At 47.3% G+C, this 64,633-nt stretch overlaps 2 protein-coding genes across 2 annotated transcripts; both read right to left on the bottom strand.

The window, feature by feature from the left end:
• Window positions 1-12,059: 12,059 nt before the first annotated feature.
• LOC121834761 (arylsulfatase I-like) lies at window positions 12,060-32,771 on the bottom strand. Its single transcript, XM_042288522.1, has 6 exons — window positions 32,765-32,771; window positions 32,571-32,683; window positions 31,999-32,128; window positions 27,802-28,095; window positions 17,042-17,481; window positions 12,060-12,200 (listed from the first exon to the last, which is right to left on the bottom strand). The coding sequence occupies exons 1-6, from the start codon at window positions 32,769-32,771 to the stop codon at window positions 12,060-12,062; spliced, it is 1,125 nt and encodes a 374-aa protein (XP_042144456.1).
• Window positions 32,772-44,972: 12,201 nt separating this feature from the next.
• LOC115328423 lies at window positions 44,973-49,480 on the bottom strand. Its single transcript, XM_029989619.3, has one exon. The coding sequence runs from the start codon at window positions 49,478-49,480 to the stop codon at window positions 45,803-45,805; it is 3,678 nt and encodes a 1,225-aa protein (XP_029845479.2). The 3' UTR covers window positions 44,973-45,802.
• Between the last annotated feature and the right edge of the window lie 15,153 nt (window positions 49,481-64,633).

The following is a 64,633-nucleotide window of genomic DNA, read 5'->3' as shown; positions in this document are numbered from 1 at the left end:
TGAATTAGAACGGCGAGTCGGGCTAGTTGGTTGTACATGCTTGAAGTGAGGCGCCAAAACAACGAGGACACAAGGAGCGCCTCGTCCTGTCTGCTTCTCTCCTTGTGTCCGCGTTGTTTTAGCGCCTCACTTCAAACGATGGACTTGGTTCATCAGGGTGGAAAGATGCTTCTGAATATGTACATACAAGCATTGAATCCATTGTTTGATGCCACTGCTATTGCCTGTGCTGAGAAGTATTCGTCTTTGTCTTCCCAAGTTCCTATGATTTTTGGTATGCTCGACTGTCTAGGTAACTGCTGGGACATCAGAATTTCCCGCAGAACTGATAAGATGCATCAGGGCAAGGTTCACTCTGTATGAGGAGGACAAGGAAGCATGCCTTGCTATATTCTTGGACGCACGCTTCAAGTCCACTATTTTTAAAGCCGAAAAGGAAAAATATGGCTAAAGGCTCTGGTGATGCAAGAGCTAGCCTCATCTGATGCTACTGAAGAAACCCAGCCGGAAGCTGCAACACACTCACAAGAGCAAGGCTCAACGCCGTCAGCAGATGTTTGGCAAGCATTTGACCACTTAGCCAAAAGTGCAATGGAAAGCAAAGTGGCTTCAGAATGGGAAGTTGTAGCGTATGCAGAGGAGGCACTGCTAAAAAGAAAGAGAGTGATCCGTGTGAGTGGTGGCGAGCTGTCGGGTGCTTAAGATATCCGAGTCTGGCGAAGCTTTGCATCAAATACCTGGCAATACCTGCCACTTCAGTGCCGAATGAGAGAGTTTTTTTCTGTGGCTGGAGGTGTAATTAGCGTTCGAAGGGAGCGCCTCCTACCTGACCATGTGCAGCAGTTGATTTTTCTGCATGACAACTTGTAATCTTCCCTACAACAATAATTTTCGTTTTTGTGTTTTTATTCTCGTTAAGATTACAAGTTGCCATGCAGAAAAATCGACTGCAAGCAGTTGAAAAAAAACATTGCTGTTCAGACATGTCAAAATAAAAATGCTGTGAATAAATGCACCTACCTTCGACTATTCGATTCGATATTCGAAGCTAACTATTTGTATTCGATTCGTATTCGACAATATTAATATTTGCACACCCCTAGATATAAATTAACCGTTAAAATGTTAAGGCAATTATTCCTTCGGCGTGCGCAGTCTTACTTTTGAATGCGCACGAAAAAACTTGATATATGTTGTTCTTTGAATGTCATATACTTTGTTTTCATACATCCTGGAAATCGCTATCACAGTCACTACGAACAATATAATCAATGGAGTTTGGGGTTTTCGATTCTAAGGAAAAATACTCTAAAATATGCATATTTTTATTATTCAAAGTTGGGTTTAACCGAAAAAAAAATATCAGTTACGCAGAGCGGTAAGGAACAAAGGTCATACCTTTCTATATTTAAGCCCAGTTCTATACGCCTCGCAAGCGGGCTCATTTTCGTCTTCTGCGCATGAAAAAGGAAGTAGCGGTGACGTCAGAACACCGAGCCCTGACTGGCTGATCGCGACCCCTATCTGAGCGTCGTCTGCCCCTTTGCAACGTCGTCTGCTCGCAACGTCGTCTGCGTCTGTCTTACCCTTCGTGCGACTTTCGGAAGTGCAGGTCTTTACGAGCGAGCTCGACTTCGCCCTTCGGAGAGGGGCAGACGAAATAACTCGAGCGGTACGTTGTTTTAGTCTAACAACTAGCAGACGCGCATCAAGGAGGGAAGCCAAGGACTCACCGGCGAGGGGTCCCGAAGCGCCGAGGTTTGTTTGCTAAGAACCGAGAGGTGAGCGTGTTAGTGCCCACAAGTTCCCTCCCAAATACTTTTTTCCTCCTTTCGTGTGCAGCGAGACCCCTCACTCTTTAACGGCGTCGGCGGGTTGGTGCAGTTAACGTCGTCTGCTTTACGTCTGCTAGTCAAAGCGATGGCTGCTTTACCTTTCCTGCGTCTGTCGGAGATTCACCGCTTTTCACCGGCGAGAGTCACCGTTGCCTCGGGAAACAAGGCGATAACAAGAGGAAGAACTTGACCTCTTAATCTAATATTGAGGTCAGCGATCAAAATATAACACGGGAAGGGTTCACGAGGGTCGCGCGGGCATATTCCATTCAGCGCGCCAGCCGGTCGTGGGCAGACGGTCGTCGAGTCGCGGAGTGCCTGTTAGGCCTAACTGCTGAGCTCGCTTCGTTGGTTTCGGTGGTATCGTGGCCGTTGGAGCTTTTCCCGGGTGTTTGTGGATATAGCGTTCTTGTTCGTCGTGGTCTGTTTTAAGTACTTCTTACTTTTTTCTGGCTGCTTGAAGTCGGGACGCGTGAGAAGCGCACGTAGAAAAATAAACGTCCGTGGGTCGTCGCGACCGCGACGCTGTCGGCCATGCTGATTTGATCGTAAGAAGTGCGTAAGACAGCTTCGGAGCTGTCGTAGAATTTCGTCGTAACCTGCGCGAAACTTAAAAGATTTCGTTTCGTAAATACGAATTTGTTCTTAAGTTTTGTCTTACGCACATTTTTGGCGTAAGATCGTTTCGTGAATCTGGCCTCTGCACTTCCGAAAGTCGCAGGAAAGGTAAGACAGACGCAGACGACGTTGCGAGCAGACGACGTTGCAAAGAAGCAGACGACGCTCAGATAGGCGGTCGCGATCAGCCAATCAGGGCTCGGCGTTCTGACGTCACCGTTACCCCCTGCGCAAGAAGCAGACGAACTTGCCCTCCGCATTCGTTGTTTTATAGTCACCCTTTTAGGGTGGTTGAATACTCTTCGCTTGAGCACTGTCATGAACACCACTATTTGTTAATTGGCTATAACTAAAGTAATTGGTTACTGCTCATAAAAAAAAAGCGAAGTTCTATTATACTAAGTAAAATTACCATATCATAAGAAAAAAAACCGGGTAGACTTTTACATGTGTACCGGCTGTGCTGAAAAACAATGTACAGTACCGTGTTTTCAACGCAGAAACAAACCACATATTGCCGAACGCCGAGAATTCACCCAAATGCAGCGCCGGGGGTCCGGACCAGATGGAAAAGTTTCAGAGCTTTTTCATTGTCTGGATTGAAAATTCTAAATGATTTTGAGAAGTTTTTAAATGAAAAATAGCTGCCGACAAATCCCATGAATACACTGAGCTGAATGGCATCAGCTACCGCAAATGAACCACATTTCCTCATTTAAGCTCAGTTCAGAAATCACATCAAATACTATGTAAGCCAATACTGGCAACTCCCGTGGATCGCGGGCGAAAAGTGATCGCAGCGCCCCTGGCGAGCTCGGAGTCTCCGCTAGCAGACGAATTCATCACAATGCATTGGCTTTGCCTATCTCCGTGCGAGGTGACCAATGAAAAACAAAATGTCACGGGTATTCGCTGCTTTGAATGTTAAAAAGTAGGTTCCACCTCATAAGTCAAGGACATTTTCTTCGCGTAAGAAAGATGTTACAGCTTGTAGGGTGCAACTTTCGGGCTCTCCTGAAGAAAACATTCTGTCAGAACTTACGCAAGCGAGGCAAAACACGAATGCACCTTCGCCCTGTCTCTTTGAAAAGGGCAATGTAAAAAAAAAATGTTTAAAACATCGCTACGTTTCAACTTTACTGTTAATATGGATCAATTCGTTTTGTTGTTGCAATTCCAATTTCTCTGAATGTATTGCTTAAAACCGTTTCGCCGAATAAGCGAGCTGGCTAATCCCGATCGTCTCTGAAACAAGAAGCAAAAGTCAATTTCGAACCAGGTACGTTACTGCGATGTCAGTTTGCTATCGAAGAAGACGATTGTGCACATGCAAATCTGACGCTATTACTGAAACTAATAAAAGGGGAGTTACAAAAAAGAACACCCGATGGACGGTCCTGCACCTCCTTTCATCTTTCAAAGTCTACTTTCTTTTTTATGTTTGAGGCGATGCTACGCCGCCGCGGTCTTTCTTCCTCTTGCGTTTATATTTTTTGTTTGCTTTTTGCTTTATTGTGCTTACTTGACGTTCGAACCGTCGCGTATTCTGCTTTGCCTAGTTTGGCTTAGTTTTTTACTTTCTTTCCTTCGCTTCGTCGCTTACTACACTGGTTCGTCTGCTACGCTACGCCCGGACATTTGGAGGGCCGTCTGCAACTTTGTTGTTGTTGTTGTTGTTTTTCCACTGTCGTCCGTGATAACCTCCTATGTTCGCCTACAACTGAGTTTCTGGTCCGAAATCTTCATAAGTACTTTTTGATACTTAATAAATATATTAAGAAGTGTAAGCTCGTTTTACATTTCTATTTGTATTTTATTTGAGTACGCTGTCACATCTGCTATGGGTCATCGTTGATTGATCAACCGGCCGCCTTCGGGCATACACCAGCGCATACTTGGAGATGGCAGGCATGCCATGTGCCTGCCATCTCCACTGCGAAAACAAGTTTTTCTGATGTGGTGGAAAATCCTTCTTCCGCTTCCCGAAGACCGAACAAACGTGAGTAATTAAGTTACTTCAAACTAAACTGGAGCAGCTATCCAAGTCTGGCTTCAAAATCGCCACTGACGCCTCAACAGACAAATATTTCACAAAAAAAAAAAAAAAAAAAAAAAAAAGTTCAGCTGAAAACCTATGTGAGGCCACTGATCGACACTCAAACCAAAGGCACAGTGTGCAAGGATTGCCTGGACATGTACGCTAACAAGTACTGGAATGTACTTTTGAACTGCTGAGCCAAGCGAGCAAACAAACAACTTGACAAAGTCACTGGGAAAAGAAAAGCGAAAGCAAAAAAGGTCACACACTGCTAGCACATAGGAGATTGCAGCTATTTTGTTCTTTGTTCCTACCAACGCCGCGAAAGCAAATAAACAAACGTGTAGCGTGCAGCTAAAAAAAAAAAAAAAACGTGAAGCTCTTTTTTTAGTAGATTTGTTGTGTTGCTTTCGCTTTGTTTGTTGTGGTCTCAACACCGAAGGCGAGCAACACCTGCTAATTTTCAACTGACGCCCCGTGTGATCGTCGTCGTTGAAAGACACTGATCTCTATGACAATTGCTGGATCGCGTTTGCCCGCTTCGCGAAAGCGGCCACTGGCGGCCATCTTTTTAATAGAGTTATATTACCTCAGCCAAGGTACAGCTCCTGCAGCCACTATCATCCATCCATTGCAGACAGCGTTTTAGCAGGTTTGGTGGCAGACTGCCGTCAAAATAGGGTGGGTGATATTACGTGCTTGATTGAACTTGTTTGACGAAACATGTTTTTGAAACCCGGCGTGAACGTTAGCCCTATCTTTGAGGACCCGGTGAAAGTTTCACGAAATCGCAGCACCGGGGGAAAGCAGCGCAACACACATCGAAAGTCGCATCGAAAGAAGCATCGAAAGAAGCATCGAAAGCAGACGCCGATGCGGAGTCTGCTTTCGATGCGAGCTGCGCTGCTTTCCCCCGGTGCTGCGATTTCGTAGAACTTCTGCCGGGTCCCCAAAAGGCTACCGTTCACGCCGGGTTTCAAGAATCTGCTTCGTTGAACAACTTCAATCAAGCACGAAATATCACCCACGATACAGTGTACTAGATCCACGGCTATTTCATGGCAGCCTGCCGCCATTGCGCTGTCCGCCATATTACTATGATGGCTAGAGATAATATAACTCTACCAAAAAGATGGCCGCCCGTGGCCGCATTCCGGTCCATAGACGGAGCTGGTCAAACGCGATCCAGCAAATAGACATAGAGGTCAGTGTTGAAGGAGGTCTTTGCTGGGTGATTTATATTTTCGTATCGTCTGCTAACTTCTTCGTTGCAATCGCCGGCCGTTGTTCGCGACTGTTCTCCATTTCTTTTTATTTTCGTCTGGGATGGGGACCCCATCTTTTCTGCAAAGCTCGGAAAGTGTTTGCACGGTCATTTTAGAGCGCAGCTCTTAGGGGCCCGTTTCCGGCTTGAGCGGCGTCGGCGTCGGCGTCGGCGTAACCGCGCGGTGCATCATGGGAAATGTCCCATAATGCACCGCGCGAGCCCCCACCGGGGTCACGTGACCTCGTGGGGGGGCACGTGACCCCCCGAGGTCACGTGACCCCGGTGCATCATGGGAAATGTCCCATAATGCACCGCGCGAGCCCCCATCGGGGTCACGTGACCTCGTGGGGGCACGTGACCCCCAGGTCACGTGTCCCCCCGAAGTCACATGACTCCCCTGAGGTCACGTGACCCCCGCCGATGTCGCGTGACCCCCAATGACGTCATCGTCACTGATGACGTCACCGGTATCCACATCGTCATCGTCATCATCACTGATGACGTCACCGGCATCCACATCGTCATCGTCATCATCACTGATGAAGTCACCGGCATCCACATCGTCATCGTCATCATCACTGATGACGTCACCGGCATCCGCATCGTCATCGTCATCATCACTGATGACGTTACCGACATCCGCATCGTCATCGTCATCATCACTGATGACGTCATCAGTGACGTCAGTGATGTCGTCACCGGCATCCACATCGTCATCGTCATCGTCACTGAAGACGTCACCGGCATCCGCATCGTCATCGTCATCATCACTGATGACGTCACCGGCATCCACATCGTCATCGTCATAATCACTGATGACGTTACCGACATCCGCATCGTCATCGTCATCATCACTGATGACGTCATCAGCGACGCCACTGATGACGTCACCGACATTCGCATCGTCATCGTCATCATCACTGGTGAAGTCATCAGTGACGTCACTAATGACGTCATCGGTACCCGCATCGTCATCGTCAATGATGACGTCATCAGTGACCTCAGTGATGACATCATCGGCATTGGGGGTGACGTGACCCGCAAGGTCACGTGACCCCCCAAGGTCACGTGACCCCCCCTGGTTAGTTTAACCCCCCCCCCCCCAGTGCCCTTCCCTCGTCCTCCTCAAGAGCTGCGCTCTAATTCGGCGTTACAGGGAGTTGTAAGCAGCTTTCACTTTTTTCTCGTTATTTTTTGATTTTGTAGTGCTGCAGAGGCTGGTGCGCTTACTATGGTTATTTTAACATATTGTTTGCGCACGTTTTAATAATCACCTATTCAGATAAGAAATTGTGACAACGCAGTTTGTAACAGATAAACAGTAACTTCTTACGACGTAGTTCGAGTGGCTAAACGCCATTTTTCCGCTTCCCAGATGCGCTTCGAACGCATGTGATCCCCCTGAGTGGCGTTTGAGACCTCTAAATAAACTGCTCTATCTTCGTTTATGCGCGCGTTGTTATTTGTTTGTCGTTCCAGTTGCAATCAGTGGATTCCGCTTTGCAAACGGGTTGACCGTAATGAATTGTTTCAGCTGTTGGGGTGAAGAAACGGGGCTCGCAAAGCTCGAGGACGTCGCGGAGCCTACACTTTTCCATTGCGTCGTCTGCTTCCGTAGACTCCGAGTCCGCTAGAGGCGCCACTGTCACGTTCGCCGCCGCTTCCATAGGTTTTCGGAGGAGTTTCCAGTATTCGCGAATCTATATCGTATTTGCCCTAAGAGTTTAATGTTTCACTTAATATTCGCTATAAATACTCGACGTTTGACTTATGTTTTCTTTTTATTATTATTATTAGGCAATAAAAGGGGAGGAAGTATCTATTCGCAGATATTTTATTATCCGAAGGAAAAGATTTTTCCACGCTATTTTGTTCTTAACTTGCTCTGTAGTGGAAAAATACTCGATTTTAGTATCATTACCCTGCCACTGCACAATTTCTGTATTTTATTATGGTTATACTTCAAGGACCTACATGAGACATTCCCCCCCCCCCCCCCCAAAACAAAAGAAGCGTTTTGTGTTTTTCTTCTTTGTTTTTCTCTTTTCTTAACCGCAAAAAAAAAAAAAAAAAAAACACGGGTTCCTGAGTTTCCGCACAAATCTACCGCTGTTGGTTCGGACAAGATGCCAAAGTTTTATAACTAATTATTATTTATTCGAAAGGTATGAGATTTTTTATTATTATTTTCTATTTTACAAATAATGTTCAACAATGTTTTCGAATACACGAATGTGAATGGCGTGAACCACGGGAAATGGGTCCCATTTTCACATTGAAAGTTTCAAAAAGTGACTTGTAACTATTCAATGAGATAAAAGGTTAGTCTTGAACCTTCGGGGGTCTTTTCCCCCCCGGACCGCTGGCTGTACATTCGGGCTGAGACCCAGCGTTCGGCCATAAATACTTAACTTTTTTGTTGAAAAAAAAAAAAAAGATGCTAAATTTTGTTATGGGACAAGCTGTACTCGCTAAATATTGCGGATTTCACTAGTGGCGTTCGTCAGAACAGAGCTTTTTATCACGGACGGTTCATAAACGATTAATGGCATACTCAAAAACCGTGTATCGTTAAACGAAAAAATTGGGGGATTGTCTCGATTTTCTTGCGAACGGGGACGAGGGGTCATTCGAGAACGCTAAATTTCGCCAATTTTTGAAGGTCTGGAATTCGCATCTCTAGACAGCAGGATTATTCGCGTGCCCCCGAGGTCGCAAGGTTTTGAGTTCGCAAAGTTCTACAAAAAGTTATCGGTTCGCAAAATTAAGGGTATTGAATATACGTGTTTTCAAACAAAGAAGGAGGTCGTAAAGCTAGGGCGCCTGGAACGCGTCTTCGACTAGTGTGTTTAGCGTCCTATAGGGAGTATTTATTGGCGGCCATAGCTGTGTGCGCGACTGCCAAGCGCGTGCTGACGCCGAGCTTCCACAGTTCTTTTCCAACGTGCATTCGGAACCATCGAGATTGCCGGTCTCAGCAGCCTATTGATGTGAGCTCGTTCTCAGCATGCGCTCTGAACAGCACCCACAAAAAACCGCTGACTGTGCCTGACTGTACGTCAGGCATGTCTGATTGGCCAACAAGTTACTCTGACCGACAGTCAAATTCCAGTCAGACTCCGCTTGTCGGCTTTCTGATGGCTTCCTGATGGCAGTCGGCCGCCGCGAAATGCCATCAAGATGTCTTGGTGGCGATTCTGACTGTACATCGATTGTCTCTGACTGTACGTCAAAAAGCTTTGACGTGCAGACAGACGTACGGTCAAAGGACGTGAAGTTCGTTCGGATACCACTATTTCGTCAAATCTATGAATACGAAAAATAATCTATGCTTGAGAAAACGATTTCGGGACGTGAGCCCATAAAACCGCTGATGTTAGAGATATGACGCGCAACCGACCGACAACCTTGATCAGAAGCCCGCCGAAACGCCGAACACGCCACTTTCACTTCGCCCATAGAGGCTTCGCCGAGCTTCCATGAACGGTCGCTCTCGACTCGTTTTATTTGCCCGCTTGCTCCAACCTGTCGTTCCTGCCCGGGCTCTGCAATGTCTTATGTTTCAGTAGAGTTGCTACTCGACAAGACCCAGCCTGTTGTGAGTTCCGACAATGTAAGGGACTTTAGCGGTGTAGTTGAAGACGACAATTTGTACCAGGTCTACTGGGCCGGAGACGCGCGAACAGAAGGGTCGTTCTACGACGCGAAAGTACTCTAAATGGCAGGTGAGTAGAACTGAAGTACGGCGAGTAATGTACGAGTGCTTTGCATAACATGCTGAAGGCATAACTGCATTTGCAGCCGAAGCATCTCGGATAAAAAAAAATGGCCAAATCTAGTTTCCTAAGCGAAGGCATAGCATAGGACAATGAAGAAAAAAAAATATGGCTATAGTATAGGGGTTAAGGTGTCCGCGTTGTACGCAGGTGGACGCGAGTTCGATCCGCGATTGACCTGCTTTTTTTTCTTCTTTTTTTTCTCGAACGTTTTGTTTTGTCGAGGCATTTGGCGATATTTATGAGTGCTTATAGCCTTACTCTTATATAAATGCTGCCCTTAAGTGTTGATGAAATTCCCTTGGCAGTGGCAGTCAGACGTCATCTGATGGACCATCAGAGCACGTCAAGGTTGCTGACTGGCAGTCAGTGTCCCAAATTACGTATCTTGATGGAATTTTCAATAGGGCTCCCATAGAACAAGAGTCGTCCCGACGTGGCAACAAATGACGTCAGAGAAGCCGGAGTGGCGTGCCATCGGATGTCGCGACTCTGGCGATTGGTGCTAGAAGCCCCGGCAAGAAATAGGAGCGAACGCGAGTGTCGCTGTTGTCGCAGAGTCCAGACTCCTGACTATCGAAGCTTCCGCGGTCAGTCAAATTGGAGAGCGACCTGCAACAGGACAGGCGTCCTCCGCATCCACCACTACTGCTGTCAGAGCAACAGGAGGGTCCCGGTCGGCGACAACATGACACTTTTTTGATGTCATAAGGCGAAAACCGTGGGACCGCTTTGAAGGGCGCGGTATGCCCTCCGGTAAGAGACCCGTTCCAGGCACTATAGCAGAACAAACTAGGTGCACGCAGCCGTTACGGGCGAAAGGTCGTTATTTGATCTATTTGTAAAGAAAGTGATGACCCTGATGCTGGGATTCTACCGGTGAAAATTAATCTACCCTAACGAAAATGACTTTTATTGTGAAATATCTGAATATAAATATTCATTACTTAATTTTCGTTACTTTTAAGCACTGCGCACTTTGTTCTGAAAGATACGGTCGCGACACGAGATAAACATGTTAAGCGGGCACATATGTTAAAAATCGAAATCTGTTCTAGATGTAACCACTAAAGTCGACTAAAGTGTTTATTTTAATTTCATCACGTACCAAAAAAAAAAGAAAAAAAAATCAACCAAAAAAGTTGGCTTATGCAGCCTTGTAATTTCAGTAGCCATTTGGCATCAAATCCTTTGTTAATAAAATATAAAAAAACTCTCAGATTTACTTTCCACTATAAAAAGGTTGTTTTATTATATTAAAAAAAATCAAAGGGGTATTGTTCTAATGTATTTTTCAATTCCACTTAAATTCTGTTTTTTTTTTCTTGATTAAAACATCAAAGATATTTTTTTTTCTAGCGCAACATATGCATCGTGTTGCAGAAATAAATTTAGAAAAGTTTACACCTTTAGTTTATTTACAGCAAAAATGAATTAGGCATTTCCAAGTCCTCAGTGTCCTCCCAAATATAGCGCTACCGGGCCGGGCAGGAGTCTCCAAACTAACCGCCACCTTATTCAAAAGTTACACGTGATTCCCGAAACCTTCAATGAGGAAATGTGGTCTATTCTCGGTGGCTCAAGCCATTCAGCCCAATGTATTCATTAATTTCGTTGGTAGCTATTTTCTATTTAAAAAAATTCTGAAAATCGTTTATAACTCTCCCTTCAGACAATGGCAAGCCCGGAAAACTTTAGCTTCTGGTCTGGAACCCTAGCACTACATATGGTCGGATAGAAAGCGTTCGGCAATGTGTGGCTCGTTAATTTCTGCGGTGAAAACATTGTGTATTGTTTTAGAGCACACCCCGTATACACACGTGCAAGTCTACCAGTTCACTTTTTGTGCGCGTCTGCTTCTTGTGATACGTTAATTCAACCTAAGACAACATGCCCCTCGTTTTATATTATTATTATTGTCAGCACTGACCGATTACTCTAGTTATAGCCAATTAACAAATAGTGGTGTTCGCGACAATGCTGTCGCGGATAGCATGCAACCGCCTTAAAAGGGTAACTTATCAGATAACTAATAGAATTGGGTTTTAACATAGAGGAGCATGCCTCGCCGCTTGTGCTTTACCGTTCTGCGTAACTGACCTTTTTCGGTCAAATCCCGAATTTGATCAATAAATTAGACATATTTTTTGTAGCGGAAAAGGGGAGGGGGGGGGGGGGGGGTGTTCGAAAAGATTAAACGTTATTGATTATAATATTCGTGACTATGATAAGGATTGACAAGGTATATGAAAATAAGTACATAATACTGGAGCAACAAAATATTTTCAAAACTTTTCACTTGCATTTCAAAGTGAGACAGCGCACCCAAAGGAATATTTGCTTGGAGATTATAATGGTTCATTTATATCGTAAGCAGAACGAAATAACTACGTACAACAAACTCAGGTAAATGAAGTCATATTCAGTTGTATCTCTCACTCAGTCTTAGAATCAATGGCGAAGAGCAGTCGGACTCAGAACTCGTATTGTAAAGTATTTAAGATTGTGACTGAGATGTTTTTATTTTATACTGTGGGAGTCCAATGATCCCAAATTCCGTTGTGGCATTCGGGGTAGGCTGCAGGGTCGGCTGGCTTGTTAAGAGGCTTCGCCTCTTCTTTTTTAAGGTCAGCGAGTAGCTTCTTTAGCTCATTTAGCTTGCCAGCCTGAAAGAAAATGAATAACTGTCACTTGAGTCTGCGATATTCAACAGTACGATTTCGATACACTGTCAGCAGGTGTCTGAAGCGAGTACAGATGGCTTCGGTAAACGTCGTATCAGACAGCTGGCCAAAAGAGTTGGCAGCTCATGCTGGTCCCACACAGATGAGTTCGGTTCGAAACCCACCAGCAGTTTTCAATTTACAAATTTACGACTGACTTTTCCACCGGAAAGTTCCAATACATTCTCGTCAGTTACCGTGTGTGTTCTAGTTTAAAGGGGCACTGACACATCAAAATCATATTTTATTTTACTATCCGAAACGATTGAAAACGATGCCTGGACATTACCCTCAAAATTTGAAATTGGGAATTCAGTATTTCTGAATTAAAAAAAAAAACAATTTCCAAATGCCGAATTTGAAGTTCCCGCGCGATCCGCGCCAGTGCAGTGAGTCAAATTTTGCAGTCTCCTGCGACTTGACTTTCTTTCGGACCTCCGCTCCACGCTGTGAAGCTAAGCGCCGTTGCTACCGCGGCCCGAAGCGAGGAGGAGGCGAGCAGGCGGGATAGAAGGGTGCCGGCGCGGGAAAAAAACCGGTTTCTTTCCCTACTCACCGATAATCCTCTGCTCGAGCGCCGCCAAGTTTTCCGAGGGAGCATACAAATCCAGGAAGCGACATCACACCGAAATCTTATTTTCGGTATTTCAAAAAGAAAGGCCGTAGTGCGTTCGCAATTGCGTTAAAAAACATGTTTTACGATTACCGTTATTAAATGTTATAAAAAGGTCACCTACAAAGCTTCTAAATTTCCTGATTTTTGACGTCACCGATCAAAAGAAGCAAGGAGGTGAGCGCGGGAAATATAAACGCCAAAAATAAAAAGGCGCGCGCGCGCGCGGGGAAATTTTTTTTCGCTATGCGGTTTTTTTTTTTTGCGTATTTATGACTACAACTTCCATCGTTTTAGACAATAAAAAAGAATACGACCTTGGGGGTGTCAGTGCCCCTTTAAGACCGCGCCGAACCTATAAAGTGTACGAAAGCAACCGTGGCGTGCTGCTTCGAGTCAGTATTTCGCCTTCGCTTGATCCTGCTTTTATGCCTCCATTGACTTCCCGCGACTCCGGTCATTTTATTTCTGCTTTGGCACAATTTCGCCCCATTAAACATTGAGTTTTCTCAGTAATCAATTGTTCGGCCACTCGTGATTCGTGACAATATCTCTAAGCGAACATGTCACGGACAAAGTATAATAACGCGCAAGAAACTCGGATATCACAAACACTCTGCTTAGTCCTACCTAGCATCGGATTTTATATTTCGTTTCACTCTAAGTTCGTCCGCAGTCGATGCTATCCGGCCCAACCAAATACGATGCCCGACGGAGTCTGAGGTCCCTGAATAGGAAAGGTAGCGCCATCTTCTCCCTTCTTCTCTGCCGCGCACACTTTCTCTGTCACACTCGCGCGTCGACTGTGCACCGCCTAAATCGCTTCCAGATAGCAGGCGGCGTTCTTCGAAAAATGTAGCTGCTTTTCCGTATAGGGGGCTTTAATGGAGCCAATCAAGCAGCGAGAAAAGTGCATTGTAACGGTACTCGTCATCTCTCTGCGTCTGCTATCCCTGGCTAAACCATAAAATAAATGCCTCATCACCTTGCGCTTTTTTTGCTTGTGTTGTGATTGGTTTTGACCATGGAGGTATAAAAAGCTCCTGGAGGCGACATGACGGTGTGCAAAGGGAGATGCCCCCCCCCCCCCCCCCTTTCCAAACGATGATCAAAACCAAGAGACGTTATTGGACGAAAAGGAGATGGCGCCAACTCCTTTCGTCCAATAGCGTCTCTTGGTTTTGGTAAACGTTGGGGGTCCTGTCCCTCTGCACAGCGTCAAGTCGCCTCCAGAAGCTTCCTATGCCTCCATGGTTTAGGCAGTAAATAGCAAAAGCACAAACAAAAAAAGAACAAAAAAATAAAAGAAGACGAGCGCCGTGATGACGCCCTTTTGGAGCCACTTGATCGTTTCCATTGGGTCGCGGCATTGCCTGGGATCTGACTTAATGCTAAACTGAGGTGAATTGCACTATGTGCCCAAGATACGCGTCTAAACCACCGAAATTTACATCAGCTTCCAATTAGAGGTGAGTGAAACCTATGAGGTGGTTAACTGTCGCACTGATGCAATAGCACGAGGCATACTTATGCAGACGCAATGTCAACATTTCCAATGGGTCTCCTCCAATCGCCTGTGATTGCTACAAATAATTTTGTAGACGCCACAGCGGTAAACGAGTACCGGTTCGTTAATAGCTATTAGGTTACGTATCCCTTGTCAAAAAATGACTTGCGAAGTAATGCTTTTATAAAGTGCTTTTTTTTCTTTTAAAGAAAAAAACGGTTCTGGTCCTGGCTAAGTTAGGTACATTGGTAGGTGCAGCACTTTATTAATGACAGAAAATCTAACGATGAGCAACGTGCTCGTCGACCTCACAACCTAACCACACGTCGACATTCCAGAATGTTCTCTTCATCCGGGTGCCGGCCCAATGTTGCCAGTCTGACAGGGTTGTCAGACCAGATAGAGATATGAGTCAAACACCACAAAAACATTGCTTTTGTTTTACTTTTTTATCTTATTTCGTGGGGAGGTAGTGGCCGCTACACTAGTTCAACGACTTCGAACTCAGCACGTCACTATTCTGCGTTTCACGAAAGCTTGGCGAATTGTGGAGGAGGGCCCCGCAACCCAAAAAGAGCGTCGGAGCGAGGCCCGTGACCCGACGTCACGGGAGCATTTGTATCACCACGCCAAATGCGAGGACCGGAGGAACCGGCTGTCGTCTGCCAGCCAAGAGTCGTCTGCTTCGTAACCAACCAACTTCGGATGAACATCCACCTCAGCAACATATCCGTCCGCTGGAATAGCGAGTTCTGAGAACAGCTCATGAGACAACCATATACGCTCAATTTAGCCGCGCATCTGTGACGGGTGCTAATACCAGGGCACAGTGTGATGTTTTGAGCGGAAACGGCCAATTGCACGGATGCGATCGCCGGCGATCGCCAACGGCCACGGCCCTACAAGGCGAAAAAAATCGAGAAGATACGGATGTGACGTCATTTTTTTGGTCTAACTGTAAATGAAACTAAATTTGAGATTATTTATTCTTCATTCTTCACAGAATTGCCTAGAACTCCTTTTTGTAGCGGAGGGCTCTGTTGCTGTGGAGGTAACGAGGCCCCGGTGGCCTCGACCATGGAGTGTTATCAGGTGCCTTGCTCCGGCGCCCTTACTGGGTTGTGAGGGCCGCAGCAACCACAGTTCACCAAGTTATCGTGAAACGGAGTATACAATCCTTCTAAGAACTGAATCGTAATTTCAGCTTTCTAAGAATAAAATGTGACTAAGTAGTTGATTGGAAGGGGCTTCTATTCATATGCTTTCATTCTTAGGAAAAGGCTTACAAAAACATTAAGCGATTTATAAAAAAAATAAAGAAATAGGCGGAGCGTACAGGTGTTCACAACTCACAAGTAATGCATAAATAAGCAAACGCTTCTATCCTCACAACCAGTCCTGTTGTGTTAACTCGCATTATTCAGTTTTTATCAAATATTGTTACAAGAGATATCAAATTGGATGTGGCACACGCTGATGTTCCATAACAGGCGTATGAAACAGGAAACATGGAAATATGGTACGGAAAACTGAACCTTACAAAAACCGTTTCACTGTATTTTCAAGGATATGTAGCCTATTTATTGCACGGGAATCGCAAATATGTCCCGGTTACGAACATATTCGCGATTTTCCTTCCTCAGATTCCGCATGTAGCTATTAAAAAGAAAATTAGTTGAAGAACGTTTTTAAGCTTCAATTTTTGTGTGTTTCGTACGGTGTTTCGCACGTGCTTTACACAATTTGCTTATCCTAAAAAAAAAAAAAAAATAGAAGCGTAGCGTGTTTAACTTAATTCGATACTTCGCAGAAAGCCTTCTGACGCAGAATGGGCCGAATGTTTCTGTCGACCTATTTCTATCTATTCCGCGTACTGCCTGTTTTGCCAAAGCGCGTTTTTTTTTCTTTTTTTAAGGGAGCCGCCAAGAATACACGACGCACTCTGCGTCAGTATTCTTACAGTCCTTTTGTAATTTGTTAAGGTGAGTTATTCACCTCCGTCCGAACGTAAGGAGAAAGCGTTAAGGATTCGCTGAAATCTATGTCGTTAAACTTTTAATATTGTTTGGTAAACGGTTACATTAAAAGTGGTTAGGCACGTGATCACGTAAATCTAGTAGATTCCGTGACACCTATAATGAACGTTATCACTTAGCCTATTCTTATGACATCATCATGTAACATATATTGATTAATTACCTGAGATCAGGCTCTAGCACGGCAAATGTTTAGCGACAAAAGAAGTACATGGCGGCTGTAACGACGCTCATCCAGGCAGCTTTGCTGTCGCAGATGAATAAGCGAAAATAAAAAAAAGCTTTATTGTCGCAGGGGTAGAGCAGCAGATTATAAAGCGAAAGGACCGGGTCTTAACTTTGCGCTAAGGGCAACGCAATCTGTTCGCTTTTGTTCTTTTTTTTTTTCTTCTTTTTTTTTTGCGAGAATAAAAGCTTTTTTTTATATTCATGTGAAAACTTTTTTCGTGGCAGTGTATACATAAAAACCGACAATAAAATGCATCCTTCGTTAATATTTTCTTTAAGTATTTTTTTTTTTTTTTGTACGAGCATATTTATTTGTTTCCCGTTCTGTGTGCAATATGTACGGAGACGTTTCGATTGCTTTTTCATGGCTTATATTGATAGTATAATTCAGATTACTTACCTCCGTCTTCTCGCATACCAAGTTATTTGTTTCACAAGGATCTTCTTTGATGTTAAATAAGTAAAATGTATCTTGATGTATGTCGACACTCGACGGTTCGTTACTACAGTTTATCTTGGCCTCGGCCCTCCAGTAGGGAGAAAATTGTAGGGGTTCGGGTTTATACAAGTCTCTGAGAGCAGAGGCAGCCACGCACTCATTCATCAAAGCTTCGAGGTCATCCAACGGACGCTTGCCTCCCACGGTCTCAAATCTCTGGTCATACAAGCTTTTGTTGAATCGTCCTTCAATGAGTTTGTAGTCACCAACTCGAATCGCGGAGTAGTTTAACACTGAATTTATGTTGAGCACGACCATGTCACGTTGCGATTTGTGTGATGCAGACAACGAGTCCCACATGTCGACTCCGTCTATATTGCCAAGATCTGAGACGTTCCCTCCTGGAAGAGACGATACTCGTTAAGCATGCGATCAGTCACCCGAAATTCTACCACCATGGTCGCTTATTGCTAGCGTGCGAGACCTGAAGGGGAACGCTCATTTCCGTCTTGGTAGCATCTTGGAACTGCCACCAACGACAGTGTACGCGCTAGGTGGCGCACGCTGCCGCCCTTTACAAAGGGAATAGCCATTAACATACATACACACATCCGCGTTATGTTGCATAGCTAACCGCTGCCGGCTCCGACCTCATCTAAAGCGCCCGAAGAGTCTTGACCGCGTCTGCATCTTCCCGCAGCGGTGTTTCTCAATCTCGCTCCGGTGTTAAAGGGTTACTGCAGAGAAAAAAAATTATATTTAACAGCCTAATTGGGACAAGCAAGTCACAAAACAATTTTTCTGCCAAAAACATTTTTTTTTAGAGCAATATTTATTGCGCGAGACTGATTTTAGTTTGCGGCTATTTCGTCCGTTTTAAATCGCGCGCCACAAATTTGGTATTATGCGTCACGTAGTGGCTGCTATACGTCAGGGGATGACGTATAACAGCCACTCCGCGTGCGTCGAAAGAGCGGGAGTTTCAAATGTGGAGAAATTGTGATTTTGACTAAATTACGTCTTGTGGCGTAAGTATTGCTAAAAAAAATTTGTTTTTTCGCGGAAAATTTGTTTTGTGACATGCTTGTCCCAATTAGGCTGTTTAAAAAAAACACTTTTTTTTTCAGTTACCCTGTTTAAGGTTTCGCACCTCGACATTAGAAAACCTACCTTCGTCCAGCGTTGCTCTGTATGTCTTCTCGCGTCGTTCGACTCGCAGGAGTTGCTCGGAGCTTGGGCTCAATCTTGTCCCTCGCGGTTATAAGCGGCAAAGACGGTAAAACTCCTGCATGCTTTCGCTTATCTGCGCAAGAACGAACCTCTATACGAGGCACGTGTGGCTTCAACGGTTCGGAAAATCGTTCCAGAACGACATTCACATTCCCGGGTGCCAGTAACTGTTAAAGTCGACATAAAAGGTATTTTTCCCTCCTCTCATTATCCCATTGCTCTTCGCGCTCGCTGGTGAACCCAGTAGATATACAGGGATTGAGATAGTCAAGGCGGTCTGTGCCATCGCATGGAGAGGATCTCTGCTCTTAATGTCGAAATCTTGTATATAAAAAAAGGAAGTAGTTGCCACAGCTCTGGCTCCCAACGTTTTGTATAGCGCTATGCTAAGGTAAGCTGAGATTACTAAGAAACTGCGGTCGGTTCCTACACGCAATGTCTGTGAGCAGGGTTGGGGAGAAATCAGATATACTCAAAAATGTATTTGGAAGTACAAATACTGGAATACATTAAATTAGTAGCTAAAATACTGATACTAAGATATATCTGTAAACATGTACCGCGATGCGTATTGGAAATACATTTTAAAAACAGGCAAAAAGTATTTGGAAATACAAATACAGGAATGTATTTTAGGGAGGGCAGAAATACAAATACAGAAATACTGATAGTGCAATACATTTTCCAAATTTTTTGAGACGCCAACTGTGATGAAGCTTGAAGTTTGAAGTGGATGTTTTGGATCCCGAAATTACTTTCCTGTAGGCTTCGCACTTTGCCTTGAAGGTAGTGGTTTCGGACGACAAGGAGTCTTCAATGGGCCCAAAAAAACGTTCCATCAACGGCTGACCGTGGTCCCTTCCATGACATCCTGTCTATCCGACGAGGGAATCCTGTCAACATTGATCACATGATGTCACGGTGGAACGAACTAGTATTCTTCATCTGTAGGTTTGGCCTTGAACATAAAACTTCACCACGCTGCTGTATGAAAGAACAATACATACTTTCGTGGTAGGTTACCTAGTTAAAGATCGTGCATGCAGTGTCATTTGGAATTTTTGAGAATAGTGGACCACCTGAAGTATCTTGGAATACATGTCTTATCTTCCGTTACGGTTGAAAAAACGATATGGTGGCATCCCTGTTCTGAAGGTTCCTACTGCCGACCCTCCGCCACCGACGCACGGATTGCAGTCCTCAAGTTTTGCCTAGCATTATCCAAACAGAGATCTCGTGGATTGCGAGCTGATACTGCCGGCACAGGTGCGAGCTGTCCGAGAAACAGCGGTCTCGAGACGAGTCGCGGGAGTGCGTAGTCTGGGATGGCACAGCAAGGCCACTTCTGGCCTCCCTCTGGGTTTCGGATCACCAGACCAGCGGGTCACGTTCACGTCGGCTGATGACGCACACTTCAGCCGTGCAATGTTACGGGCGCAGCCGCAGGTGCATTCGAATATGTGTTGAACTTCACAGCATGAGTCTTCCTACTATTTGTAGTCAACCACCGCAAGCATCGTGCTATCCGGAATGTGAGTCAGCTTTGCCGGCTGAGTGTACTGTGTACGCTAAGGCGAGAGAGACGGTTAGCAGCGGGGCATCAGATGCCAGCAAACAATGACTCAAGAAATCCCTACCCAAGGACCTGCGGCAGAAGATGCTCTGACACAACCTCTGGCACGCCACCTGGTTCGGGTCCCCGACTACGCAACATTTCTCAGAAGAGAGAAGAGGACGCATAGAAAAATAGTTTGCGGAATCAAAAGGAACCTTAAGGCTCTGTTATACTCCGACGTAACGCGCGCGCAAGCGAACGCTGGCCGAAGTCGGCTACGTCACGCCAGTCACGCCGCGCGCGTCGAAAATTCGCCCTCTCTATACCCCGGCGGCCCTGTCGACTTCCGCGGCTCGCGTCGGTGGGCCGCCAGCGCGGCGCATGCGCAGAATCTGGCTACAAGCACGCGTTTCCTGCGAGAGTGCGCCATTTCCGGTTCCTTTTCGTTTCGAATAGCAGACGAGAATTCTCGCGCTTCTTCAACGCCAAGTTCGAGCGATGGCGTGGACATACCTTGCACGACGAAAACTCGCGCTTGCACTGTTGGTGCACCACCTGCGCCGCAAGCGTTGGCGGTCAATGTGCATACAGTACATCTTTGACAAGCGCACGATCTACGGCACTCAAGCTTCCTCGTGTCGTATAAGGCTCTGTTATACTCCGACGTAACGCGCGCGCAAGCGAACGCTGGCCGAAGTCGGCTACGTCACGTCAGTCACGCCGCGTGCGTCAAAAATTCGCCCTCTTTATACTCCGGCGGCCCTGGCGGCTCCCGCGGCGCGCGTCGGTGGGCCGCCGCCGCGGCGCATGCGCAGAATCTGACTACGAGGGCACATTTCTTGCGAGAGTGCGCCACTTCCGGTTCCTTTTCGTTTCGAATAGCAGACAAACATTCTCACGCTTCTTGAGGGCCTAGTTCAAGCGATGGCGTGGAAGTACCTTGCAAGGACGAAAACTCGCGCTTGCACTGTTGGTGCACCGCCTGCGCCACAATCGTTGGCGGTCAATGTACATACAGTACATCTTTGACAAGCGCACGGTCTACGGTACTCAAGCTTCCTCGAGTCGTAGACACACGGGTGAGGACGAATTCCCTCGATCAGCTTCTCGACGACCGAGTCTGATTCTTCAAACGTGACGCCACAGGGAATGGTGCTCCCGTCGTCTGCTATTGCTCGTATTTGCCGCGAGGGCTACCGGGAGCCAGCGCGCGATGCATCCTGGTCCGGCGTCGCTGGCGCGGCCGGCGCGGAATACGGCATGCTCCATTTTGGCGGCGAGGCGGTCAGGCTGCGTCGAACGCCGCCGGTCGCGCCGGTTACGCCAAGACGCCGGAGTATAGAGCGTCGGATTTTCGCCGACGTGACGTCGCTGTGACGCGCTCGCACGCGCGCACGCGTTAGGTCGGAGTATAAAGGCTCTGTTAAGGCTCTGTTAAGGCTCTGTTATACTCCGACGTAACGCGCGCGCAAGCGAACGCTGGCCGAAGTCGGCTACGTCACGTCAGTCACGCCGCGTGCGTAAAAAATTCGCCCTTTTTATACTCCGGCGTCCCTGGCGGCTCCCGCGGCTCGCGTCGGTGGACGGCCGGCGCGGCGCATGCGCAGAATTTGACTACGAGGGCACGTTTCCTGCGAGAGCGCGCAACTTCCGGTTTCTTTTCGTTTCGAATAGCAGACGAGAATTCTCGCGCTTCTTCAGCGCCAAGTTCGAGCGATGGCGTGGACGTACCTTGCACGACGAAAACTCGCGCTTGCACTGTTGGTGCACCAACTGCGCCGCAAGCGTTGGCGGTCAATGTGCATACGGTACATCTTTGACAAGCGCACGGTCTACGGCACTCAAGCTTCCTCGTGTCGTAGACACACGGGTGAGGACGAATTCCCTCGATGAGCTTCTCGACGACCGAGTCCGATTCTTCAAACGTGACGCCACAGGGAATGGTGCTCCCGTCGTCTGCTATTGCTCGTATTTGCCGCGAGGGCTGCCGGGAGCCAGCGCGCGATGCATCCTGGTCCGGCGTCGCTGGCGCGGCCGGCGCGGAATACGGCATGCTCCATTTTGGCGGCGAGGCGGTCAGGCTGCGTCGAACGCCGCCGGTCGCGCCGGTTACGCCAAGACGCCGGAGTATAGAGCGTCGGATTTTCGCCGACGTGACGTCGCTGTGACGCGCTCGCACGCGCGCACGCGTTAGGTCGGAGTATAAAGGCTCTGTTAAGGCTCTGTTAAGGCTCTGTTATACTCCGACGTAACGCGCGCGCAAGCGAACGCTGGCCGAAGTCGGCTACGTCACGTCAGTCACGCCGCGTGCGTAAAAAATTCGCCCTTTTTATACTCCGGCGTCCCTGGCGGCTCCCGCGGCTCGCGTCGGTGGACGGCCGGCGCGGCGCATGCGCAGAATTTGACTACGAGGGCACGTTTCCTGCGAGAGCGCGCAACTTCCGGTTTCTTTTCGTTTCGAATAGCAGACGAGAATTCTCGCGCTTCTTCAGCGCCAAGTTCGAGCGATGGCGTGGACGTACCTTGCACGACGAAAACTCGCGCTTGCACTGTTGGTGCACCAACTGCGCCGCAAGCGTTGGCGGTCAATGTGCATACGGTACATCTTTGACAAGCGCACGGTCTACGGCACTCAAGCTTCCTCGTGTCGTAGACACACGGGTGAGGACGAATTCCCTCGATGAGCTTCTCGACGACCGAGTCCGATTCTTCAAACATGACGCCACACGGAGTGGTGCTCCCGTCGTCTGCTATTGTTCGTATTCGCCGCGCTTCCCGCGCGTGGGCTGCCGGGAGCCAGCGCGTGATGCATCCTGGTCCGGCGTCGCTGGCGCGGCCGGCGCGGAATAGGGCATGCTCCATTTTGGCGTCGAGGCGGTCAGTCTGCGTCGAACGCCGCCGGTCGCGTCGGTTACGCCACGACGCCGGAGTATAAAGCGTCGGGTTTTCGCCGACGTGACGTCGCTGTGACGCGCTCGCACGCGCGCACGCGTTACGTCGGAGTATAACAGAGCCTTTATACTCCGACGTAACGCGCGCGCAGGCGAACGCTGGCCGAAGTCGGCTACGTCACGTCGGTCACGCCGCACGCGTCAAAAATTCGACCTCTCTATACTCCGGCGACCCTGGCGACTCCCGCGGCGCGCGTCGGTGGGTCGCCAGCGCGGCGCATGCGCAGAGTCTGGCTACGAGGGCGCGCTTCCTGCGAGAGTGCGCCATTTCCGGTTCCTTTTCATTTCGAATAGCAGACGAGAATTCTCGCGCTTCTTGAGCGCCAAGTTCGAGCGATGGCGTGGACGTACCTTGCCCGACGAAAACTCGCGCTTGCACTGTTGGTTAGAGCACTGCACGGGCCGGAATTTCTAGGCCCGGCCCGACCCGGCCTGGTAGAGCCACGGCCCGGGCCCGGCCCGAGCCCGACAGAATTTTAAATTTCTAGGCCCGGCCCGACCCGGCCCGAAAGAGACGCGGCCCGGGCCCGGCCCGAGCCCGACAGAATTGTTAATTTCAAGGCCCCGCCCGACCCGGCCCGATGGCTGTAGCCCGAAACAACCCATTTCCGTTTGAACCCGTCCTGTTTCGACCCGCTCCCGAAACGAGCTCCCCATTTGAACCCGTCCTAATTCGACCCATTCTTTAAACACCCTTCCCATATGAACCCGTCCCGTTTCGACCAGTTCCCTAAACGCCCTTCTCGTTTGAATTTGTCCTGTTTCGATTTATTCCCTAAACGCCCTTCTTATTTGAACCAGCTTCCGAAACACCCTTTGCGTTTGAACGTGTCCCGTTTCAACCTACTTTTATAAGGCCCTGCACATCGCAACCTCTTCGCAAAAAGTCTCCATCGTTCTAAGCCTGGTCTGCGCACCTTTTCTGTTTAAGAATATGTTCTGAAGTAGCTTTACATGTCAACGCGTTCTTAAAATATACAACCCTTTCAGGCAAGCTTAAGTTTAATATATTCCTAGTTAACCCCTTAAAACGTTTGTTTCAAGATGGTTCCCAAAACGTGCAAGCGCGGAACGGACTTTGTACACTGCGCGACACTGATACCGCGAACAGGACGTTGGCTCTTTTTTCGAATTTTACTTCGAAATGGTTTTAGTAGGCACCAAAGTATACCGCTTAGGTCTGTGGCCCAGATGAGCACTTCTAAAGACACTAATATTTTTGAAAACAGCGTTTTGATTCTATGAGATAAGCATAAAAACACGACGATCGCTTGTTCGCGCTAATATAGTGTCGCGCTCTGTGCAATAAGGGAGTCGTAGAATAACGTACTCAAGCACTTTGGGCAAGCTAAAATTAGCATCGCCATAGGTTTTACATCGCAACGCTATTTTTACGGTACCCAAAGCGCTTGCGTATGTTTTTCTAAATCTTCCTAATAGTGAACTAGATATTTTTGAGAGCGATGAATCAGACAGGCTGACAAGCATATGACTGGGACTTTATTTTGTTTACAACTTATAACACAACCCTCGCTCACACGGAAAAAGCTTGAAGGCTTTCTAGCTTCAAGATGCCTTTTAGTTATTATTTTTAACGACGCTGTAGTGAATTTGCACTTCGCTTTTTTTGTATTCAATGAACCTAAAAGATTAATTAGCAAACTTCTTGCTATCAACAACAATTTATGATTTACGGCATAAAATTGCCCAGGCACGGCTCGGGCCGGCCCGGGCCGGCGCGGCCCGAGAACTTTTTTGTTCAAGCCCGAGCCCGGCCCGGGCCCGAGAAAATACGTGCTACCCGGCCCGAGCCCGGCCCGCGGGCCGGGCCGGGCCCGGGCTTTCGGGCTGGCCCGGGCCCGTGCAGTGCTCTACTGTTGGTGCACCGCCTGCGCCGCAAGCGTAGGTGGTAAATGTTTATAACCTACATCTTTGACAAGCGCACGGTCTCGTGTCGTGTCGTGTAGCACGGTCTCGTGTCGTCCTCACCTGTGTTCCTCGTGTCGTAGAAACACAGGTGAGGACGAATTCCCTCGATCAGCTTCTCGACCCCCGACCGAGTCCGATTCTTCGAACATGGCGCCGCACGAAGTGCTCCCGTCGTCTGCTATTGCTCGTATTCGCCGCGCTTCCCGTCCGAGGGCTGCCGGGAGCCAGCGCGTGATGCATCCTGGTCCGGCGTCGCCGGCGCGGCCGGCGCGGAATACGGCATGCTCCATTTTGGCGTCGAGGTGGTCAGGCTGCGCCGAACGCCGCCGGTCGCGTCGGTTACGCCACGACGCCGGAGTATAGAGCGTCGGGTTTTCGCCGACGTGACGTCGCTGTGACGCGCTCGCGCGCGCGCACGCGTTAGGTCGGAGTATAACAGAGCCTTAACAGAGACTTTAGTGAGTATAGTAACAATGCCCCAGCATCGCCTTGACTCTGGTGCCCTCAGAAGTAAAAACAAAATACGTTTAGACTTGTGTCTTTTTTTTTTTTTTTGCGGGGGGGGGGGGGGGGGGGGGGGGGCGGAGTACTTCTCAAGAAATGTAACGAAATACATTTCATTCTGATTGTATCGCGATACAAAGAAACATTCCAAATGTATTTCGATTCAGGAATACAGATACTGGTGAAAAAAATGTATCGCGATACAGAAATACAGATACGAAATGTATTTCTGAAATACTATCGCGATACATTTGTATTGCGATACTGCCCAACCCTGTCTATGAGAAATGTTTCTTCTTAGAGCCGCACCGTGACGCCACCTTTTTTTGCACGCTTTCAATAGTTCCTTGATAAGATATTGGCTAGGTATTCAAGATCAACATGCAGGGTATTTGTTTCTATGACGGCAAATATATATCGGTTAAGTGAAGTAACTTTAAAGCAATGAGCCGGGGGGAGTGAAAAGTAAAATAAGCGTTCTGCTGGAAAACTTCTAGAACAAAGTTTATTACGACGTTTCGAGCGGGGACCGTTCTTCATCAGGTTAAACAACTACAGTTCGAGAGGGTTTGTATACCTAACAACCCACTCTCTCCCCCCATCCACAAAAAGGGAGAGAGAGATCACGTTTAAGCAAGAGCACAACACAGATCGCCGTTTGAAAATAGTACAGCATAAACGCAGGCAGATAAAGTTGTTCAGGGCCGCGAGAAGGCAGTCCCCTTGTCCGATCCTCTGTAGAGGTCGTGGAGGGTAGGCTTACCGCCGTGACCCCCGAAATATCTAAATCCTGTAACTCTCAGGGTTCGCTATAAAAACCTAGGTGCAAAGTCTGCAAGCACATGTCAAAAACCTGGGTGCAAAGTGTGCAAGCAGATGTAAGAAACAACTTGGGCCAGAAGCGCACACTCGAACTTTACATGGAAAAGAAAAGGCAGCCATGACTGCAGCTATGACGTTGTCTACCTGTTCCACTGCGATGTCTGTAGCAGGCAGTACATTGGACAAACGGATCTGGGTTTTAGGTTGCAATTTAATAATCATAAAACGCCCGCTCCACTGTTTCCCCATCTAACACTCTCAAACCACCTAAACCTGCCCGACCACACCATCGACAACATCTATGTTATCATTTAAGAATCCGGTTTTCGCACAACAATTGAAAGAGAACAAAGTTAATAATTTCTTATTTACAAGTTCTGTGCTTTGAATGAGGGCATAAATGAAAGCCCCCGGAGATTATTTAGTGCACGGCTAGCCTCGTCCTGATTGCATACTATTATCCCCTCCGTCCTTCAAACACTTCCGAAACCTGACCTTTACCTCGAAGCGTTAAACATTGTTGATAACTCATTCGTCAGAACCAAAGAATACAACAAAAAAACCTTTAGGGAACGCCCTGAACAGCTCCGTTAAGCAGGCATAGACTGCGTCTTCCTAGGACCTTTTGTTTCGCACAAACACTGCAATCTTCTGATAGTGAATCCTGAGACATAAGGAATTCAAATGTTTCGGGGGTCACGGTGATGAGCATCCCCTTTAGCACCTCCACAGGGGATCTGACAAGAGGACTGCCCCCTCGTGGCCCTGAACAACTTCATCTGTTTGCGTGTGCGCTGTACTACTATTTTCAGACGACGGTCTGTGCTGTATTCTCCCTTAAACGTCTACTCTCTCTCCTTTTTTTGTGGATGTTTTTGTGGATGGGGAGAGAGGGTGGGTTGCTAGGTGTATAAACCCTCTCGAACTGTAATTTATGTCCGCCGGATTCAGTTTTCTAATTCCAGTGTCCTTATATATATATATATATATATATATATATATATATATATATATATATATATATATATATATATATATATATATATATATATATAAGGACACTGGAATTAGAAAACTGAATCCGGCGGACATAAATTACAGTGTAAAATTATCATTGGCAAATTATTTTCCTGATACCTACAAACTTTTTTGAGTATTCGTTTCGACCGGCACATTCCAAACATAAATTTGCAGTCTGTGGTCAATATATGCCATAACAGTTGTTAAGATTAAGACAGCTATCAGTCATTCAATGGCTTTTATCAGAATTAACGCATATTAAAGTTTACTGCAAGGTCATTTTGCTTTGCGCTCTTCTTTGGAGAAGTCGTCCTGTCAAGTTTCCGACATACCGAAACATATAAGAAAGCAGCGCAGAAAGCTGAGCGCCCAAAGAGACGGCAGAGTAGAGAACGCCCAAATTTTCCACGGCCACGTGACCCTCCCACGACCACGTGACTCGCCACCCTCTTCCGCTGCGGAAGCTGACGTCACTTCCGGGTGCGACTTCCGCCGCTCTACAAGTTTGTAATTTAAACCTCACGTTTATTTTCACCAATTAAATGTAAAACAACAAACATTAGTTAATTAATCTACCTGCCATGACGGTTAGCCTTCTATATTGCGTTCCCCAATCCATGTAACTCAGCAGCAGAAATCTCATTTATAGAGTTTTTTTTTATTATTATTTAAAGCCTGTGAAGCTTCAAACACACCCTATATATACTCACCCGCTGACGAGTAGAGCGTCGGAAGCCAATCTGAGATGTGCATCAGCTGGTTGGAGACACGCTTCGTGTTCTTCAGACGACGACTCCATAGAAAAGCTGTGCCCCTAACGCCACCCTCGTATAGGGTAAACTTTCCACCTCTCAGGGGCCAATTGTAGCCTCGATTGGACTTGAATCCCCAGGGCAATGCGCCGTTGTCCGAACAAAAAACGATGATAGTGTCATTTAACATGCCCGCCTTTTGCAAGGTATCGACGACGATACCAATAGATTGATCCAGTGCGTCCACCATACCTTCAAGAAAGAAAATACGCTAATGTTATTAACCGCCCTCTAACAGTTAACGGAAAGATATATACATAGTATTTTCTTTTATTGAGAATTTCTTTTAAGTCCTGAAAGCTACACTATACGCGGTACGTGCAGCATGAGTAATACCCCCAGTGGGGCATAATGTAGGAGTTAAATCGCCATGATAACTATAATAATGAACTAAAATTTGATCATACATTTTTAATTAGTGAAAATAATCATTTGGTTCAGATTATAAACGCTGAGGGTCTTAAAAACATCTATATAAGTAAGTCTCAGAAAGGTTAGGGACAGTTGGGAAGCGCGGATTTTTGCGCCGCCGGCCTTGCGCCCGTTGCACAAGGGGTCACTTCAGCGCACCAACACGGTTCCCACGTGCCCGAATCTTTCTCAAGTTACTTAGGTTTTCGATGACGCTCAGCAGGCTTCCAATTGAAACCATGTCTTTATTTTCACTAATGTAAAAGTTAATTAACAAGTTCGAGTTCATTATCTGACCTGCTGTGGCAATTGGTCTCCTATATATGTCCCTCTGGCCACATAACTCACCTGCAGAAGCCGGATTATAGTAGTTTTCACGGCAATTTTTATAATAAATTTGTAAGAAAACAAAAGCTGTATACATTTTTAGGTATTATTAGACAGAAGTCATTTTAGTAGTCTTTTCGAGGTCTGTAAACCGGTCTGTAAACAAGAAATAGTAAAAGTATGCAGATGAATTAAACATAGTACACAATTTAGAATGAAGGTTAGAAAGTCACCAAAAGAGAACATTTAGCCAAATCGGTAATGTCTTTCACATTTAATCAGTATTCGGTTCATTCATCTGCACATTTCATACTTCATAGTTCCTTGCACTTGATAAAAAGGAAGAGAGGAAGCATGGAGGGCGTGCGAGTTCCGAGGAAAGACGGGGGCCCACAGACAGGTGTGCCCGCAGAACTGACCCATCATATCTCTAAAATAATAAACCGGTAAATATAAAACATACGGTTCAGTCAGGCAAGGAAACAACCACACATATCTTTCGATTTTATCCTGCATTTGAAGATTAAACAGGCGGCGCAGCGATTTTTGTAATTTGTGTAAACGTGAAATAAATGCCTGGAATATATAACCTATAAAAAACACACGTCGGATGTTTCTCCTCGTGCAACATATCCGTCTAATATATAAACTTTCCTCACTCCGTATCGACGACCTAACCCTATCCTGGATTCGAAACTTCCTTTCCCTCGGACAGCAGGCCACCGCAGCCGGTCATTTCCCTTCTGAGCTTTCTGATGTAACCTCTGGGGTTCCGCAAGGTATTGTCCTTGGCCCCCTTTCTTCCTAACCTACATTAACGGCCTTCCACAGTAACTAACATCGGGTGTGCGTCTATTTGCTGAAGATTGAGTGCTATACAAAGATTGACAATTCTGACGATCATCTGCGTTGTCGAAGCGATGTTAATCAGGTAGAACGATGGTGCTCTAAATGGAAAATGACCCTTAGCACTGCTAAATGCAAACTAGTTTCATTCACCCGTAAAAGATCTAACTCAGACTTCACATATTCACTTAACGATTCGCCCATCGCATGTGTTTCTGTTTACCGGTACCTCGGTGTTCAGCTAGCCTCAAACCTTTCTTAGGTACTCCATATTAACAGGATTACCGCTAATGCATCCCGTACACTAGGTTATTTGAAGCGCAACTTAAAATTTGCACCCCCTCACCTTCGCAAATTATCTGATGAGACATATGTCCGCTCTTCGTTAATGCAGCCGCCATCTGGTCCTCTCCCCAAACCTATCTTATTAATCAAATGGAATCTATTCCAAATCGAGCTGCTTGTTTTATTTCATCACCATACTCACGTTTCGACAGCACATCACTAATAAAACAAAATTATTCGATCTATTTTGTGTAAACGCGCCGTATAATTTCTCTTTTATGCTTAATTCACAGATTATGCTATAGCCCCGTTGGAACTTACTGCTCTCTTCCAGAACTACATAATAAAGAGTCACGAACCTTTAACACTAAGACATTCGAGTGTATTTTTGGGACAACATGAACATTCAACAATTTTGCCTAGCCACGTGTCATTAAACTATGAAACGATCTTTCCAAAGCCATAGTGTCTATTTCTGATCACGAACCATTTCGGTCAGAGATAATTATTATTTTACCATAAATAACAGTGTCAGATACTTTTATCCATTCATTTCTCGTTGGGGAAAGCCGCTCATTCTGTTTTCGACACAATATTAACTGAATATTGTATGTCCGTGTTTACAATATTTCAGAGAATAGTGTATATATGTATGTTTCGTTTCTACGCTTACGTGTTTTGCATAATAACTATGTTTGCATAAAACATAATAACTATGTTTTGCATAATAACTATGTCCGTAATAACTATGTTTTATACCGATACCTTTGATATTGTACTGATGTTAGTATGCAGTGAGGTATGTGCAGTACATTTTTTTATCCAGCTGTATTGCCCCCCCCCCCCCCCCTTTCACGAAATGCCGAAAGGCCTTTAGGTATTTTTAATAAATAAATAAATAAATGAAAGTCGAAAAAGAAATTAAAGAAAGACGAGAAGCGCTCTTTCCCTCAATTTGCAGCCACAACAAGGGTCCACTTGGTCTGGGGCAGATTATATGCCACCATGTGTATCATAGCCATGCGCTGGGGTTGGTTGGCAAACCACAGAACACGCGCTGCGTTCCAAATGTTGTTAGGGTTCGGCTATTGTCGTCATTGCAGCGATTGTATACGGGCCACGTGTCTACCCGAATTCTGGTCGAGCTATGCATTCGCGCGCGCCCAAATGGAGTGCTAAAGCAATGATCGAGACCAATCAATGAGTCGTCTTGAAATATTGTTACTTGGGGACTATAGATCATCACTGGAGGACACTGCGATTCCCAAACTTCGTCATCCAGTTTTGCGAACGAGAGATTTTATTCTTGTAATTACACCACAACAATAAGATTCTTTGCCAAGGGTGTTTCGTGCTAGTACACGCGGGTCCCATCAATGTCAGTAAGCTCATCACCGGTAGAAAACTCTCTAACCGAATATCATTGCATAGCGGTGTTGCGTACCGCTGTTGAATATATCGTCAAGTTCATTATATAGGAAATATATCACAGTGCAAGCGCTGCACCCGTAAAAGAGCGAGTACGCACCGTTTTGGTAGTCTTAATTATGTCATTAAACTGGTACAAAAAGCGACACTAAAGGAAGAGACAACGTAAGAAATTAAAGTCAATACGAACCTGCAAATAAAGTTCTGTTTTTTTCTCCAATATAAGAAACATTTCTCACGCCATGATTTGGAACTTGGAGAAGCGGGCGTCCACCACTTACGTGAGGTGCTTGGTGACTTAAGAACAAGAACATTGGCTGAAAGTGTACAGGACATTTGATGAGCTCAATATAATGCGAATTTCCTGGTTCTCCAAAAGCCAAACAAAAATATGTATTACAAAAAGTCTAACTTTCACTGATTCATCACCTCGAATGAAATGTACAACAGATTATTTCTTATTTCAATAAAAGTGTGTATTATCATAGCATTAATAGCTGGAAAATGTGCACCACCACCCATACATCAGTGTAAGTGCTTTTTTTTAATTAATAAATTGTGTTTATTCTCACCGCTGATTTGTTATGGCGCCGAATTATTTCTACAGTTTTGTTCGTGTAGTAATATGTTGCGTATTCTTTTTCTTCGGCCCAGTAATTTTGGTCACCACATCTAAAATCATGGCCCGTGTGATTGTTCTGGAACAACAAAAATAAATATTTCCGCATGAACAAGTGAGGATCGCTTAAACAGCAGACTAATTAAATAATGCCAGAATGCAGTGTACTTTGCAAATACATGAAATGAGTAGACATACTCCCTTGAAGTTCTGATTGTAATAGTCCAAAGAGGGGTTGTAGAACCCCAAAAAGGTGTCGAACCCCCGTTTTATGGGTACATACTGCCTGTCGTAGTATCCGAGGTGCCACTGCAATAGAAATTAGCGCTACAAAATAGGTTTAGCGGTACATCCTGCTGCTTACAGGAGTCAGTCCTCAAAAAATGTTTTCAAACTTTTGCTTTATATAACTCAATAGTACGAAAACACAATTTGCCTTTGCAGTCAAGGCAAGAGGTCACATTTATTTGCTTAACCTCTGCCCCCCCCCCCCCCCCCCCCCCCCCCAAAAAAAAAAAGAGATCTAGTTTGTTGAAATATTGGTTTCTGTAGTAATAAATCGGCTTCATCTTAACTCCAGAACAACTCTGCGTTATCAGATTTCGATCGGGTAGATTATATTGTTATTTGGCCGAATTAGCAGATCTGCCAAGACATGTCGCAAGTAATCTTAGAGTCTTCTGGATGTTGCACTAGTAGTGTGGGTCATATGGCAGAATTTGTTTTATAACTTTAATAACAATTGGCCTACCTTTCCAACCATGTGGGTTTTATAACCCAGGCACCTGAAGTAATCTGGCATAAGAGTATAGTTGAGCGGCAAAGCCCACGGCTCCGCTGGCTTGATTACTGAATGCTGCATGCCTAGAAAAACGATACATAATTTATGCGAACACACATTGGTGCAAAAACAGAAAAACCATTTGCACATAAGACGAGTCTTACCACACATAATTATATGGGACCTCGAGCTATAGCCTGTTTCACTTTAAGCCTCCTGTACCACGGTGGCCATCTTGAACAATTAAGCCATTAGTTCAACCACTGGACTTCGGCACTCATCCTTGTGGCTAAAAAGCTGTGGCTCGTGCCACTGGTCCCTTTTCCGCTCTCAATTCCCTCCTTTCTGCTGCTCTCCTGTGCATACTCAGAGCGTGCTGTCGCCTCCGTTTTGCCTATTAACGTGAAACGCTCTTTGGCGAGGTGTTCGGCAATTCTTGAAGCCCAAATGTGAAGCCTGGATAAACGCGGGATCGCGAGGCTCGACACCGATTGGTTGACGGTCGGGGAGATGGGTGAGGTGCTCGACGCCGATTGGTCAATGGGGAGGTCAAGTGATTAGAGGGCTAGGTGAGGAGGAGCTCGACCACATGTGCGCGCTGTGGGAGAGAAGCTCGAGAGTGTGGAAAACTCTGGAAGAGCGCCAGGTTCATCTGCTTGATTAGCGGTAGTATCACTTCCTTGTAGGAGCAACTACCAAGTGTACACATGGTACGCATTGCACTAGCTGATGAATATCGCCGTCAGCGTAGGCGTCTGCCGTCTGGGAACTCGGAGTATCGCTATACGTTGTGATTCTGGAACGCTTCGCGTATGTAACACAATTGCCTAGCAATTTTCCATATTTTGTTCAGAACACCTGGTGCCAGCAGTCCCCAACTGGCACAGAAATGGAGCCAGCTCGTCGAGCGAGGATGCCAACCTGCATGGGAAGCATTTGTTTCTTGATATGGGCTTCTAATTCGCGCTACAGGGTCGCGCTTTCACAAGAAAAAACTTTAACGAACAGTAAAAGACATCGTGTCAGGCTTTCTCAGTATTTCGCGAATAACAGGTTTTTGCGCGGCGTAAGGTCGGACGGTTGTCATTCCACAGAATTTGCAAACGGAAGTGCTAGCAATACAACACGAAGCCCACCCAGGAATGACCCGCTTGAAGATGTTGGCATGGTCATATGTGTAGTGGCCGCACTTATATAAAGAGATAAAAAACACCGTTCGTCACTGCAAAAACTGCCATCCTTCCAGCGAAGACTGTGGAACGACTTCAGCCCGGGCCATACCCGACCAAAGTTTGGTAGCGCGTTCATGCTGATTACGCAATGAATAATGGTGTACACATTCTGGCTTTGGTACACGCGTATTCAAAGGGGGTTGAAGTTTTCTGCATGCATGCGACAACGGGCAAGAAAGCCGTGCAAAAACAGAATACATTCTTTGCAGCTTACGGCTACCCTGAAGAGCTAGCGAACGACAATGGACCTCAATTCATCGCAGAAGCCTTTCAACAGTTCCTACGGAACCGTGAGATTAAACACACGAAGACACCTCCATACCAGGCCTCTCCCAGTGGAGCTGCAGAACGTCTTGTAAGGCAACCAAGACATCTTGGGAATAAACAGCGGCAAAGAAACATGGACAAGAGTAAAGGAACAAACACGACAGGACGGCGCTGAACTAACAATTGTTGTTTATTACAAATGCACCAAAAGACACGCAGTGCCGTTTGTGGCCTGTGTGTCTGGCGTGGTCTATAAGATCCCCTTGTCTAGTGGCAAGGTGTACGTTGGACACACGGGCCGCTGCCTAAATGATAGACTTAGGGAGCATTCGTATTCACTCAGGGCTACAGTCGGGGGGTTGCTACCTTTACACTGCAGGGACTGCATGTGCCAGCCTAATATTAGTGAAGCCACTGTTTTGGACAGACATAGAGATAGGGTGACAAGAGAAATTATTCAGGCCTTTTTTATCTCAGAACTTGGCGGGAGATGCGTCACCGAACCGTCAGTGGTGTTATCTCACAAAGAGTTTGGGTACCTGCGATCGACTATAACCGGCATTACGTAGCCACTGATTGGGGCTATCGCGACATAGTATGCTGCTTGGTTTGCACGTTTGTGTGTGTCTATAAATTTTTATCTAATTAAGATGCTTCTTGTTTTTCTCCTTCCAATTTTGTGTAATAAACTACAGTTGTTAGTTCAGCGCCTTCCTGCCGTGTTGGTTCCTTTATTCTTGTCCAAGTTTCTTTGCCGCTGTTTATTCCCAAGATGTTCACCTCAAACCAACTAGCCCAACACGTCACATTGTTGCAAACAAGACCCCGCTCCTCAAACAAGTTCTGAGTGACAACTCTGCGTAGGTGCAGCGTACAATGAAGGAACGCATAAATGACTCCTTGGTGTGGTACAGGAATACTCCGAACTCGGTAATAAGAAGGACACCTGCCAAAATCTTTCTTTGGCGTTGGCCTTGAATAAAGTTGACGCTGCTAAAACAGAACTTCCTTCGTAAAATGGCGGATCGGCAACAAAAAGAGTTGGAGCATCGTAACCAGCGAAAAAATCAGCGGAGGATCAGCATCAGTGGGTGATGCGGTCTATGCGAAGGCAACAAGAGGACACCCAAGCAGCACCAGAAAGTGAATTTCGATCGGCCGACGGTTGGCGAGTGTCTGGACAGCTTGGCCACTTTAAGTGCTTGGCCACCGGAGACATAAACAAGGCCGGCAAGGGTCCGGCCATTAACTAGTTGTTTTTAGCTTGTCCGCCGGAGACATAAACACTGCCGTAAGCGCCTGGCCAAAAGTGCTCATTTTCAGCTTGGCCACCGGAGACATAAACACGGCCGGCAAGTGTTTGGCCAGCAGTGGTGATTTTCAGCTTGGCCGCCGGGGACATAAACACGGCCGGCAAGTGTTTGGCCAGAAGTGCTTATTTTCAGCTTGGCCGCCGGGGACATAAACACGCCCGGCAAGTGTTTGGCCACAGGTGCTGATTTTCAGCTTGGCCACCGGAGGCATAAACACGGCCGGCAAGTGTTTGGCCAGCAGTGCTGATTTTCAGCTTGGCCGCCGGAGACATAAACACGGCCGGCAAGTGTTTGGCCAGCAGTGCTGATTTTCAGCTTGGCCGCCGGAAACATAAACACGGCCGGCGAGTGTTTGGCCAGAAGTGCTGATTCTCAGCTTGGCCGCAGTGGACATAAACATGGTCGACAAGTGTTCGGCCAAAAGTGCTGATTTTCAGTTTCACCGCAGGGACACCCATAATCTAAACTTTCATCGCGTTGACGAAACTTTGGCATAACGACGGGCAGCGAGAGAAGCATCGTGAGCGAGTGGTTGGCAGGATATTAGTGCGTGCATCGCGCGAACATTGTTAGCGCAACCAAACGATCACCGTTTTATTCAGTTTTTTTTTTCGTTAGACTTGAAGGGCTATTGCCTTAACTAGCACTTTCGTGCGATATGTTCATTTGGAACATTACTAGAAGTGGGAAAATATTGTGCCCGTCGTTCTATGAAAATAAAATACGAAAGCAGCGCCGACGTCATCTTCGCGCTAACAATACCGCTCTGTCGCTGCGCGGCACTCTTAGCGCGAATACCACATCCGCGATTTTTCGGTTAGCGCTCCACATATATACTTCCCAACTGCAGTCGAAGAAGAAAAAAGTTGCAGTCGGGTGCATCGGGCGCACATGCTCCCCTTTCCTGGAAGACGCGCACTCCGTTACCCAGCCAGTGTACCTGTATACCGACCATAAGCCCCCTTCTCTACCTTAAAAACCTATAGATGTATCAATGCACTCAGCTTAGTAAACCGCCACGCTAGCCACGCACCCCGATCAGCTTGTGCTTGAATCGGATAAGATTGGATATTTCAGACTTTGTGTTTTGGAAGAGCCTAAACGAGACGTCCCTCATATATTGATTAAACTTAAGCTAGTCTCAGTAATGTTTTAATTAGGTGCTAGGATACTGATTTTCTGATCCAAGGAAAGCTAACAGCTTCGGTTAAAACCACAACGGAAACGTTCAAAATTGAACCACACGTAAAAGAAAAAGAAAATGAACATTTCGACCTAGATGTGCAGGACACTGGCTTTGTTGTTAACAACGTGGTTGTTGGCGGGTGGTGGGCAACGCCGTGACGCTATCGACGCTATCGTGGTGATTGACGCCAGTGATGCTCGGCCGTACTACACGGTAAAAGTTTTTACACCTTTAAGGGTGTAACAGGGGTGTTGTAGCAACTTACACCCTCGGCTACAGCCTTTTAACACCCTAAAAACTAGGAATACAACCTCATATTTTACCGAAAATTTGCTGTTGCGTGTTACACCCTACATTTAGTGAAGAATGTGAGAAGGGTGTAGAGGAGGGTGGTAAATAAATAATGTGAAATGGTTTTGAAAAGCTTATACATGGCTCTGTACATAATGTACAGGTAAGATTTCTGCTTGAAAAGCAACAGTTGTTAGCAGTCTAGTTTCTTATAATGTCAGTTGTAATTCATGCAAATAGCTGATAATAAAGTGCCTCTTTTGCATACAATTTTTATGTTTGCAAACAAAATTTTTATATATGAGTTTATATTTAATTTTCTTACAAATCACTCCATGCTCAGAAATCGGAAAGTAGGGTGAAATGCTATATACTAGCATTTTTTACAAATATTTATTGATGGAAGTGTACAGTAAAAAAATCAGTTAGTCTCGAGTTTATATCTGGCAACATGAAATCAAAATATTGTGAAAATGTTTGACAAATATTCATGACATGCTGCTAGAACCTGTCCCATGACCATGTCAACCCCAGTAAAATATTCATTTGAGAATATGGTGACATGCACAAAAACTCACACACATAAAGAGGCAAATCCCATAATAAACCAGTCCGAGACATCCCATAAAAAATGGCCTATGGTCGTCTATGGGAAATTCAATGGGAGGCTATCACCCCCTGTAGCTTTGCATGGTCGGCCTTAAAAATTTATAGATACAGCTACAGCCAGCTATAGAAAAGTTTAGGGCCTTGTGTCTAAAGTCTCAGGGCTATGTTTCAATAACAACAACAACAACAATAATAATAATAATAATAATCAATAAGTTAGTGTTTTAACAGTGTCCAGGGACATCCAATTGTTCTTCTTGCGGGCGCAGTGCAATAGAACGCACAAACAGACGCTTGCGCGCTCGCAGTCGCACACATAGACGCGCGCACGCACGTACACACGCATGCACACGCGCAATCCCACGCCCGCGCGCAGAGGCACACGCACGCACAACCAGAAACGCACACGCGCATGCACGGGGACGTATCCACACGCGTGCGCACCAACACACGCACGGGCATGCACACACACACACACACGCGCAAACAATTACGACGAAGGAAACGTTGCTTAAGTTAGTTTCAGTTTCGGTTTACACAAAAAAAGAAACAACCTGAAGTTTAAATAAAACCTAAGATTTACTCACTTTTTGTAATATTTTACATTATTATTTTAGTGACATTCTTATTGTTACTAATATAATAATATTTTGCTCAGTATCGTTCTCAAAAAATTTACAATAAATAAAAAAGAAAAGAGACTCTTAAAGGCTGCGCAAGACCATCGCTATCGCAATCAGCTTCTGTTGGGCTCGGTTGAACGATTGTTGAAGATCCAGAGGCTTCGGAAATTTCCTTTTTTCACGTTTTAGTCGTGTTAGTGGATATTTTAAATATCTTCCTTACGAATACCGTGTTCAAGAATAACAATCGGTGACTGAGAGCTGAGAGACGCTGCCTCTTGCCAACGCCCGTAAGTTCAGAACCGCCCATGCACGACTCGTGCAAACGCCGGTTAGCAACTTTCTTTTGTTTCTGTGAAGTGGGCTGCTGTTTCAAACTTTGTCGTGTACCGTGCGCTTGGTAAGCTATGCTTGATTCTAACTATGCTTCTGCCCTGTGTTATTTCGTTATTTGAAAAGAGCGTATCTTCTTCAAAATCTGTGGCTCGCTCCGCAGTGTGAGAAAGATTCCCGCGCGGCGGAACCGTGGGCATGTTCTGGGCGCCGTCGTGCGGCGCTCGTCCGACAACGCTTGTGCGGAGCGTTCAAGTGCCGTCTGACGGCAGTTCAAGCATTCAGTCGCCGTCCCAAAGTGTTAATCACAGGTCACGCTAGTTCTGACGTCTTGTCCTAACAGCCGCTCGCCACCGATTTGTTTCATAAAGCGGGAGCGAGAAAAACGTTACAAGAGCGAGCATGCAGCATGATTTTTTGCATATGCTAATGCCTGTGCGTTGAGACGCGCGGTCTCTTCGTCATATTTCCGAGGGTAAAAGCGCTAAAAACAAAGGACAAACAACGCCCTGTGTTGTTTGTTTCTTTTACTTGTCCGTTGTTTTTAGAGGTTTCACCCTCGGAAATTAGGTCTCTTCGCGTTTACCGAACCGGCACACTTTTTAAGTTTACGATTGTGTGATGCAAAAAAATAAAAGGAGTTTAGATGTCACGTTTTTTAGTAGTGGCGAAAGCCCTTACAAAAATCAGAGCAGCTAGAAAAAGCAAAAACATGAAAAAAGGCGGAAAAAATTAACTAATGTCAAACCTGAATATTTGATGGCGTTCAAAGACTACCACCGCACCAACTCGCCCGGTTATTCTTTCTGTCAAATAATAATAGCCAATAGTAATAAACAAATAAATGCCAACTATTAATTGGTTACAAAGTCGTAATTGGTGCAGTGCAGCCCTACCCTACTCTACTCTTTAGGTGATATCAGGTAATGTGTAAATGTATAGGGCAGTTCATAGCAACCATTTATGCCCGACCCATTATATTGAGATTTTTCTTTATATAAAAGTTACATGAAAAAAGGTGCTCTTCCTAAATTAAGCCGCACCACTGAATGTACAATAGCGTGTAACGTTTATGTGTTCTCAGCAAAAGAAAAGGATGCATTAAAAAAAGGCCAATCATTTTGTTTCCTCTCTGTTGGAGCTTCTTTCACGTACACGCAAAATGTGGGTGTCTACGTCTAAAAGAGTGGAATTGACATTTCCTGCAGGGCTGGAAGGCCTGACTCAGTTTGGCTAGCAGCTTGAAACCTATGGGAACCTGGGGAACTGAACCACAAGATTGAGAGTGACACCCGCCTTGCGCTTCCTGAACGATGGCACCATGAGGAAGGGGGAGCTGCCCTAAAGTGAATGCAATAGCAGATGGGTCGTTCCAGCGAACCCCTATACTGATGATACCAAGCAGAAAATTATTAATAAATGTGTTATTAAAAACATGGAATGTGAATGGCACGGACAAGAAGGAGGAGATCAACACAGCGCTGTGTTGTGTTCGGCACCATGACAGAACAGCACACGACAAAACAGCACACGACAAAACAGCACGCGACAAAACAGCACGGTCAAAACAGCACGCGTCAAGACAGCACAGCGTCAAAACAGCACGGCGACAAAACAGCACGCGTCAAAAGAGCACGCGACAAAACAGCACAGCGTCAAAACAGCACAGCGACAGAAGAGCACGTGCCAAAACAGCGCGGCGTCAAAACAGCACAGCGTCAGAACAGTACAGCGACAAAACAGCACAGCGTCAAAAATGCACAGCGACAGAAGAGAACGGCGTCAAAACAGCAACGCGACAAAACAGCACTGTGTCAAAACAGGAGATTGACAACATAGCTAGGGTTTGGCATTTTCGGTTTTTATTATTTCTATATTCGGCGTACCTTTTTTTCTGTTTGGAATAAAAACCGTTCTTATTCCAAACAGAAATTTTCGGTTTATTGCGGTGAATATTTGTAGACTCATAAACTTCTCAGTTCTTTTCTGTGCATTGAGGAAAACCAGTATACTGACGAAAATGCAGTATTTAAAAGCGTTTGTTTAAAATGTATAGTGAGTAAACCAGGAATGTGGCTGTCTGTGGCAGCCGACGTGACCTGTTCTGCCAGGTGCACTGAAACCTTATCGTGATCTGACATTATCGTCGTGTGCTCGTATTTGTACGTACACTGAACGTACATGAGCTTCACTTCGGTCGGAGAGGCCAATATCAAAATCCAGAAATTTGAAAGCAATGTACTTAGTGCTTTTTTTCGCCATTTTCACGAGTGCGAGGGGTGGTAAATTCGCGCCGACCACAGAAACGGCAATAAAACAATCGTATGTATGCCCTCCTATTGTAGACGGAAGCTGGGGGTGTTAAAAATGTGCGGCATTTACGGACGTCATTGATTTTCATTGTTCAGTTCACGATTAAACTCTCTTCTTTCAAGCAAGAATTCGGCACACAAATTCATGTCAGGTGAAAAACCCAGATATCGTCCTGAAGACCCTTGGGCCCCCGGAGCTTTTGTTGAACGTTGAACCGATCTCGGAGCCAAGCTGAAAACTGCGGAAGGAAGTGGCATACGGTCAGTAATGAGTCGTAGCATACCCCCCCCCCCCCCCCCCCCCCCCCCCCCCCCCCCCCCACCCCCGGGCCTCTCCGAACTCCCTCGAAAATACTGACTTTTTTCAGTTAAAACCGAATTTGAAAAAAACTAATTCGGCATACTTTTCCCGGTTTTGCTTTAAGCCGAAAACGCTGAACCCTATATATAGCGTACATGTAGTTTAAAAAATTGGGGGGTCTAAGCCATTTCGTCGAAAGCCAACTCGTCGAGGGCCGATTTGTCAAATCCGTTTTCTGGGGAGCAAGTCCGGAGCGGGGGGGGGGGGGGGGGGGGGGGGGGGGGGGGGTATATCCGATGGGCACATGAAGGTTCCCTGGGCAGTACCGAAGCCTTTGCTTGTGCGTGTTCTGCCTATTTCTCGAGCAGTTCTGATAATTTTGACGCGCAAGTTTGCTAACAATGTCGTCTACAAAAAAAAAAAAAAAAAAACTAATTAGTCGGACGGCTTGTTTCTACTTCGCCGGTTGTCCCTCGATCGAGGCCTTCGTCGGAAATAATCTGTGAATTTAATTTAAAACGACTTCTCGCCCGCAAGCTGCAGCCGCGAGTTTTCTGCACAATTTATTCACGGTGAATGAACCGCGCAGAATCGGTGCCCATGGTGCACCTTGAATACGCTCAACATTAAAGTCACCTTATCTTACCGGTTCTATTAATGTATTTGTAATCAACGCAAATCCTGCTTTTTTTTTTTTTTTTTTTTTTTTGGGGGGGGGGGGGGGGGCGTTTTACGCTTGGGTGGTATTACAAGACGACGAGTACTACGGAACCTCACCGGACCGCCGCAAACCAGACGGTTCATAACTTGAACTTATGGATTTCTTTTTGCCAATAACTTTTCCGCTTTCCCTGGTCCTACAAAAAAGACCAGACAACGCGTCCAACATCGACGCGAAGATATCACCTTTAACTACCCAATCTCTTCAAGTATGCCCCCATCCTTTACAACCTAGCACCAAAATATGAAAGGGTCAAGGAGGTTCAAAATTATTTGCACAGAGAGAGGTGAAGAGCGCGCTCGAAGTTGCTACATGCGTGCTGTTTTGTCACTGTGCTGTTTTGACGCCGTGCTGTTTTGTCGTGTGCTCTTTTGTCGCGTTCCCGTTGTGTTCATATCCTCTGTTCCCATATTCTTCATGATTTCTTTTCAATAATTGGCTACTAACTAGTCTAATCATCAGCACTAGTCAATAAATGTATGCTGCTATTTATTAGTATGCATTAACACGGTGCTTGAATCCTACAGTCATCCTACAGTCGAATCCTACAGTCATTTATTAATAAACAAAAACGAGGGTGCAAGCTAGCCAAACAGGCAAACAACTAATTTATTAAAGACGGGTTCTCTGAAGGGTGACACAAACGCAGAGAAGTATCAAACACAGATGAGTATTAATGGGCAAAAAATGAATAGGCGACCCAAAAAAGAAAACGTAGGGGAAGACATGAAGTCAGTCTTTACAATTTCTCTTCTGCTTGCCACCACTTTACAAAGGGAATTCCTTCCAGTGCCTTGCAGCGTTTTACTGTTCACAGCCCCTGACATACCTAAGGACAGTAAACATAAAAAAGCAACCTACTAACATTTGGTTAAATGTGATTGAACAAACAACAAGGAATGTCTTGAGCTTTCAACCTAGGAAATAAAAAATATGCACAACATCAAGATTTAAAAAGACGGACACATCACACCTGTTTCTAACAAAAATATAGGCCAAGAAACTTCTTCCACTCAATGGCAAAACACAGGGAAGGCACTAATAGATTTCTAGGTTTCATCATTGTTAGTGATTCTGTCAGTATACCCTTGTGGTCACTCTCTTTAGTCAAAATTATTTCATCATCATCATTCATTAAATCATCATCACAGTTGTGTTCTTTAAAGGGGTACGGAAACAAAAATTGAAATATTCAAATTTCGTTCGGAAGTGAATCAAGTATGAGGGATAATAACCGTAAATGATAATCGCACGTTTGTATTTTGAACGACTGGTTATATTTTTCGTTCCAAACGGTGCACTCGAGCAAGCGCTCGAAGAGAAGCGAACGGAGAGCGCGATGCGTCATGGGATATCCGGCGCAAACAAAACCAGAAAGAAAAGATTCCCCGCGTCCGTGGAGTAGCAAGGCAGGCGTGGTTATCAGCTTTTCCCTTGGTGGCGCTGGCAGCGTTGTGGTGGTGTAAATAGCGTCAGCGCGTTACAACCGAGCCGTTCGAAGTACCCGTGGCGTGACGAGCGTGTGGCTGGCCCACGTGGGCTGGCCCAAGGAGCACGTGGCTTCCACAACACTGTCAGCTTAGGGCTGAACGGGGTGGGGAAAGCAACTTTTGTTCGAGTTTTGAGCGACGGGCTAATCTTCTAGGGGGAGGATGACTGTTTCCGGTTGCACAAACGAGGGTCCGAGAATGAGGGGAGTCCTTCCTTTCCGTCTTCTTGGACCGTTTGGTACAATGCGCGACTTGTGTGTTGAGCCAGATGCGCGTAGGAGACAAGTGATAAGCGAAGCGTGGGTTGCCTGCAATCCTCTGAGACAAACAAAACATGTCACTTGATCTCCAAACAGGAAAGCTTTACATGCTTCGTTTGTGGCAGACCATGATGTTCACAATGGTTCAGCCATGCAGTGCGATGTTTGGGGCCATTGCTTGCTCACTTAGAGTTCGAGAAAGGGGGGTGCCGTAGCACTTCCCAATTGCCCACGGGGTTATGATGTGGCTTGCAAGGAGCTCTTGTGTATTACTTCATGAAGTGAGTTGTGTTTAGTGTGACTCAATATTTCTTTATCACATGCCTTGTATGTGGTGATGTGGCAATCCTTCTAAGTGAAAAAAGTGTAAATGTGTTCAGTAAACATGATAAGCTGTAAATCACGTAATAATAATATAAGAATATGCAATACCATATATGATTTTTGTACAATTTACAAGTTCTGATATGTGTATTGGACACATTCCAATGAAATGTTCACTGGGGTCTATACTTCATTTCACCCTTTGTCCGAGCGTGGCGGACGCTACCAGCCAATCCAGCGTCGAAAGAGCGTCATGTGACCTTGTACTCCACATAACCAAAACGTCGCATGACACCCTCCCGGCGCCAGATTGGCTGGGGTGGCCCAGCATCCACTGGGCCACCCCAGCAGGAGCTCATTTCATGCCAAGCACCCTTTACCAAGGGTGTTAGCAAGCACCCTTCATGAAGGGTGCTTGCCTGAACGCCATAAGGGTGTTAGCCCAGGGACAAACTGATTTACACCCTTAAGTGTGTAAAAAGTTTTACTGTGTACTTGTCACAGGTTCGGTGAAAATTAACAATAAAAGATCCAAATAATATCCTATGCAAACAAATTTATAATTTTGATAGGACCGCTGACCGGACGATAGGTCCACGCCCTGGTGACTGACTCACGGTGAGGGGAGAATGAGCAACACAGACTCTTTTCTTTTCAGCCACAAAATAGTTTACTGAAAATCCGTTAGACAGTGCATAAAACAAAACAAACAAAACTTCCAACAGCAAGACACAACAGACCGCCCCATAGAGTAAGCGCTGAGGCGCGACTTATGTTGTATGATTATATCTGTACATGAAAAAAACACAGCGCTCGTTCAGAAAGAAAGTTTTCTGCAATATAAGTACTTGCACTCAAAGTAACAAAAAAAAACTAAAGGAGGGATAAACTATACAAAGTAATATGGGGGGTGAGTGGCGCGAACCTGAGTCCGGTGGGTGATGGGGGTGACGCGGCCTCTTGCGATGCCGACCGAACCTGGGAGGTCGATGTGCGCCTGGGTGCTGTCGGCGTGGCTCCTCGGCACAGGCACTCACCCACAAACGCACACACACTTGGGCGCCCAAAGCAGCGCTTGGACCAGGGAGCCCAAACTCCTCCCGTGCTCAGCCTTCCGTCGCTACCGCAGTCCCGCCCCAAACTTCGCGTTGCGTACACCCCGGGCCAAGTCTTCGCGCACACTGCCCTGACTCGGCTCGGAATCAAGCCGAGGTCCTCCCTTTCCCAAATTCCAGCGGCAGACACCACTCTCCCTCGTTCAAAAAAAAAATAATTGTTTTTCAACAGTTTCAACAACAAAATACATATCAACAAAAACACACGTCACACTGGCAGGCCCCGCAGTGAGCCTATCCCAGCGAACCATACAGCGCACCCCCACTCGGACATCTGGAAACCATTCCCAACATTCCGGGAAGCCGAAGGGCCCATCGCTACCAGCTAAAAACCTCGCGAGAATCGTCCTCGGGACGAGGGGGGGGGCCAGGGGGTCATAAAACAGAAAACGGACGGTGCCCGAACCCCGCCGCTCAACGCGCGGGGCCAGGGGGTCATAAAACAAAAAAAAAAACGGACGAGGAACGAACCCTGCCGCTCAATGCGCCGGGCCAGCCGAATGGACGGCAAGAACAAAAAGAAAAAAATCAATTCAAAAACCAAACACACAAAACGCTCGAATTCTGTGACACCACCCCCAATTCAAAAATATTCACCAGTGAATATAGAGAAATCACACAATTCGACACAAAACTGGGCGGTAGCCTGCACGTATGCATGCGACTGAACAGATATTTATCACGAACAACTGTAAACACCAAGCATTTTATAGTCGTACATACAAAAAAAAGAAATACAAATACAGTTCGGCTGCGTTCACTTCAGCAAATACCAACGCCATCTACAGGAGCCAGCAAAAAAAAAAAATTTGCGTTGGCTCTACCTTACAAGCGACTGAGGTAATCCGCCCCAACGTTCTCGCTCCCCTTGATGTATCGTACGCGAAAATCGTACTCCTGGAGCCGGAGGCTCCAACGCATCACACGAGCATTGGAATGTCGGGTACGATTGATGTAAAGCAAGGGCTGGTGATCTGTTTCCAGCACAAAGGGCCTCCCGTAGAGGTACGTGTGGAATTTCTGGATACCCCAGATCAGCGCCAGCCCCTCACGCTCAACGGTTGCGTAGGCGGCCTCCCTTTGCAGAAGCCTCCGACTCGCGTATGCAACCGGGTGTAGAACACCGTCATGCGCCTGGAGGAGGACTGCACCGATGCTTTGATCCGAAGCATCGGTTCTGAGAACGAAGGGCTTTTGGATGTCGGGCAGCCTAAGTATCGGCGCGCTTGCCAGCCTGCGCTTCAGCTCGCCGAAGGACTCCTCATGCTCCGGTTTCCAGTCGACTCGGTTGCTGCCTCCTTTTCGGGTCAAGCCGGTCAGGGGAGCGGCCACCTCTGCGTAGTTGGCGATGAATTCCCGATAATATCCCGCCAGCCCCAAGAATGAGCGCACCTGGCGCTTTGTCTCCGGTCGTTTCGCTCCTTGGATTTTCTCCACAAGTCCACTGAGAGGGGCCATTTTGCCTTTTCCAATCTGGTGCCCCAGGAAGGCAATTTCTTCCCTCCCAATTTCACACTTTGTGGGACGCACCGTAAGCCCCGCGGCCCGGATCTTCTCCAGCACCTCTCTGAGTGTCGCCAGGTGCTCCTCCCACGTGTTGCTTGCAATGAGGACATCGTCGTAGTAGTATAGAACCCCGGGCACCGCCCCAAGAAGACGTCGCATGAGCCTTGTGAAGATTGCCGGGGCCGTCTTTATCCCAAACGGCATGAATCTAAACTGGTAGAGTCCCGTGTCCGTTGAAAAGGCAGTCTTGGCCCGTGACTCCTCGGAGAGAGGGATCTGCCAGTACCCTTTCGTGAAATCTAGCTTCGAAAAATATTTCTTCGCTCCTATCTCCGAGAACAAGGTATCCACTCGGGGAATCGGTTCGGCATCGGTGTCCAGGACATCATTGAGCGCCCGAAAATCAATACATAGGCGATGGGTGCCGTCGGGCTTCTTCACGGCGAGGACAGGAGAGTTGTATGCCGAATGGGACCGCTCGATTATTCCCATCTCCCACATCTTCTGCACCTCGTCGTTGATCGTGTGGCGCACAGCATGCGGAAGTGGGTACTGCTTTGTGTGTACCGGTCTGGGGGCCGATATGTCCAACCGGCACTCCACTAGGTCCGTGCGCCCGGGTACATCTGAGAATACCACCTCAAACTCCTTGACGAGGGTCTGGGCTTGCCGCCGCTGTTGCTCCGTAAGCCCGTCAGCCATTGCCACGTCTCGACTATCCTCCACCCTTTCGAGGCTCAAGAGCGGCAGCCTGTCCTCCCACTCCCCCTCGTCCGGCGTTACCAGAGCACACTGAATGCCTTCCCCGCTCGCGGTCGTCGGGTCCCTCTCTTCGTATTTCTTTAACATGTTGATATGAAACAGTCTCGTTGCATGCCCGATGTCCACCGCATAGTCTACTTCGCCCTTCCTTGCCATGACGGGATAGGGCCCTCTCCACTGCATGAGCAGCTTATTGTTGTCTGTCGGGAGCAAGATTAGCACCCTGTCACCCGCGCTCAGGGCTCGGTTCCGAGCCTTCTTGTCGTAGTACTTCTTGTACCGAGCACCCGATCGTTCGAGTTCCTCATGGGCCAACCGGCAGGTCGCCTCCAGTCGGTTTCGGAGTTCGCACACGTACTCGTAGGTGGTACGGATCTCCGGCTCCAGGGCCTCATTCGTCCACAGCTCCTTTAGAACGGAGAGGGGCCCCCGCACATGTCGACCGTATAACAGTTCAAAGGGGGAAAACCCCAGACTCGCCTGCGGCACCTCTCGGTATGCGAAGAGAAGGGGTGCGAGGTACCGGTCCCAGTCTCTCGGCCTCTCCTGGCACATGCGTCGCATCATCATCTTGATAGTCCCGTTAAATTTCTCTACAAGGCCGTTGGCCATAGGGTGATATGGTGTGGTGTGGAGCTGTGTCATGGAGAGCAGCCTGCTCACCTCCTTCATCACATCTGACGTAAAGTTCGAGCCGCGGTCGCTCACGATTTCTTTTGGCAGACCGATCCGTGTAAACATCTCTACCAGGCCCTCAGCCACACGTTCCGTTGTAATATCCGGGAGGGCGACAGCGTCAGGGTATCGGGTGGCATAGTCGACCAATGTCAGGATATATCGATTCCCCTTCGCCGTCACCGGTGTGATGGGGCCCACGATGTCGACGGCCACCCGCTGGAAAGGAGTGTCTATCAAGGGCATCGTGCCGAGGGGTGCCTTCGTCACTTTTCCTTTTGGGGTGGTCCTCTGACACTGATCGCAAGACCTGACGAATCTCTTTACATCGGCTTGAAGTCCGGGCCAGTAGAATTCCTCTAGAACCCGGTGGGTGGTTTTCTCTGCTCCCTGGTGTCCAGCCAGGATGCCATCATGGGCCATCCGAAGCACCACGTCTCGTAGTCCCTGGGGAAGCACCAGCTGGTGCACTTCCCTCTCTACCGCAGGCCGAAAAATTCGGTACAGCAGCCCCTCGTGCATAGCGAACTCGTACCTGTCGTTTGAGTTTTTGCAAGTCATTTCTTTTCCCACACGCTCGAAGCACGTCTTTAGGCTGGGGTCTTCTTTTTGTTGTGTAGCCAACTCTTCCGGCCCCGCGGGGGCGCCTTCAATGCTTGGCACTCGTAGCGGACTGACGCCCTTCCCTGCCATCTTCTTCCTGGATCTAGTTTCCACGGCAGCCGTCGTCGAAACCCCAGTATTTTCTGGCTTGTCATCTGGGGCTCGGTTTTTGGTCTCGTCTGACCTATTCCAGTCTACGTCGGGGTCCCCGGGAGCACGCACATTCGGAATATTTCCCAGAATGACGTCGTACAATGGGCTGTCCATACACTTCGCAGTGATAGTCCCGCTGTAGAACGGAGTCTGGACATGTACTTTGGCCTCAGGTAAAACCTTCGCGGTTCCGTCGACCAAGTAGACGAGGCTCGACCGTCCCGTCAGGCTTTCGTCGGAAACGAGGTCCCGGCGCACCACAACAGTATTGCATCCCGTGTCTCGCAGAACCGTGACAGCCTGTCCCTGTAGCCTGCCGGCGGCCACCGGCATGTCACCTGTGAGAAGGGCGGCTGCGGACATTGCATTTACCACGGGTACCTTTGTGCCGTCCCGCAGCTCTACATAACCATTTCTCACACGATCCGATACGGCGTTCATCTCTTCCCCGGCCGCATGCAAGCAGGAAACCCGCGCCCCTCCGACCGGACTCCAGCACTTGTTAGCCGCGTGCCCCGTCTTGCCGCAATTCTGGCAGACCACTGCCTTCCTGTTTTGGTTCATTCCACTTCGACATTCAGCCGCCAAATGTCCGCTCTTGCCGCACAAGAAACATTTTCCCGGGGACCTGTTGTTTTCGTTCCGTTTTCCGTTGGGCTTCAGATGGCATGCATTTTGAGAGGGACCCCCTCCAGTATCCTCGTGCCTTACGGGCTCCTGCTCCTGGGCCTCGAGATAGCGGTCTGCGAGGCTCGCTATGTCCTCCAGCGCTCTGCCCTTTCGCTCTCGTAAAAACAGGGACATCTTCGGCGATACGCTTCGAACAAACTGCTCCGTAAGCAGTAAGTTACGCAAGGCGGAGAATTCTCTCTCTGTTCCCGACAGGCCGATCCAACGGTCAAAAAGGCTGGACAACCTAGCCGCATACTGTGTACCCGTTTCACCCTTGTCGGGCCTTGCACCTCTGAACTTGTCCCGAAAGCCGTCGGCGGTTAAGCGAAACCTCTGGAGGAGCGCCTTCTTCACCTTTTCGTACTCGAGCGAATCCTCCGGGGTTAGTCGGGCAAACACCGCCAACGCCTCTCCGGACAAGCATACGCTCAAGGCCGTGGCCCATTGCTCCTGCGGCCAGAGCTGCCCGGTCGCAAGTCTCTCGAAGCGCGACAAATAAGCGTCGAGATCATCTTTCTTTTCGTCAAACGTTGGTAGCCACCGCTGTGGGCTCTTGACCAACGCCGACGCTGTCCCGTTCTCACCTGTCCCTGGCGGAGCCGCGTTCTGCAGTTCCTGCAGTTTAATCTTAAGCTCCAAGCTTCGAAGCTCCGCCTCCCGTGCCTGCTCTTGTTCTTGAGCTTTCGTTGCTCTGTCCTGGGCCCTTTCGTGATCAACCCATTTCTTGAGAGCCGCTCCCTCAAGTCCGAGCTCTTTGCCGCACGCGATTAGCTCGTTGAGCTCCATATTTTGTTCAAACTCGCTCTAGTTCCTGTACAAGGGTTTAAACTCCCGCCTCATTAGCGATCGGCAAGCCAAGCGGTGGGGTCCCGCATACACGTAGGCTCTATACAGCCCGTCATTTACGGTAACGGTTAACTGTACACTCTCCGTTCCAGTCCCCTCTCAGCCCGAGCCGTCACCGTGGTCAGCAGGTCCTGTCGCGGACGCCAGTTTGTCACAGGTTCGGTGAAAATTAACAATAAAAGATCCAAATAATATCCTATGCAAACAAATTTATAATTTTGATAGGACCGCTGACCGGACGATAGGTCCACGCCCTGGTGACTGACTCACGGTGAGGGGAGAATGAGCAACACAGACTCTTTTCTTTTCAGCCACAAAATAGTTTACTGAAAATCCGTTAGACAGTGCATAAAACAAAACAAACAAAACTTCCAACAGCAAGACACAACAGACCGCCCCATAGAGTAAGCGCTGAGGCGCGACTTATGTTGTATGATTATATCTGTACATGAAAAAAAACACAGCGCTCGTTCAGAAAGAAAGTTTTCTGCAATATAAGTACTTGCACTCAAAGTAACAAAAAAAAACTAAAGGAGGGATAAACTATACAAAGTAATATGGGGGGTGAGTGGCGCGAACCTGAGTCCGGTGGGTGATGGGGGTGACGCGGCCTCTTGCGATGCCGACCGAACCTGGGAGGTCGATGTGCGCCTGGGTGCTGTCGGCGTGGCTCCTCGGCACAGGCACTCACCCACAAACGCACACACACTTGGGCGCCCAAAGCAGCGCTTGGACCAGGGAGCCCAAACTCCTCCCGTGCTCAGCCTTCCGTCGCTACCGCAGTCCCGCCCCAAACTTCGCGTTGCGTACACCCCGGGCCAAGTCTTCGCGCACACTGCCCTGACTCGGCTCGGAATCAAGCCGAGGTCCTCCCTTTCCCAAATTCCAGCGGCAGACACCACTCTCCCTCGTTCAAAAAAAAAATAATTGTTTTTCAACAGTTTCAACAACAAAATACATATCAACAAAAACACACGTCACACTGGCAGGCCCCGCAGTGAGCCTATCCCAGCGAACCATACAGCGCACCCCCACTCGGACATCTGGAAACCATTCCCAACATTCCGGGAAGCCGAAGGGCCCATCGCTACCAGCTAAAAACCTCGCGAGAATCGTCCTCGGGACGAGGGGGGGGGCCAGGGGGTCATAAAACAGAAAACGGACGGTGCCCGAACCCCGCCGCTCAACGCGCGGGGCCAGGGGGTCATAAAACAAAAAAAAAAACGGACGAGGAACGAACCCTGCCGCTCAATGCGCCGGGCCAGCCGAATGGACGGCAAGAACAAAAAGAAAAAAATCAATTCAAAAACCAAACACACAAAACGCTCGAATTCTGTGACAGTACTCAAGGCTTCTCTTTCCCATTAGTGCCAGTAAACTTGTGTAAAGTGAAAAGTATTGTAACCGAACAGTAAAGAGTTTTAGTAGATCGCTCCCATGACTCCGATAACGATACCCGATACTCCGCTACCGCCTCCCTTGTGCATCCATAGTACCGTTATCGGGGCTTTCGGAGGTATCGGAACGATCTACTAAAACTCTCTATTGTTGCACTGTCCCTTCACCTAAAGTTACTTCTTTTTATTTGTTTTTTTTTTACTGCTGCACTACCGGGGGATCTTAATGGTGGGACAACATACCATCCCTGAACCCACGACGACTGGAATGGTGGTCGCAGCCAGCGTCGTAGGATTTAGTGCTCAAAAAGTCCAATAAATATTGAGCAGCATTGCATCAGCTTCGCGTGTCATTACTATGTAAAAGTTTCTGGGGTTGAGTTCTCAAACTTGACCTCCCGAAACTCTTGACAGTCTTCTGAGCAACACCCAAATTTTCTGGCGGTCTGTGATAAATTATGTATTAAGTGTATAACTACAGCCACTTTCGGCCAGTGACTGGCCGGAAGTCAATGGCTAGTGGCTGGCCAAACGTGAATGGCCAGTGGCTGGCCGAAAGTGACTGGCCTTATGTGAATGGCAAGTCACTGGCCTAAAGTGAATGGCCAGTCACTGGCCAAATATGAATGGCCAGTCATGGCCAAAGGTGAATGGCCAGTCTCTGGCCTAAAGTGAATGGCCAGCCACTGGACAAAGGTGAATGGCCAGTCACCGACCTAAAGTGAATGGCCAGTCACTGGCCTAAAGTGAATGGCCAGCGACTGGCATAAAGTGAATGGCAAGTCACCAGACGAGGACGAAAACACTGCTATTGCCAAGCACTTTGGCCAAGCTTGGGCCATCGAAAATCTGGTTGGCCATAGTACACTTGCCAGCGATGGCCCATTCACAACGTGCTGCTTGGGCAGCCGGTATCGTGGCAGCAGGGAACCGTGGCCCAAATCGCCAGTCCCGACACCTACATGGTCAACGTAGAAGGCCGAGTGCGATTCACCCATGTCAACTTACAACGTAAAGTGACTTCGCTCCAGACCCTAAATCAAGATTGCTCAGGGTTTCCGGAGGTTGGACGGAGCGAGGAGGAAAGGACGCGCATCGTGCACGTTCGCCAGTCCCAACCACTGGGAGTCGTCGCAGCGGCAGTGCCCCCCGGTCAACATCACGAGACACGAGACGTTCTCGCGGCGAAGCATCAGGGTTCCGGCTACCACCTCCAAGCGGCTAGCAAAGCAAACATCGAAGTGACCCGGCCCACCCCCATCCCCACCACGAGTCCTGACCCAACAGCGGACGGACAGTAAAGGGCTGTTTATACTCCGTCGTAACGTGAACGAGCGCACGCGTTCGTTCACGCTCGATGACGCTGTCTACGAACGGGGTGTCTATACTCCAACGTCGAGTTGAACGCGGCGCCGCGCTGAGCAGCTCAACGCGCGACGTCGTAGCTTGCGACGGACTTGGACATGCTCCACGTTCGACGTTGGACGTCGCCGCCGCCGACGCAGGGTATCCCAGAAGCCCTCGCGCGAATGCCTCATTCGGGAGCGGGGTCGTCGGGGCTAGTCGGAGTGTGGTGCGAGACGCTCATTTCTGGGATCTGGACCTGTCGTTCTTGCCGTGTGTCGTGTGCTGTTGTGTTCCCGTGTTAGTGTGCGTATTTAACGTTCGTGCGCTTGACTGGGCGATTGTGTGCGTGGACGTGGACCGTTCCGAGGATGCGCTACCTTCGATTCTCGATAGGCCTATCGACCTAACGAGCCGGTGGTGGTGGGCCGTGGTGTTGGGGTGCCGGCAAAAGCTGGAAGCTCGATGACGCGCCAGAGGTAGGGTTAATTAGAATTAAGGATGACCTAATGTGTGTGCTATTTATTATCATGTGCCAGTCGCACTCACTGGCAGTCGTTCCCGATCGAAAAAGCGTCGTCGAATGTACGGGAACGGCGGTCACGGAAACCTCTGAACTATTTAGCCGGCCAGAAATTTTCAATTGGGCTGTCCCAGCTTGTAAATGGTCTCAGCTTGTAAACGATAGTAACGATACGGGATCCTGTATTATTTGTATAGGCTTTGTAAAGTGCGTTACAATTTCGAACGCGTACATTGCCTAATTTAGGTATCGTCCGCTCTCTTCGGTGTCCGGTGCTTAAAGGGACACTGACAGGGTATTTATGCTCGCCGAGGTTTTTAGTTGTACGGGACATATGAGGGCTCAACTACCCAGAACAGAATTTGCGGCTCGAAATTCGGTTTCTTTCCGCCCGAAAACCGCCGATCAAGAACTGGCCGGTTCGAGTCTCGCTCATTCTCTTTTTCGCGGTCGCGGGCCGTTTTCTAAGGTATCGATGCGACCACAAAATTTAATCAAAGTCGTGGGTCACTGAAGGCACACACTCAATATTAAAAATAAAAAAAAAATATGAAACCCATTTTTTGTGGCTTCTAAAAAGCTGTAAATACGTTGATTGAAAAAAAATTCCACAGACAACCGGAAGCATTCTGTGCGTTCGTCGTTTCGCGTCGCGTATCGTGGGACTCGCGGGGACGGCGATGGCAGCGGACGACGGGCGTGGGACCTCTATTTCAGAACTGTCGTTCGCGGTACCGGCGAATTCTGTCTATCGTTAAAAGAGAAATTTGGGACTGATCAAAAGAATTGGTATTCATCCCGTACGACACGCCCAGCCATCAAGCCGATTTGCACGAAGACGTCGCCGAGCCGTCGCTCCCTTCTTGTGGCTGAAGACATCGCTCGCGCAAACGTCAAGCACGACGTGTCTACTTCGAGTTGAATATGCACGCGTACGATTTCTTCACTAGGTGGGAATGTCCCCAAAGCGTGGTGCTTCCCGACTTCGACCCGGGAGTGCTTTTGCTAAAGAAAAATCGACAGCAAACTTTCCAACTTACAGTTTACCGGCTGAATTATTACTAAGGAAAGAGATCCCCGACAGAAAAGATGCCTCAGTAGCTCAGTGGGAAAGACGTCCGGTTCACACGCGGTAGACCGGGATCGATCCCCCCTGAAACTTTTTTTTATTTTTTCAAACATTTTTCGATGTTTACATATCTTTTTCTTTTTTTTTTTTTTACAATCATCCCTGAGAAACAAACAAAAAAACAACAAACAAATGTTGTGGACGATACTTCGCTGAATTAAATGGTATGGGATTTCCGTTTTGACACCTGCGAACTCAATGTAATCACTTTCCACAAAATGAAACGAGCATATAAATCAGGTAGCGTCCGCTTTCCGAGGTGCCCTTATATGTTCTACAGGAATTGCAGCCAGCCATTGGTCCCGATCCCGTTGATCTTTCGGAAACTCTGTCGCACAATGCCACTTTTTTTCGGATGCAGTACATGTGAGCCAACTCTTCACGCAACATCTTGGGTGTATTCTTTTCGCAGCCGATCATGGAAATTCACCACGGGCACTCACTACTCATCTCCAACTCCTCAATGTACAAAACAACTCATCTTGGAGTACAGAACAACGAGCGGAACAAACATAACTGTAAAATAATCGCACGGCGAGCAGTTCCCGCACGCCGCATCGCACGCCGCATGTCGTGTCGTCTGCTACGGAAAGGAAAAAAAAAAAAAAAGCGCACGGTCGGGTGTCGCCACGTGACTTCCGCCACTCACTCTCTTCTCTCCACTTCTCCGACCTCCGTCGGGTTTCGGTTTCGGTTTCGAGCAGCTGCGTCTTTTGGCTTTATTAAAAAAATACGCTACTCTTGCAAAATATTAATTGGGTAGTCCTCCGACACCATAATAAAGCGCCTGGCAAAAAATTTAAAAAAAAATTTGGGGGGTGTCAGTGTCCCTTTAAGTCAGCGTGAAAGTCTACTATGAGGATAACATACCGGCTACCTGTCAGAAAGAGGTTTCTGTGGAATATCGAGTGCATAGATTTCATTGAAGCATTCCGGCGAAATCGCCGGGGTCGCTTGGCAGGATTCCGGCGAACCTGCAAACAGCTAAATTCAAAGGTTATCGGGCTCTTTCTTTCTTTTTTTTTTTTTTCGTTGACATTTGTGTGGCATTTAAGAGAAAATAAATGCTGGTTTTCACTCGTTATCACCATCATTTGCTTGTTTTCGAACTGCTAACCGCTACCCCGAATGGTGTTTTGAAGCGTGACATGACAACACGAGGACGAACTACACTGACCGTTTGCCTCTAGGCTAGATGGCGCAAACTACCGCCCATTTTGTGCGTAGAGATGATGCGGTTGCCACGGAGACGCGCGTGCGTAAAGTGGGGCAGTTCGTCGGGGCGCGCTGAACCAGCGTTGGTCTGCGCTGGACTGTAAACACCATCGTTCGGGCGCTTCTCGGCGCAACGTAGTGGCCGACGAACGTCGGTCTGCGCCGGCGCGCGTTGCGTTCGTCGACGTTGGAGTATAAACAGCCCTTAAGACCCAGCGTTAATACGTCAAAGTAGCCGCTTTCGAAGACCTCCTGAAATATTTGCCGCAGAAAACTTCAAGCAGAAGTCCAAGCAAAAAAAAAAGTTGGGTCTTGTGTAATGAGAGGGGAAGGCTGTAAACAGGACGTTACGATATCAGCTCCGATAAGCCGAGGCTACGCGATGCTTTCCGATAAACCAGTATTTCGTTCCATTACCGAACTCAGCGTTGCGAGCGTGTCTGTCTTGGCCGCGATAGAACAGTTGCCATGATTACGTTGACCATAGCAGACGGACTTTATGAAGTGGAAGGAGACGGCGGGTTGGCGAGATCAAGTGTGTACTTGGGCTCTTTTGCTTTTTTTTTTTTTTCAATAGGTGGAACGTGAACAAAAAGAGTTCGAAATAAAGAATATATACTCAGATGGCTGATTTTGTTCAGCGTCTCAGATTTTGACAAGCCTCACGTGAAACGCACGTTTTTAGCTCGCAATTGAGACCAAGATTTCGTACTGCAAATTGGGGCTATAATTACTACCGATGTGCCCTAAGGTCTTTGGGAAAACTAGAATCAATTGGGCGAAAGGTGGGTATTCATACGCATTTCGATCAAACGTGTATCATATTACATTTAGTTTTATTTTGAGCTTCATCACCTGACATTGCGCGTAAAAACAACCTACAAACTATCAGTGAAAACAAAATTTAGTGCAACGGTAAATGCCGCTCGAGTAAACCGGAAGATTTATGAGCCCTCTAAATAAACAAGCTCATGATGTCAGGCAGTGTACACTACCTATGTGAAAGGGATAACGGCCTGTCATGAGCGCAGCCCTTGAAGGCGTGCACAGGGGCTGAGCGTAGTGCTGGTTCAGAATAATGCCGTCTGCCGCCATCGCATCCATGTTCGGAGTGGGAATCTGGGACGAGCCATGAATGCTTGTGTCATCCCATCCCTATGGAGGAAAGGTATCTTATTGGAACATTCATAAAAAAAAACAATATACTTTGTCATACAAAAACCTATACGGCTAAAAGGCGAAGATACAACTTTTAGGCAGCTATAGCATGGCAGCTAGAAAAGGCATTTGGAATTAGTTGCGAGACCATATACGAATCTTAAACTCTCACAAAAATCATGACATATTTCATAGAGTTCTATGACACGCCCCTACTGATGTAATAAAATTAGCCATACAAATGTTCTACCTGACTAAACTAAGAGGCTATAAACGGCTAAAGAAACCTGTGGAAAACTTATAGGTATGCATAGCATGCAGGCTAAAAAAAAAACATTGGTCAAGCAATACATTATCAAGCAGGACATAAAAAAGTTAGTGGCCGCTGAAAAGGCTAGAGCCGTGTCGGCTACAGAATTTATAAAATAAATATTATTTCCCAGAAAACATAGCGTGAACAACTAAATAGATTCTCTGAAAAGCTGTAGGCAGCTGCGGGGGAGAAATAGCAACTATACTCCCCTAGAAGCTTAGTTGAAACCTAAACCCATTGGGACAACAACATAAATTATTTGTTTGTGTTTCTGATGCAGCGCTCGGCTGCCATAGCCCAACGGTGCGTCAGTGTTTGGCTGTTGCTGAAGTTCACGTTGAAGCACCGATTGAACACGTGTCAAAGCAAACCCTAATGCAACACTCGTGTTCAATCTTCCCCGCTTGATCAATAAAAATGACGTAAAATATTACGTTCACGGGTCTGGTGATGGGTAAACAAGCTCTGTGGAAAACAAGCAAGACAAAGCGCCCCATAATGTTCGATCTCCTCGACCATAGCGTGCAGACCGAATTCGACCATAACGCCCGGCAGGCTACCAGAAACGTTGTAATTACTCGGGAGTGGGGGAGGACGATGGAGGTGGTGGCAAAGAGGAAGATTTTTTTGCCTGGTTCCTGTATTGTTCACTTAAATTTCTTTTTCTCGCCTTTGTTGCACTGTTTATCAGCAATTTGTTTGCACCAAGTGATGCATCCGGAACTCGTAATTGAAGTCGCTGCATCTAGCATAGACACCGTTTGGAATGACGGCTGTCCGCTGTCTTTTTTTCAGATGAGCACTGCCAGACTTTCCCTCATTGACGGCGGGAGGAGCCTGCGTCGAAAAATGTCCGGAAACACCCTCACCAGCTTGGGGCAAAGTAGGTCCGCGTATCTGTTTTCTAGAATTCGACGCCGATCACGTCAGGTCCCGGCGATTTGTTGCCCCATTGCTTCTTGATGGTTCATTGTACTTCTAATTATCGGGTGAGAGCACTTATCAGGACTACAGCACACGGCTTGAGGCGAGTCGCCTGGCGCAGATATATAAATACATTGCGACCGTTTTTATCTCGCGTGATTTCTCTTTTATTTTGGCTCATATTTACTTCTCCTGGCAGTAACTTTACCCGAAGCTTCTATATCATAAGGGGGCGGTTATTTGGACCCCAGTTGAAAGCCTTTGCGATCAGTTCCTGCGAGCGAAATTAAAGTTTTGTACTCGAAGCGACACGGATTTCTCTGCCATTAGGCAAGGACGCTAGGTACTTCCATGTCCCCATGAAGCTCGTCACGTGACATAAAAATCCCTCTTGGCCGCAACGGTGGCCGCGTCCGCGAGATGAGCAGACCGCCCCAGGGACGCTGCAAAAAGGGACTCGTTCGGACTTGTTTTCGGCAGTACCATAGCCTTCTCTATACTTACAAAGCCTGGCAGCTCGACGACGGAGCCATAAAGTGCCCGGTCGCAGATTTGGAGCGCGAGGATCTGGTTGTACAGAGCATCAAAGAGCCATTGCTCGGGGAACCTGGAGGTCAGAGCACAGCTTTTGCAACGGTGAGGACCCGAAACACACTTGTTCGCTCGGGAGAAGTGTGTTTCGGCATCTCACCGCAGCGGGGCGCCAGTCACGTGGCTCAAAGAAAACTTCCCATCGTCGGCCTCTACAGATCAACATGTAAACCTTATGGGGCAGGTGCATATAGATCGCCTACTCACGAAATTGCACGTGGATACAACGCAGGGCTTGGGCGGATTCTTAGCTAAGGTGTTGAAACGCTTGAAATCAGATTCATGAGATCAAATGGCGCACCTATTTAGTCACATAGTTCGCGAAGATGAATAAGTTCCCAGTGATTGGAGACGTAGTCGAGCCACGTTCATTCCCAAGAAAGGAGGCAACAAACAGCGATTGAGTGATTACCACCTTCTCACTGTCACAGCCATTGAATTGCATACAGGGAGTTTGCAAACATTCTCAATTTGCGCATATCCTATTGGGCCGAGAGTACTGGTGTTCTCATGGAACTATAAAACGGTTTTCGCAAGGATCGTCGGCTTGATGACAACGTAATCCTAAAGCGGTGCACAGAAATCTCGCGGGCGGAAAAGTGGAATCTGATCTGCTGCTTTCTAGACGTTGCTAAACTTCAACAGCTCAAGATGCCTGAACCCTGTGTAGGATTTATACCGCGACCCTATGATGGCAATCACGTGATGGCAACGTTCAACGGGGTCTCCTCTAATGACGTTCTGGTATGCAGAGGTCTATGTCAGGGCCCTTCCCGTTGTCACCTGTTCTTTACAAGCTCTACACATCCAATATGGAGAAAGCACTGGAACGAACGGGCGTTGGCTTTTTTCTGCAACACACTCTACATGGAGACGTCGTCAGTTGGCGGCTTCCTGGACTCGCTTTTGCAGATGACATTGTCCTTATGGCCGATAAACTGTAAGATATGAAGGTGCTGCTGGTCGCCTGTGAAACAGAAGCGGCTCGACTTCGACCACGGTTCAACGCAAAAAAGTCGGCAATTGACCGTTCCTACGGAGAAATGGAGGGCTTTGAATCCCTTACCATTCAGAACGCTGTGCCCCCTATTAGTACCAAGTACAAATAACTTGGGGTGACTCTAACTACTTCAGCAGATTATCTGGCAGAACACCACCAGAACCTCAAGACATCGGCACTGAGAAAGCGCAATGTTCTTCGTCGTCGGAAAGAAAGGGCCTGTGGAGCTGCAACGGTTATTTAATAACCCGAAAACTGTGGAAAGCTGTCGCTGTACCGGGCCTTACTTTCGTCAATGCTGTTACATGAGTCCCCAGCGAGATTAGGGAATATCTTGAGCGACGGCAAAGAGAGATCGGGTGCCAGGCGCTGGGATGTCACGGGAGAGGCTAATCAACTTGTCAAAGCTGACCTTGGCTGGTCCTCGTTTGAGGCACGGGAGGCCAGCAGCAAGCTGGAGTATTACGCCCGACGCGACGTATGGACGGAGATCGCTGGGTACGAAGTCTTTTTATGTACAGTCATTTAAACAACCTACACACGACAGGGAGGTGGCGTACCAATCAACTGGGGACAAAGTACGGGCCTTATTGATCACGACGAGCCCTCTACGAAAAAAGATTGGGTTGCGAGGGTGAGAGGACAGATAAACATCGCCGAGACAAACCTGTGGCGAGCCGACATGGAAGGACATTTCAGCATGCACCTATACGCGGCTTTCCAGACCAACATCGCTCCCGTCCGCTGGTGTGTAAATAGACTGGGCAGCCGATTCTTTGCCGAGGCCCGCGGTGATGCCTTGCGCACCCGCACCTACTGGGAGCGGTACGATGTGAGCGTGACCGAAACCCTGTGCAGGTTATGTGGTGAGGTAAAAGTGACTATCCGACACTTGCTCCTTGAGTGTCCGGCAATCCTACCTGCGACAGACGTCGGCACCCGCATTGAGCAGACCGTCGGTTTATACGGAGGAGAACAAACATGTGATGTGCTCAAAGAGGAGAGAGAGAGAGAGAGGGAGAGAGAAAATATATTCATTTTAACACGCCTAGTCCGGCGCTTCATCAAAGAGGAGGCTCGAGGCAAGATGGACAGTGCACTCGTGATACTTCAGAGTGACTACGAACCATTTCTCTGACTTTTGAGTTCTTTTTATTTCCATTATCTTTTCTTTTCTTCTTTTCTTTATTGGCATGTCTATTTTTATAGACGCTCGTTAAAAAGAACAATTTCCGCCAGAAATACATACTTACATACATGCCTACATATTCTCATCAGTTGTCTGCCGCTTCACCTTTTCCATTTCGGCGGCCGGTTCTCGTGGCGATCTGCCCGGTTCTGTCAGAATATAGAACGCTATGGGCAGTTCAAACTTCAGCGTCTCAGACTGCCACATATAGAGAGGCTTGCTTGTTTCGGTGCGGAACGCGATATCGCGGCGAAAATACAAAGGAACAACGACAATTCGAACGCTGTCGAAGCACACGACAAAGCTAAGACGCTAAGAGCATGAGCCCAGACGCAGTTTCACGCGTATCAAAGTAGGAAGAAGAAAAAAATTAGAAAATAACGCATCGCGACGCCAGATGTTCTAATGTCAGCGAGCAGAGATAAGACACGCGTACTCTAGCGGTGGTGATATGAATCCAACACTTTCGTTTGTCTTGTGGCGTTAAATCTAGCCGATTCCGGACGTCGAAAGCTGGCAGTTCGTTCTTCAGATCTACATAAAGAATAAAAGCTTAGCGAAGGTGCCATTAGTAGTGCGAGCCCAGTCAAGTGAGCTTGTACAACCCAAATCGAGGGCGCCACAGTATGTTCAGAGCTTCAGAGCAGCAGGCCTTTCCAAAACGCAAGTTTGTCAGCCTAAAAAAAAAAAAAAAAAAAAAAAAATTTGTGTGTATGTTTATACAGCCTTTAAAGTTAGTCTGCCTCAGTGGGCGTCTAGTCTCTCAGGTGTAGTAAGAAATTTAGCTAGTGCAGTACAACCTGTGGCATGGAGCCTTGAAGGTGCACCGCGCAGTAGTGATACACGACCGCACGCCGGTACGATGCTTATTCAGATGAAAACGGGCAGGGGTGTGGATTCAACCCAGGATACCTGGGTTCTGCAGCGCGAGCTTTCACTCCACGTGCTCCGATCTGGTGTGCGCTAGACCACTCGGCCACCGATCCCCCCGTTTCGTAAGCTTCTTGCCCAGAGGTTGCGATGATGTCAGAACATCGTGCTCCTATTGGCTCATTGAAAAGAATAGAGGGCAGAGCTCGAGGCATCTAGCATTGAGGTCTACCCACTATCATTTCAATCAACCTGATCAGAGTTGAGCGTCGCTCTGACATCACCGCAACTCCTGCGCAAGAAGCAGACGACCTGCTCTGCGCACAGGGTCACCGACATGGCAGGGCTTCCTTCAGACTTGTGCCCGTTACTTCGAAAGAAGTAATTATTTGCAGTTACAATTACTTGACCTAAAAGTAATGAATTACCGTTAAAATTACTACCCGTAAAAAGTAATTGATTAATTACTTCGTTACTTTACTTGATTACTTTTGCGTTACTCCAAAGACGCACAAAAGACACACTATCTACTGCATGTTTCAGGGGAAATTTTGGGCCCCATCAAAATTAAAACAAAAATAAACATATTCCTTACTTTCTTCCTAATATTTTAGGCTAATGATTTTAGAAGAACATATCTATAAAGTTTTAAAAGAACTTGAACAGGTGCTCAAGATAAACGAGCCTTGCGCTGTCCAACCGGGACAGAACTAAATCTTACGAACATGCGACGAATGCACTTGGGCGGTGGAGGCACGGACACCATTCGAATTATTTCGAGTTTGGCGTCGGCGAGCTTCAAAACACGATTTCCCTGAATATAGGGTTTTTCTATGTTTGCAGCATGTTGCCTAAATAGGGGATGGTTTACCTACTAAAACTGACTGGCTGTGAGACCAAGATGCGGTACTTGCGTCTGGGTACATTTCAAGGACTCCTCCTTGATGAAGGTTGTTACCCGACCGAATGGGGCCCACTTGATCTTCTTTCTTGATCACCAAACTTATCAGAACCAAGACGTCACACAAAATAATAATGCACAATCTTTCAGCTGAACTGACTTTCGCGTCAAGAAATTATTAAAAAAAAAGCACAATTTTCAGTGAACAACACGTTTCTATGTCTTTCACGCGTTTACAGGCGGCTTCATAACTCTGCAGTGCCCAAGTGAGTCACCGTTTATTCTCTGAAAACTCGGGCTATGTTTCCTATCCCTAAAATTTCGATCTAAGTTCTCGTTTCTAAGAATACGGGCTCAGCTTGAACGTCCCAAGCCGTTTTGGCCCTTCTCCCCGGCCAGCTTATTTATTGCCTGCTGTCGAAAGTTACTGTTTAAACTGATAGCACAGCTGATGTTAGATTTTTCTTTGTTCCCAATGAACTGCCGCCATCGCATCCCTGATGTTTTTGCCCTACGCATCTGCTAGTGTGAAGTCAAGCGACAGGAGCCACATAGCTGGTTGGCCCAGCCAGTATTCAGCTTCCACAGCGCTGTCAAGGTTAAGCAGGGTCGACGTGTCATTAGAGCTGCCTCTCTGTTTGCGGGGTGAGCGTGTGTATAGACGGAAACATCAACAAGCGAAGCACGGTTTCGTTTTAAAAAAAATTGTCTTGGGGAACAAGGCGCGGAGGAGTGGGGAGGGAAGAAGGAGGGTAGAGGAGAAGGGGGGGGGGGGGGGAAGTAGGGAGCGGACGTATGCACTACGGTCACTCTGTCCACGGTCTCACTCGACACGAACCCCACGCCACGGTTTTATGGTCCCTTCATTTTCTGCTGGTTTGTAAGCTGGAAACAGTCCTTTCGTTTTCCAAGAAGTCGAAGCCTGTTGCCTTTTTTAAAAACGTCGAATCCCCCCAGCCTGGCTGACCGTACGAACGAGTCGAGAAACGGGCTCTGGCTGTGCTGTCGTGCTTTCCGTGAATTTCTTTCCCACACCAGCACCTCACCAGAGTGTTGTGTTACCATGCTAAAAGAGCGAAGGCCGTTGCCATTGCCACCCTTCCCCCCATTTCTCCCTTTGACGGGACGGAAGAATGGTAACGAGCAATTTCAATAATTCGTGACTGAAAAAAAGTAATGAGATTACATTACAAATTACAGTCTCAAGAAAGTACAAGATTAATTACTACATTACAAGAAAAGTAATTAATTACAAGTAATCCCGTTACTTATAACGGATTACTTCCAAGTCGTGGTTTCCTTCCAGGTGGCGCTTCACTCTAACTGGTTGGCTAAGCAATAATTTGACCATAATGAAAACCAATGGCGTTCTCGACGGAACTCGCGGTGTGAGTGTCGAGTGTCGCTATCAGGGTGTAAGATAGACAGGTGGGGAAACGGCCCATAGAAGCCTACCGCAGTGCCGTGACCGGATTGTGTAGTCGTCTGCTTGCGGGTACCCCCGATTTGCGACAGATGGTGCTGCGGCGAGAGGAAAAAAAATTGGAATCGGATTTGCATGGAACTTTATGGGAGAGTGCGCAAAATAAACCGAGAGCACGACAGTCCTCCATCGAAAATCCACGAGAAATTATCTTTGTCAGTTTAGCCGGTCGCCACCGGTCGCCCACCCGGAGTGAGAGTTCGCGGTGCTCCACATAGATGGCGCCACAGAAAAAGAGAAAACCGAGAAGGACACAATCCGGTCGCTCATTTGGCTGTCGTTTCCCCACCTGTCTATCTTACACCCTGGTCGCTATACAAAAGACTGTACAGAGTTTTCTGACCCAAAATTTTATTTTACGTGTGACGATTATATCAGGTATGGCAAAAGTACTGTCCATCT

Source organism: Ixodes scapularis, unplaced genomic scaffold (assembly GCF_016920785.2).
Source record: "Ixodes scapularis isolate PalLabHiFi unplaced genomic scaffold, ASM1692078v2 PGA_scaffold10__122_contigs__length_95168666, whole genome shotgun sequence".
Taxonomy (NCBI): Eukaryota; Metazoa; Arthropoda; class Arachnida; order Ixodida; family Ixodidae; genus Ixodes; species Ixodes scapularis.
This window is presented reverse-complemented; position numbering and strand designations above follow the sequence as displayed.

Bases quoted from the DNA above. Each gene is read 5' to 3' on its own strand.
- LOC121834761 (XM_042288522.1), bottom strand. The intron at 28,096-31,998 runs GTATTTGCAAAG...TCTTTCTTGAAG, and splicing joins AGTATGTCTACTCATTTCAT to GTATGGTGGACGCACTGGAT. The intron at 12,201-17,041 runs GTAAGTAATCTG...ATTTTCTTTCAG, and splicing joins TGGTATGCGAGAAGACGGAG to GCTGGCAAGCTAAATGAGCT.
- LOC115328423 (XM_029989619.3), bottom strand. From the start codon at position 49,480: ATGTCCCTGTTTTTACGAGAGCGAAAGGGCAGAGCGCTGGAGGACATA.